This window comes from Schistocerca nitens, unplaced genomic scaffold (genome assembly GCF_023898315.1).
Source record: "Schistocerca nitens isolate TAMUIC-IGC-003100 unplaced genomic scaffold, iqSchNite1.1 HiC_scaffold_376, whole genome shotgun sequence".
Taxonomy (NCBI): Eukaryota; Metazoa; Arthropoda; class Insecta; order Orthoptera; family Acrididae; genus Schistocerca; species Schistocerca nitens.
Genome location: NW_026045910.1, coordinates 8,365,979 through 8,438,067, shown reverse-complemented (window position 1 = coordinate 8,438,067; position 72,089 = coordinate 8,365,979). Strand labels below are relative to the sequence as shown.

The 72,089-nt window shown below is 43.2% G+C and overlaps 1 protein-coding gene and 1 pseudogene across 1 annotated transcript; one reads left to right on the top strand and one right to left on the bottom strand.

Moving 5' to 3' along the window:
- Nucleotides 1–17,936: 17,936 nt before the first annotated feature.
- Nucleotides 17,937–51,761, bottom strand: LOC126229638 (dipeptidase 1-like). The gene is made up of 4 exons (XM_049942377.1): nt 51,744–51,761; nt 46,909–47,085; nt 20,516–20,600; nt 17,937–18,016 (listed from the first exon to the last, which is right to left on the bottom strand). The coding sequence occupies exons 1-4, from the start codon at nt 51,759–51,761 to the stop codon at nt 17,937–17,939; spliced, it is 360 nt and encodes a 119-aa protein (XP_049798334.1).
- Nucleotides 41,142–41,258, top strand: LOC126229640 (5S ribosomal RNA; annotated as a pseudogene).
- Nucleotides 51,762–72,089: the final 20,328 nt, after the last annotated feature.

Below are 72,089 nucleotides of genomic sequence, written 5' to 3'. Positions count from 1 at the left end.
ACCTCATAAAACATCGTTCCAATCGCAAGCGAGCTTTTATCGGGGAGCTGGACACAGATTATGGACTCCGTTTAACCCGACGGAGAGATATTCTTACTGCAGCTTACCGGTACTTCACGGATCTGTATTCGCAATGCGATACACATGGTGATGACTGCGGTGAGATCGAGCGTGCTCTGCCCCCGCGGAGAACTCGGCGGTCGTACACGATTTTGCTCCAGACGAAGTCCTTGAACTGATTTCTGGCTCGCCATCGAATAAATCCCCAGGCCCTGATGGATTGCCACGGGAATTTTATGTGCGTTTCGGGCCCATAATCGGACATGCATTTACAGATGTTCTCAATGAAGTAATGCGAGGGAGTGACGTGGCGGCCGAAATGAATTAAGGTCGAATTGTACTGATATCAAAAAGCAAACACCGAGAAACCTTAGATAACTTCCGACCGAATACTTTACTCAGTTTTAATTACAAAACCTTTGCCAGAGCACTCAACAGTAGATTGTCTCCATTAATGAAGCAAGTGATTCAAACCCTCTATCAGGCTTCCCTGGTTGCATTATTATGACACCCCTTTCGGAATATAGAGATACAATAGCCATAGCTTCAGTCACTAACGTGAATCTCGCATTGCTGTTTATCGACTTTTGCAAGGCATTTCATCGCGTCCGCCCCGAGTACCTCCTACAGCTACTGTAGCGGTGTGGTTTTGATCAACGGGTTATTAATGTCGTGCAACATTTCGTCCCGTGCATTACAAACAAAGTCAGCGTAAATGGACAGCTTACTCAGCCCATCGAGATCCAATGAGGAGTGCCGCAGCGGAGCCCTCTCTCCTTGATGTTATTTGTTTTATCGCTCGAGTCACTCTTACGCTCCATTCATGACAAACTTGCAGGCCTGTCGACGCCGGGACGTCCTTCGTGGTTCGTGCTTGCACCGGCGACGTCGAAGTTCAAAAATGGCTCTGAGCACCATGGGACTCAACTGCTGAGGTCATTAGTCCCCTAGAACTTAGAACTACCTAAACCTAACTAACCTAAGGATATCACACACATCCATGCCCGAGGCAGGATTCGAACCTGCGACCGTAGCAGTCGCGCGGTTCCAGACTGTAGCGCCTAGAACCGCTCGGCAACTCCGGCCGGCGACGTCAAAGTGTTACTGCGCAACGACGGAGACGTATCAATGCTCAAGACCGTGGTAGACGAGTACTGTCGTACTTGAGGTGCTAAAATCAGCGCCGATAAATGCACCTTTGTCAACATTCGGGGATTGGACGCAGTTATTGCATCTTGGGCGAATCCTGTCGAAGCCCACAAAACTCTGGGGATCATTATCAACAAATGCCCGCTAAAAATGAATGCAAAAAATTGGAAGCAGGTCACCAATAAAATTCAAGGTGCCATCTATGAAAAAAATTGGTGGTCCGTTGACATTCTCCAACGCATACGACTCCACAGCAGTTATATATTCAGTAAAGCGTACTATGCGGCCCAAATATTTCCCGTCCTCAAGGTGCAGGCCAAACACGTGATGAAAATCTCTAATAGATTTATCTGGCAAGGGCATCTAAAGGGTTCAAATGGCTCTGAGCACTATGGGACTCAACTGCTGAGGTCATTAGTCCCCTAGAACTTAGAACTAGTTAAACCTAACTAACCTAAGGACATCACAAACATCCATGCCCGAGGCAGGATTCGAACCTGCGACCGTAGCGGTCTTGCGGTTCCAGACTGCAGCGCCTTTAACCGCACGGCCACTTCGGCCGGCTGGCAAGGGCATCTGTTTAAAGTGAAATACACCACGCTGACGTCTTCCAGACTGGCCCGCGGACTCAACAAGCCTGACATTAACTGAAAGTGTACGGCGTTATATATTAAACGAATCACCCACCTGTTGGACAACGAACCTCTCAGCGTAACCAGTTGGCTCTTCCGAACCTTACAACCCACCGATATGCACCCACCCATTTATGTAGGTAAAATGCATTACAAACTACGACATGTCAAACAGTTTTTTTATTGAAGTAAGCTATACACGGTGTTACAAAAAGATACGGCCAAACTTTCAGGAAACATTCCTCACACACAAAGAAAGAAAATATGTTATGTGGACATGTGTCCGGAAACTCTTACTTTCCATGTTAGAGCTCATTTTATTACTTCTCTTCAAATCACATTAATCATGGAATGGAAACACACAGCAACAGAACGTACCAGCGTGACTTCAAACACTTTGTTACAGCAAATGTTCTAAATGTCCTCCGTTAGCGAGGATACATGCATCCACCCTCCGTCGCGTGGAATCCCTGACGCGCTGATGCAGCCCTGGAGAATGGCGTATTGTATCACAGCCGCGCACAATACCAGCACGAAGAGTCTCTACATTTGGTACCGGGGTTGGGTAGACAAGAGATTTCAAATGCCCCCATACATGAAAATCAAGAGGGTTGAGGTCAGGAGAGCGTGGAGGCCATGGAATTGGTCCGCCTCTACCAATCCATCGGTCACCGAATCTGTTGTTGAGAAGCGTACAAACACTTCGACTGAAATGTGCAGGGGCTCCATCGTGCATGAACCACATGTTGTGTCGTACTTGTAAAGGCACATGTTCTAGCAGCACAGGTAGAGTATCCCGTATCAAATCATGATAACGTGCTCCATTGAGCGTAGGTGGAAAAACATACTGACGAAACTAAAATGAGCTCTAACATGGAAATGAAGCGTTTTCGGACACATGTCCACATAACATCTTTTCTTTATTTGTGTGTGAGGAATGTTTCCTGGAAGTTTGGCAGTACCTTTTTGTAACACCCTGTATTGATGGAAACTATCTCACGCAGGATTTACCAACGACACACCTGTTACTAAAGAGATGGACATCTCCTACAGTCCGGAATCCCTTTGAACTTAAATACCCGAGTGTTGATTGGAAAGCAGTTAGGGGCAACATAAGTGTAACCGTCCACACTGCTGAGGCGGCATCCACATGGTATAAAGTGGTAAACGATGTTATCCTCACTAATGAAAGGTTGCATAGCATCGGTTTATGTGACAGTGATAAATGCGTCCGCTGTGGTCTGGTCGACACCTTACGCCATCGCTTTACTTGTGGCGATCATCTCATTAACTGGAAATGTGTGCAGCAGAGGCTGGGCCTGATTACCAGCAGCACCCCAGCCAGCCACTGCACCGATATCCGGCTCTGGCCGGAAAGGAAACATTTTCCCGCTACCAAGAACAACATCGTTATCTGGCTGTTAGCGCAGTGTGTGACATATACCATCATCCATAGTGAAGATAATCTCTTTAGTTTCGAGCCATATATGAGAACGGCACATTGGAAGATGAAACGTTTCCCAAATGTCAGGACGATGTTTGGTAACATATATTTTTTGAAAAACAATGCGTAGGGTAATTCTCGATGCTGGTATGGGCACAAATCACGACGATGTAGCGGACAAAATATACAACGAATAAGGAGATACACCGGTTCCCATGACTGCTCCCAATTTCTCTACAGTGTTTATTAACTTCATAATGACGTTTTCCTTAATTTATGTTGCCTGTGCATGTCTTTGTTATTACACTCCTGGAAATGGAAAAAAGAACACATTGACACCGGTGTGTCAGACCCACCATACTTGCTCCGGACACTGCGAGAGGGCTGTACAAGCAATGATCACACGCACGGCACAGCGGACACACCAGGAACCGCGGTGTTGGCCGTCGAATGGCGCTAGCTGCGCAGCATTTGTGCACCGCCGCCGTCAGTGTCAGCCAGTTTGCCGTGGCATACGGAGCTCCATCGCAGTCTTTAACACTGGTAGCATGCCGCGGCAGCGTGGACGTGAACCGTATGTGCAGTTGACGGACTTTGAGCGAGGGCGTTGGTTGCCGGGTGGACGTACCGCCGAATTGCTCAACACGTGGGGCGTGAGGTCTCCACAGTACATCGATGTTGTCGCCAGTGGTCGGCGGAAGGTGCACGTGCCCGTCGACCTGGGACCGGACCGCAGCGACGCACGGATGCACGCCAAGACCGTAGGATCCTACGCAGTGCCGTAGGGGACCGCACCGCCACTTCCCAGCAAATTAGGGACACTGTTGCTCCTGGGGTATCGGCGAGGACCATTCGCAACCGTCTCCATGAAGCTGGGCTACGGTGCCGCACACCGTTAGGCCGTCTTCCGCTCACGCCCCAACATCGTGCAGCCCGCCTCCAGTGGTGTCGCGACAGGCGTGAATGGAGGGACGAATGGAGACGTGTCGTCTTCAGCGATGAGAGTCGCTTCTGCCTTGGTGCCAATGATGGTCGTATGCGTGTTTGGCGCCGTGCAGGTGAGCGCCACAATCAGGACTGCATACGACCGAGGCACACAGGGCCAACACCCGGCATCATGGTGTGGGGAGCGATCTCCTACACTGGCCGTACACCACTGGTGATCGTCGAGGGGACACTGAATAGTGCACGGTACATCCAAACCGTCATCGAACCCATCGTTCTACCATTCCTAGACCGGCAAGGGAACTTGCTGTTCCAACTGGACAATGCACGTCCGCATGTATCCCGTGCCACCCAACGTGCTCTAGAAGGTGTAAGTCAACTACCCTGGCCAGCAAGATCTCCGGATCTGTCCCCCATTGAGCATGTTTGGGACTGGATGAAGCGTCGTCTCACGCGGTCTGCACGTCCAGCACGAACGCTGGTCCAACTGAGGCGCCAGGTGGAAATGGCATGGCAAGCCGTTCCACAGGACTACATCCAGCATCTCTACGATCGTCTCCATGGGAGAATAGCAGCCTGCATTGCTGCGAAAGGTGGATATACACTGTACTAGTGCCGACATTATGCATGCTCTGTTGCCTGTGAATATGTGCCTGTGGTTCTGTCAGTGTGATCATGTGATGTATCCGACCCCAGGAATGTGTCAATAAAGTTTCCCCTTCCTGGGACAATGAATACACGGTGTTCTTATTTCAATTTCCAGGAGTTTAGTTTGTATACTACAAATGACTTTCTGTGTAGAGTTTGGACGGTTGTGAATCAATTGACACAACCGCAATTGTACTTAAGACAGTCAATTATATTTTTTTGCAATTCTATTTCTTTTTAAAAATCTGAGTGGTCAGCGCGGCAGTCTGTCATGTCAAGGCGCCCGGAATCGATTTCCGGCTTGACCGGAAATTTTCTCCGCTCAGGGACTGGGTGTTGTGTTGTCCTCATTATCATTCCATCATTATCGGTGGAAGGCAACGGGAAACCACCACTGGAATCACTTCTCTAGACGCTCATGCGATGGACCTCTCTGACGAGGCTTCCCACATGACAAGTCCTCCTGTACGCCAGAACACAAAGTTCTTTTGTAACCAATATGTACTATGGCAATTCACGAAACTAAGGAAGGAGAACAGACAAGGCAATGACCGAACGGAATGTTCATGCTTTTGTGGGAGAGAAAAGTAGGGCGCAAGGGACATTTGAACACGGATCACCCGCTTCGCAGACCAACACCGTGAACGCACAGTGACGACACCGTTATCCTTGCAATATGCTCCATGTTGCACATCTTGCCACTGGGCCATTTTACCACTAAATCTGAGGGGGTGCGATGGGGAGCTTCGGGGCTTCCCTGCTAGTATTTTAGGAGAGATTTTCCATTTTTTACTGAATGTGTCTGAAAGTGGCTTGATTTATATAAAATTCCTTGTTCGTCTAAGAATAACAATACAGCGCTCCCTCCCCCCCCCCAATTTTTTTTTAGTTTCAATTTTATATTTCCAAGTACTTCATTGAATCGTTCATTGCTCTCTTCGTTCTGATTGAGGTCGCATCTGAAAGCACTTCTCCACTAGTGAATGCAATTTTCTTGTTCTAATTGGAATAATGAGAACTGTAAAGATTCGTTTAACTTTCTTTACGTAGTTTCCCACGTTTTTATTATACTGAGGAATTAAAGTCAAATGTGGCAACTGTCACTGTTCTAGAGGAAGCTAGGGTAGATTTGCGTGATACATTAAACTTAGTTTTGATTTGTAATTTAAATTTCTTATATCTCCCTTTTTGTCAGAACTTGTACATATTTTTCTTACATTGCAGTTTGATGGTTTTATTAGGTCACGTGGTCTAGACTAATTTTCAGTAAACAGGTTTCTCAAACACAACCATACAAATAGAAGCTATTCAGTAACTTAGGATTCAGCACAAAATCAGTTTGTCTTAAGAGAAAAGGAGTTAAATCAAAATAAGAGTTGAAACGGATTTCCTACATTCAGTCTTCACTAACAATTCAGCACTTGATTCAGAAATACTCTTTAATCCATATCATAATTTGCTCTTTTACAACGAACTATTAACTGATCCTTTCGAAATATTTGTGCAATCCAACAAAATAAAGATTTCATTGCCTTTTTGTTGTAAGAGGCAGTTAAATATTAATAGAGGTCAGTTATATGTCACATCACAGCTGATCACCTAGTTCAAAGACTTGTAACCCTATAAAAAGTGTCTGCGACTATTTGGAGGAGCGAGTGAAACGTGTTTCCCAACATTCTCGCAATTTAATAGCCCTTCGGGATCCAATAATCAGTTTCAGTTTCAAGCGATACGTGAAACTTTTCGCCATACGCGTGAATAGCGAGATGGCGTAAAGTATCAAATTGCAGCCACGGTGTAACATTTATGTTTTTCTGTGCTTTAAAGTGAATGCCAGCCGGCGACGATCGTGAGCACATGACAGATTACGTAACAACCTAATACCCACCAAAACTCTATATGCAACACTACCGCAATTCTCAACTATGTAAGACTGATGTATGTGAGTTCACATTTTCATATTTGTTAATAACAGATCGGTCATATAATTGCAGATGAGTAGCTGAATATACTGTATAAAAAAAACCTCTGCAATAACACACAGAAAATACGCCGGAAAACGGCAACAAATGTAATAACTATGCGGTGGCTTAAATATCAGCAAGATGATATAAAACTATTGACATAATGCGTTATCTAGAACCAAGCAGTGCACGTGTAATAACGTTCGGTAATGTTTGTAACAATGCAGAATTTGCATGTCTTAGAATAAAGAAAAACTCACTGACGATGGCGATATTGCCACACAAATTAGTTTAGGGAAGAAAATGAAAATAAAACGGAAGTGTTTTGTATCAAGGCGGACCCAAATTCCCATACTGAAGGAAGTTATATGTACTTTTCGCCACCGTGTTAGGGTAACTGTCAAAGGCAGAGAAGGTGTTGCACGGCATTAGTTTCCTGTACAAGTACGAGTAGTTATTTCTTCAGTGCTTTTATACTTCATTAATATCTTTAAAGTTCTGAAACCCTCCTCCAGGACTACTCAGAATAAATTTAGCGAATTGGAAATACGGAGTCTCCTCCTTTAGCACTGACGTATATACAGGGTGTTTCAAAAATGACCGGTATATTTGAAACGGCAATAAAAACTAAACGAGCAGCGATAGAAATACACCGTTTGTTGCAATATGCTTGGGACAACAGTACATTTTCAGGCAGACAAACTTTCGAAATTACAGTAGTTACAATTTTCAACAACAGATGGCGCTTCGGTCTGGGAAGCTCTATAGTACGATATTTTCCACATATCCACCATGCGTAGCAATAATATGGCGTAGTCTCTTAATGAAATTACCCGAAACCTTTGACAACGTGTCTGGCTGAATGGCTTCAAATGCAGATGAGATGTACTGCTTCAGCTGTTCAATTGTTTCTGGATTTTGGCGGTACACCTGGTCTTTCAAGTGTCCCCACAGAAAGAAGTCACAGGGGTTCATGTCTGGCGAATAGGGAGGCCAATCCACGCCGCCTCCTGTATGTTTCGGATAGCCCAAAGCAATCACACGATCATCGAAATATTCATTCAGGAAATTAAAGACGTCGGCCGTGCGATGTGGCCGGGCACCATCTAGCATAAACCACAAGGTGTTCGCAGTGTCGTCTAAGGCAATTTGTACCGCCACAAATTCACGAAGAATGTCCAGATAGCGTGATGCAGTAATCGTTCCGGATCTGAAAAATGGGCCAATGATTCCTTTGGAAGACATGGCGGCCCAGACCAGTACTTTTTGAGGATGCAGGGACGATGGGACTGCAACATGGGGCTTTTCGGTTCCCCATATGCGCCAGTTCTGTTTATTGACGAAGCCGTCCAGGTAAAAATAAGCTTCGTCAGTAAACCAAATGCTGCCCACATGCATATCGCCGTCATCAATCCTGTGCACTATATCGTTAGCGAATGTCTCTCGTGCAGCAATGGTAGCGGCGCTGAGGGGTTGCCGCGTTTGAATTTTGTATGGATAGAGGTGTAAACTCTGGCGCATGAGACGATACGTGGACGTTGGCGTCATTTGGACCGCAGCTGCAACACGGCGAACGGAAACCCGAGGCCGCTGTTGGATCACCTGCTGCACTAGCTGCGCGTTGCCCTCTGTGGTTGCCGTATGCGGTCGCCCTACCTTTCCAGCACGTTCATCCGTCACGTTCCCAGTCCGTTGAAATTTTTCAAACAGATCCTTTATTGTATCGCTTTTCGGTCCTTTGGTTACATTAAACCTCCGTTGAAAACTTCGTCTTGTTGCAACAACACTGTGTTCTAGGCGGTGGAATTCCAACACCAGAAAAATCCTCTGTTCTAAGGAATAAACCATGTTGTCTACAGCACACTTGCACGTTGTGAACAGCACACGCTTACAGCAGAAAGACGACGTACAGAATGGCGCACCCACAGACTGCGTTGTCTTCTATATCTTTCACATCACTTGCAGCGCCTTCTGTTATTGAAAATTGTAACTACTGTAATTTCGAAAGTTTGTCCGCCTGAAAATGTACTGTTGTCCCAAGCATATTGCAACAAACGGTGTATTTCTATCGCAGCTCGTTTAGTTTTTATTGCCGTTTCAAATATACCGGTCATTTTTGAAACACCCTGTATTTTCCGATACTCCTATGAGAGACGTTCCGAAATTAAGTTTCGTCATTGTTTCGGAAAGAGAAGGTGGTACATCAGGTGACACAAGCAAACCCCATATGACTCACAACCCATTACTGGTTCAACAACGGAATTCGCTTCAGCGGAGGAGGGATGAGGCATCCGCAAAGCGCGGAGAAGGGAGTGTAGCAACAGACCGTTGTGCTGAAGTTAACATGAGTACACATCACGATGGCAGACGGACGTATACAGGCAACGTCGTCACCAATGGAAGTATGTGCTGTTATCTGGTATGAATGGGCACTTGGAGCTAGTATGAACATCAACCATGAATACCTACAGACCGTGTATGATGAAGAGGTTATGTCTCATTAAGTGGTTGGTCGCTGGTGTTCCACGTTCAAAGAAGAAAGGCATAGTGTGGAGATTGCAGGTCAACTTGGGCGTCGCTCCACATCTAACAATGAAAACAACATTGTAGAGTGCAGGTTATGGTGTCAGTAGAATTGTGGATAACTCTGTCAGACATAGTGTCTACACTGCGTATTGGCCATCTTCAGGCACATCACCTGCTGCATGCTATGTTGGATTACCTAAACGGTCTGTAAGACGTTTGCCGAGAAATGAGACCCTCGGTAACAAGAGTGGAAGAATGGGGGTGCGCTTCGATCACTTCGTGTGGTACGTGCGAGAGGTAAATGAATTTCTCTTCAGTATCATCACAGGTTGTGAGAAATGGGTGCACTACCTACACTAGGATCCAAGATCGCCTCAATTACGCGGAAGCATCCAGGACCATTAGTGACGAAAAACTTTATTGTTACCCCTCCCAGGAAAGGTTTCGGCCACAGTGTCCTGAGAGGTGAAAGGTGTGACTCTCCTTCATTTCCTCCAGCAAGGAGCCGTCAATGTGGCATGCTGCTGCGACTCCCTTACCACATTCAGGTCCGCTGTTCGACAAAAGAGACCAGTGCTCTTGAGTGAAGATGTTGCGCTCTTGGACGACAACGCAAAACCGCACACAGCAAGGCTCATACCGGATCAGATTCGCCACTTCAGGTGGGAGAGATTGGATCGCGCGGCCTTGTTGTGTACATAGTAGTTCCACATAGTCAGCGCGTACACAACTTTCCCACTAGAGCGCGCCCCGCTAAACACAACAGCGCACACGCAGAGCTCGTCCGTCTCCGCAATACGACATAGCGCTGCCTTAGAGGCGGACCAAATTCTGCTTCCGCCGATCCGCGTATTAATATGTAACGCAACCAATGAGATTGCTGCTAACGTAGAACCTTTTCTCGCAGATCACACTCGTGCAGTGATACCTGAATGCGCGAGGTATTATAACGAGTGTACAGACCTCTGATAAGTCAGTCTGCATTTGTCTGCACCAGTCTGCATTTGTCTTCATTTGTCTTTACCAGTCTATAGTCAAGTTTCAGTCTGCACCTAATACGATTACCATGATCCTGTACTTAACCATGAAGATAAATGTATAGACACTTTGTCAAATATCAGAGACATGTGAGAATAAGATTAACGTACCAAGGCCAAAGGAACTTCAGATTGTCAATTGTAAATAGCATCCAGAATCAAGTAACGTAAGGTTTATGCTTGCTACTATTTTAATAAATGTGTGTGAAAATTAATCAAGTTCTGTTTAAAGTTGGTCACCGTCAATCTGCTACTCTAAGTGTGCAAGTGGCATTCCTGTCGTCTGACCTAACGGCAGAAGATAAACACGCCACGATAAGACCACGAGACATATGGCTGACACTTGCCTACTTCGTTAGAGGGAAAAGTCAAATAATGTGATGGTGTGTGTACCGAAGGTGTTACACTACGCACACCACAGGCCTACAACTCCGATCTTACCATATCGGACATTCACCTGTACACTGCATTGAAAGACGCCCTCTCAGGAAGTAACTTTCAAACTAATGGTGAGATGAAGCAGGTTATGTGGCAGTTTCTTGGACTGTAGGGCACCGACTTTTACCACAGTGGTCTCTTCAAATTGACTGCACACAACGACCAATGTCTCAAAGTCGGTGGCGAATATATTGAAAAATAAATAAATAAATAAATAGGATGTATAGTTCATGATGCAATGATGTATTTCTTTTTGGCAATAAAGTTTCCATGTCCGAAACAATAACGAAACTCACTTTCGGATCGTAAATAGTATTATTGAACGGCTAATATGGTGCATGGTCGTCCTATCCAAGTTGCAGGTTGCCTATCTAAAGGCTTCCAGAGGCAGCTGAAATTTGATTTTCAATATTTGATATAATTTAAGGATTTAAAATTCAGCCACAACCTATCCATCAAGAGGTATAATCTTACGTTAAAGATTTAAGACAGAAAACAATCACAGTCACAAACTACATTGATATCTTAGGGCAGCGTAAGCTACAGCGTGTAAATACCAACACTACATCAACCAGTACTTGAGAATTGGCGCACTTAGTGACTCACGAAAAGGATGACAAGAAACTTCCTTATCACTAGTCGATTCGCAACGCATTTTGCAGACACTGTCTACATGTAGAACTAAATGTACCTACAAAAGTGTATCACAGTGCGACAAATATTTCCGGAAGTATGACGTCTTGAACGAGAGCACTTACCGACTCCTAACAAATTGTTTTCACAATCTGAAATCTTTTCTAAACTCACCTCACTTACTTGCTTAACGTAATTATTTAATACATGAACTCTTTTGTAAAATAACTAATAGTTCAAATCAAATGGCTCTGAGCACTACGGGACTTAACATCTATAGTCATCAGTCCCCTAGAACTTAGAACTACTTAAACCTAACTAACCTAAGGACATCACACAAGACCCAGTCGTCACGAGGCAGAGAAAATCCCTGACGCCGCCGGGAATCGAACTCGGGAACCCGGGCGCGGGAAGCGAGAACGCTACCGCACGACCACGAGCTGTGGACAACTAATAGTATGTGGCTGGTTCATTCATGGGATTCGGATTATTTACGGAGGTGGGGGTTTAGTAGTACTAAATAATGTCGTGGTTACTTGACAGTGCCAGCAGGAGAGCAATATCGTGTTTAAATAAATGCAATCTACTGGCAGGAGAAGTTTTATTTGCCCAGATCCCGTAATTACTTATATGGACTATTAGTTTTGGCAGATTTAATTGTCATCTGCAGATCATCTAAAAACATCAAACATTATGCCACCCTAAATAGTGCACTGTCATCTAATCACGTACATAAAGGAGCTCTATTAGTTGGATTTGATACAAGTAGTAAAAACGTAATTCGGTGTAGAGTCATATATCAAGTAATAAAACATAATTCTGGTAACAATTCACTAACTATTTCAGTCATCATCACTATTATATTATTATTACTTGACGTATGGCGCTACACTGGTGTGTCCTATCCAGCGAGTTGAGCTCGGACGGACAGGACTAGATGACAGTGCACTGCATAGAGTGGCACAATGTTTGATGTATTCAAATGATATGCACATGGCAATTACAGTTTGCCGAAACTAGTACTCCATTATGTAATTACTGCGAAATGGGTAAATAAAACTTCTCCAGCGAGAAGAACATATTTTTCCTAAATAATGTTGGTTTAATAAGTATACTGAACCTAAAGGCCTCCTAGAGCAGAATTTCGTCGAAACTAAATGAAACTCATAATAAAGTTTATCAGTCGTTGAATGAAATGTAACGCATACAGATTGCACTTAAAACATTAAATATACCTTAAAAAATGCCCAGGATGCTGTGTGTGGTAGCTGTTTGGAGATGGACAAAGGAAATGACTTCAAGTTCGAAAGCTAGGTGATTAATTAGAAAGGAAATGCCAAGCATTCTACGTGGCTATATTAGCACCATGACTGCACAATCGGTGGGTGTGGTGTTGTTCTAGTGGGAGCGCAGACCGCGTACTAACCTGCTCGACCTGGCGGAAGACCCTGAGCAGGTTGAGTCCTGCCAGCCTCTTGACGTCATCCTCACTCCAGGACGGGTCTTCCAGCAGTGCGGCCAACAGCTGCGGGTACCTCGACACGTCCTCCAGTCCCGTCGTCGTGCTGCTGGACACAGCACACAGTCACACACTTTTCTTCTCTAAAGCACTTACTGACATATTTTATTATCATGTCCACTTTGCTCTCTCGTCCGTCACTTGCATCTAGCAAGCAGGCAAAAGCTACTCGTCATTTACTAAGCCATACGGATGGTGATTTAAAATTTTTGCAAACAAAAGACCCAAAAATTAGCGGAACACAATTTTTTTGAAGGGTGGAGAGAAAAATTTTCAACTATTGTGGGAAACTACTGTGCAGTGCAGCAGTGTACTGTAGGGAAGCTATTCAACCTAGATTTACGTACTTGGGTTTCATCATTACTTTTTCTGTTCAGCTGGAAGCCTGTTGACAGCTGCTAATAGTGTACAACTGAACAATGTTCAAGAACTGTGGATGAAGGTCAACAGGCGGAGTCCATGTTCCTAAATTTCCGGAAGGCATTAAAGAAGGTACGAGCATATGGAATAGGTCCAAGATATGTGAGTGGTTTGAAAACTTCTTAAGTAACAGAACCCAGTACGTTGTCCTCGACGGAAAATGTTCATCAGAGTGAAGGGTATCGTAAGGAGTGTCCCATGGAAGTGTGATTGGACCGCTGTTATTTGCTATATACATAAATGATCTGGCTGACCGGGTAAATAACAATCTGCGGCTGTTTCCTGATCATGCTGTGGTGTACGGGAAGGTGTCGCCGTTGAGTGACTGTCGAAAGATACAAGATGACTTAGACAACATTTCTACGTGTTGGCAGCTAGATCTCAATTTAATAAAAAAATCAGTTAATGCAGATAACAAACAGAAACAGGTAATGCTCGAATAAGACAATGGCTGTGTGCCTGTTTGGCACAGTTACGTCTATTCAATAATTTGGCGTAACATTGCAGAGTGATGGAACGAGCACGATTGTGGTAGGGACGGCGAATAGTAGACTTCGGTTTATTGGGACAATTTTAGGAGAATCCAGTTCTCCTGTAGAGGAGACAGTATACAGGACATAAGCGCGACCCATTCTTGAGTTCGTCCGTAGAGGAGACCTCATATAGGACATTAGCGCGACCCATTCTTGAGCTCTGCTCGAGTGTTTGGGATGCGCACTAGGTCGGATTAAAAGAAGACATAGATGCAATTCAGAGGTGGGCTGCTAGATTTGTTACCGATAGGTTCGAACAACACGCAAGTACTACAGAAATGCTTCCAGAGCTCAAATGGGAGTCCCTAGACAAAAGACGACGTTCTTTTCGTGGAAGACTATCGACAAAATTTAGAGAACTGGCATTTCCAACTGACTGCAGAACGATTCGACTGCCGCAAACACGCATTTCGCCTGAATATCACGAACATAAAAAAAATTATGGCTCGTACGGCCGCATATAGGCAGCCCTTTTTCCCTCGCTCTATTTGCGAATGGAACGGGAGAGGAAGTGATTAATAGTGGTGCAGGGTACCTTCCGCCATGCATCGTATGGTGGCTGGCGGAATTTGTATGTACATGTAGCTGTAGATCTAGAAATTGTTGTATGTACAAGTTTTATTATCATCTGGTGTTCTCAGAATTAACATTGCAGCCTCTTCTGAATCGGTCAATATTATCAACCATAAATTCCGTGATCGTATATATGTACAGTAATGGTAGAGTGACATATCACAGACACCATAACAATAGTCTACAAGAAATGATCAAACAGATATGGTAGCGCACTGTAACCGCTGTTTCCTGGACTTACACCATTTTTGGTGAGTGCTCCGAGTTGTCCCAAAACGTATATACAGAGTGGAAGTAAGTGACGTCTTCGCACTTTTGAGTGTAAGGGAGAGAGTGGCGATCATTCTTACTGCGTAGATAGGAGCATTGAGTTCCTGAAAAGGACCTCCGTGGAAGCTTTTCATTTACCTCACTTCTAAGAATTTCGATTACACTGACTGCTTGACCACAGAGAGAAGACATTTGGCTTTTGCATAGGTTTTGTGTCGGAATCTATGAATTGCGTTTTCTTGCAGTTAGGCGATAATCTGTTATCTTCAGAGAAGAGATGTTAATCACTATACTATTAGCTAGATAATTTATAATACATTCGACCTCTTTCACGACAAAAATTGTCATCTGCAAGTAGACAATTGTTGGAGCATTTGTCATTTTTAGTGGCAGATCATTGCTATGAAGCGTGTCCCAGAAATTTTGCGACAAACTGACAAACTTCGAGGGTTTGTAGAACAGCCTTGAGGAACTAACCGAGGATAGCAACCCAAGTCCGGAAACGTCATCCAGGGACACTAAAGAGGAAGTTATAGGCGCCGGCACCTACTACTAGGTCACTCCATCGACACCAAACGTGACTTTGTACGCTGACGGACCACAGAAGGAACATCTCGCAATATTGTTTTTTATTCAGTGATCACCACTGATTGCCACGACCGCCAGTGGAGAAGATGAAGCTAGCTGCTGCGTAAACAGGCCTTGTCTCCTACGAAGGAAACACACTGTTGCCTTACTGGACGACTGTTTCACTAACATACAAAATGCGGACACCCAAAAACCTCTGTCCGTAATGGTACTGGGACCAGGGAAATGTGTACCACTAAAAGCGGCGATATACGACAGACCATGACTCTGAAGCTGTTGGTTCTAACAGCCTCGTCATTGTCAATGAAGCTGATATTGACCACGAACGTAGCTGAGGTTAGTAACGACTGAAGTGTCCAGCGAACAGATGTCGCGTGGCCTCCACAAATCCTTAAAGGCTGATCAGCGGACACTGCGAGTCATTTCGTCGTGGATTGCCATATGAGCCACCAGGAATATCATTGCTGCCTGGACTGACAGGGACAAATGTGCAAACGTACGGCACAGAATTCAGCAGGCGACGCCCGACAACACTTCCAGTGACTTCCCATGAAGTTATGCCATTCAATGTACTACTGCCGTCTTCATCCTCAAATAACTAATAAATAACCTAAGAATCTGTAAATCTTCATCAGCGAACAGTAAAGTAACTTCTTGAGATTGGGGAGGGGGGGGGGATGCGGGGGAGGCTTCAGTGGATCATGGACCCATAATCAGGGAGCGAATAAATCGTAGGCAGCAATGGAGAATAGACTGAAGAATAGCCAATGGTATTCCCCTCCCAGAAAAAATCCATAAACCCATATCCTAAAACCGTTGTCCGAAGCTCGGAATAATCATTACCTGAGGGGAAATAGACAATTTGCTGAGGTGTAAAAACAAATGCGTTAAATTATGTATCGGCCAAGAACATAAATTATTTTTAAAAGATCATTGCTATTATCACAATTTAGTAAGAATGAAAAACTGTTCATATAAGTTACCAATAATTACATTTTTTTTCAAGTACTAACATTAAAGCAAGGTTATACCTACGTCCACTGCGAACATTCTTAACACTTTGTACCATGCACCGATCACAGTGAAATTGAGACCTGTACATCTCATATGTTTAAATATCTTATGAAAAGGTTTTCTTCAAGTTTCAAGTAATCCTTGTACTAGATTAGAAATTGCTTCATTATTCACTTCGCTACATTAAATGAATTAATTGACAGCACAAGGTAACATAAGAATCTAATGGCTGCTACACTGATGTAGGGCCTACATTGCATTAATATTATTATTATTATTATTATTAGCAGTAGTAGTAGTGATGGTGATGGTTGTAGTGGTAGTGGTAGTGTCGCCAACGGCCTGCAGCAATGCTAACACCGGTTGTCGTCAGATCACCGAAGTTAAGCGCTGTCGGCCTTGCTGAGCACTTGGATGGGTGATCGTCTGGGTCTGTCGAACGCTGTTGGCAACCGGGCTATACTCAGCCCTAGTGAGGTTAACTGAGATACTAGAAGCTACTTGACTGTGAAACAGCGGTTCCGGTCACGAAAATTGATTACGGCCGTGAGAGCGGTAGGCTGACCACATGCACCACCATACCCGCATCCGGTTACGCCAATCGGCTTGGGAGGAAACGGGGATACGTAGTTACTATTGGGCCTTTCGAAGCTTGTTCGGGGTTGATTAGTAGTAAAAGTACTAGTAATATTGGTAGAAGTGACAGTAGTAGGTCACAAAGCACTGCCAGTCTGAATTCTTCCAATTCCTGCCAGTTCAGAAGTAAAGAGTACGCAGTCAAGTGATTTACAAACAGTTGGCCTAAGTGTAGTGCAGACATTTTAATTTTAAATGGAGGATGAGGATGTGCGTGAAGCAAGTGCCAGTAGGGAGACAAGTGGCGCAAAGTTTCTTTCCCGAAAAGGAATTGTAGGTAGCATTCTCGATGTACTGAAAATTGCTTCTTCAATATATAACGAAAGGTTGTTAGGAACAAACAGTACCAATTCGCTCACTAACTCATTAGTGTGTTTTCTGATAATACACTTACTACAGCAAATGTAGTTAACCTTTCGTCATTTAAAAATGAAAGTGTTCAAAAAAAATTATTTTCCAATCTAATGTTTAGTTACGAGTTAATGCTGATGATGGCGGTGGGCAGTAGCTAATATCTGATAGCACCCAGGGATACCGCACTCAGAAAAGTTGGAGACCACTGTTCTAATGGGATAGTGTTCATCCTCTTTTTGTGAGACACTATGTACAATATTTTAGCACATTCTCAAGGTACGCAGCCCACATATATGGATATATAACGAAAGAAATTTCCCTTGATAACTGCTTTAGGGGAAGCACTGCAAAGTCGCAACAGGTATTAATTGGTAGTTCTGTAGGTATCCAGTAATTCAACATGCAAAGAATTTTTAAAATGAAATTTTCTCTTAGATTTTGCACTTAGCAGTTTGTTTTTGATCTCCACGACGTTCTGTTTTACAGTAAAACTATCTAAATGCAACGTGCGAGCTGCCTTAAATTCTAGTGGCAACAGTCCTTTCAGCAATACTCACTGGCTGATGCCGTCAAAACCAGCACCAAGGCCCACGTGGTCCACCCCAGCGACGTCACGCACGTGGTTGATGTGCGCTGAAACAGAAGGTCACATACCTGTAAGCAGTCTCTGCAAACAGATGTTTGCAAACATTTATCCACGCTTTTTGAGGGTCGATTGCACATTATGTTACTATTGAGAATTATATCGTGTAATTACAACGCACGTCTGAAAATTCGGTGAATGGTCTTAGAAAATAAAGGAAACAAGAGGTACGAAGAAAACACCTTTGCTCGCCTTCAAATTAATCACAATTCACTACAACACACTTGTGACGTCGGTCGTTAAGATGTTGCAAACTGTCAACAAACCATTTTTGGGGAATCGCTCGAAGTACCGTGGTCACGCGTTGTTGGACACCCGCATCATTAGAAGAGACTGGACCGGATGTCACCAATACGATGCGGAGACCTAGTGGCAGTCAGTGGCGTGGAGATCATCGTCTTACCCGCGTCCCAAGAAAAGTCAGCCCACAAAATCCAAGATCAAGACGATGTTGATCGTCTTTCTCAACCGCAAAGACTTGCAGTCTCATGAATTTCAACCCAAGGGAGGCGGGGAAGACGATGAAAACATTATCGCTTGGCCCCTTGATGCCATTGGTAGCACCATATCTCATCTCTTGTAATGATGCGGGTGTCCAACAACACGTAACGACGGTGGTTGAGCAATTCCACAACATGCGTTTGCTAACAGTTTCCTAACGGTTCACAGTCGATGTCGGAAATATATTGTATCTCATGGTGATTAGTTTAAGTGCCAGTAAAAGTATTTTATTTTCTGAGACCATTCACTGACCTTTACAGACGCACCATGTATACTTATGAACAGCGTTACGCAAAAATAAACAATAAAATATGAAACTTGCTTTTAGTTAATTCACATTTTATATGAAGGCCTTATTCCAGTAGTGGTACAAGTCCATTTTTGTTCATATTCAGATGCAGAGTCCTAAAGTTAAATGAGGGCTGAAAAATATGTAGTTCAGATACCAGAAATATTCAAGCATATGGCTTCTTGCTAGATATAAACCTTTCTTTCTGTTTCTTTGGATCATCAATTTCAGAAGCATTATAGGCAGAAAAGTGGAGGTAATGGACTTGTACCACTATTGAAATAAGCCCTTTATATTTTATAGCCTTCTGTTAGGTCTAGAACATACTCATACGTATTAGATAGTAAGTTCTTGGTTTTATTCTTCCACTGATAGTGGAGGTATTTCGGGCATAATTATTTTATTTCTTGTTAGAAGCGAAATAAATGAAAGTAAGTTGATATCTCGTCCTATTCAAACCCCAAATCAGGAATTTGATGAAATTGGTCATTTACAGGTTAGATTGTGTTGCGACTTGTGAAATGAAAAGACTAAGCAGGATGAAACTATATTCGCAGACTCTGATACCACACGCGGTTTCTTGCACAAAGATAGAAAATAGTCTGTCACACAGTTACATCTTTTGTGTATTTTCTGTAGAAACCGGACGTACAAGAGTCGCTGTCTGCCAAGACTGTTATCACGTTTTAGGTACTTAAGTTCAATTCCGACATTATAAAACTGACATACCCAGTCATTTCAGTGTCTTGAGGCTGGTGTTAGAGTAAGCAGGGGATTATGATCCTGGAACGTACGAGTACTTTTTTATTATTTTCTAATTTTCGCTTTCATTATATGGTGTACGGCTTCTTAAACATTATATAGCTATTGTAGCATATCTCGTACGAAATACGTCTGATTAGTGAGTATTAATACTTTAATGTAGTATGTTTTTGTTATTCTGTTTTCAGGGCCGTATTGAGCCTTTAAGTCTTCAGACTTTCCCCAAGCCACACTTCATCTTCACCTATTCATTACACTCAACTTTCAACGTTTCTCACCTTTGCCCCCAAACCAATACTTTTCATCTCGTTTTTGGTCTGCTACACGTGACCCTTTCTTTTAATACTCATTTCGGAATCATCCTAGGTAGGCCGTATCAACTGTAAGCACCACATAGTCACAAGATTTATCAGTATTGTTCTGCTACTACTTCATCTGTTACATTCTAATCAAGAGGCCGATAATCTTGAATTAAGGTACTTGCCATAAATGTGCATGAAATGCTGCCAAACAGACATTTTTAACGTCCAGTTTACACTAAAAATACGCACAGGGTTGAGATAATTTTGTATTGCTAGTATGCAAGGAATCACGTCGAAGAGCCAGCGCGTGTCAATGTTTCTTCACTCTGTATATGTGGAAGTAAAACTATCACCATTAAATTTGGTAATTACTGTACCCTTTCGCCATTTACTTCTCTCAGTCTCCCTTAAGACCAGATTACGTATAATCTTTTGTACCGTGTACCTCACACGTGTCTCCTAATTATTAACGATCTTATTAGAGAACTGCTCGACCAGTATCCATAATTGAAAAGCTGCCTCAACAGAAAAATTTGGATGGCAGTTTTGAAGGCAGACTAATGAAGAGTGAAGGGACAAAATTCATTAGCAGTATTGGCCGGGATGAGCCCCAACGTGATAAACTCATTTCTCACCTATGACGTCAGTGATGTTGGCGGCCGCGCTGCAGGTGATGAAATACGGGTACAGGCTCAGCATCACCACTCCGCCGTTCATCGCCTGCCGGGGCAGAAACAAACAGTTCTCAGTACATGAACTTCTACAGAACTCTATAAACAGCTTTCGCAAGCTTTTTGATAGTATTGGCAACTATCTATTTCATACACAAGTGAATTTGTTTGTACTAAATTTAGCATTAGAAATACCATAAAGTACATCGAAATTTTAGAAACGTTAAATGTCGTTTCTGGTGAGCTTGCTGTGAGTAAAGAAAGAGGTTACGACTAGACTAGACTTTTAGGAGGAGGCTGTAGACTTTGAATATGATGAGCGACCTATCCATCCGAAGACGTCATCAGCCCATGAAATCGTTGGACAAAGTGCAAGAAATGATTATGGACGACAGCGGAATCAATCAAAGAAGACCATGATGATATAGGAAGTTGGCACATTCCATGACTTTTTTCTTATATTTTCGATATGAAACTTGCAATAGTACAATATTTTCCATAATTGTTGAATTTAAATCCAATACAGCTGCAATGTAACTTGCCCAGGAGTAGCTAGATGAAGTCACCAATGCCAGAAAGCTAGTGAAAAGGGTCACAACAAGTGATGAAACTTGGGTTTACGGATGTGATGTCAAAAATAAAGCTCGGCTTTGTGTGTGGTGCCTGTTCTTTCAGAATGTAGCTATGACACGAAGTCACGAAGGAGGTATGTGACGATGTTGGACAATAAAGTGCAGTCAGAAGAACGCTGAATAGGTCGCGGAGCAAAAGTCATTCACTGGATGCGTCGCTGAGCAAAAGTCAATCACTTGATACAAGTTCACTTTATTATTCCAGCTATACGCGTTTAGGACACTGTCATAGTCAGATAGCCCGGACCTTGATTTTGCTTATAGATACAAAAGTCTGCTTACGATTGTTACTACTCCAACATGTATCTTCATGTCTAGGTACAACATGACATTACAAAATATCTGATGATGTCAGTGTCCGACACGGTGATACTGGAATAATAAAGTCAGCTTTCATCCAGGCAATGATTTTTCCCTCAGTGAACTACTGAGCAGTCTGCGGGCTGCACATACTGTTCTTTTGGACCTGTCCGAAAAGACTAACAATATTTATTTTGTATCCTGCTGTCGTATATACACATGACCGAAATTAAAATTCCGACATTAGTCGTAATGGGCACTAAGTGAAAAGTCGTGTCGGACCTGGAGTCCAACAGGTAGTGCCCGCTTTGTGCCAACTGACCCATTAACAGCTTCGGGTATCCGAGAGCGCTTCCCTTCCAACCAGAATTCCCAACTTATCGCACACTACTTTCGTAGTGTCCTCTGTCTGTTACCCTCACTGCTCACAGAATCATCCTAGTTTCCGCAAGAGGTCAGAAAAAGGTGGTTCAAATGGCTCTGAGTACTATGGGACTTCACATCTGAGGTCATCAGACCCCTAGAACTTAGAACTATTTAAAACTAACCTAAGGACATCACACACATCCATGCCCGAGGCAGGATTCGAAGTTGCAACCGTAGCGGTCGCGTGGTGGCAGACTGAAGTGCCTAGAACCGCTCGGCCACAGCGGCCGGCGTCAGACAAAGAGTGCCTCTGCACTGGATGATCTTTAATTGCAGTCAAGGCACATATATTCGGACATGTCCGAAAGGACAGATATAACACATATAAATACAGTGAAAGTGCAGCTGCACTGGATGATCTTTAATTGCAGTCAAGGCACATATATTCGGACATGTCCGAAACATCAGATATAACACATACAAATACAGTGAAAACTCTGACAATATGAAGGGCAGGATCGTAGAACATGTGTTAAGGCATCAGGGAATAACCTCCACGATACTAAAGGGAAGACCGAGCGAGGTGGCGCAGTGGTTAGACACTGGACTCGCATTCGGGAGGACGACGGTTCAATCCCGCGTCCGGCCATCCAGATTTAGGTTTTCCGTGATTTCCCTAAATCACTCCAGGCAAATGCCGGGATGGTTCCTCTGAAAGGGCACGGCCGACTTCCTTCCCCATCCTTCCCTAATCCGATGAGACCGATGACCACGCTGTCTGGTCTCCTTCCCCAAACCAACCAACCAACCAACTAAAGGGAAGGAGAAGACCGAGATCGGGACATACCCAGCAATTAATTGAGGAAGAAGAAATGAAGAGGCTGATGCAGAAGAGGAATTTGTGTCTGGCCGCATTAAACTAGTCAGAGAACTGAAGCCTAACAAAATAAATAAATAAATAAATAAATAAATAAAAAATAAAAAAGACACGTTAACGAGCCTAATATGGTGACTTCAGGTGAACGTGATGGGGTGGATAGCGATCACACAACCTTGTCTCCAAAGTAGACGACAAAGCTTCAATAATATTGAGATCTGGTGACTGTGGGGGCCAGGGTAGATGAGAAATTTCATGCTCGTGCTCACAAAACCATTTCTGGACATGCGAGTTACGTGAAGATGGGCTCTGTCGTTTTGGAACGTAGCATCTCCACTGGAGAACAAACATTGTACCATGGGATGGAGCTGATCAACGAAACTGGTCGTGTAATCCTTGACTGTAATGCGACCTTTCACAGTAACCACGGGACCCATGGACTACGCCGACATGTCTGACGAAGTCATATACTCAAACCTTGTCATATTTCACTCGGGAAGTAAACTCGGCCGAAGCTGGACACGGTATGGAATAAGCTTCACGCGATCAAATGACTTTTTTCCCCTGGCCCACAGTCCACGTGTTACAATTTTGGCATCACGTTTTCCTGTTATACCCATGTGTATCATTTTAATGTGTGTTTGTTCTGTCCCTAGCTCTGTTAGGGTTTTTATAACTCCTTTGTAGCTGACTGAATCAAATACCTTTTCGCATTCGAAGAGGACGAGTAAAGTAACGTTGCACGCTCATTAGTTTGGCTGAATGGAAGCGGCCTATCGTGTTGAATCCACTGAGGTACGATACCTATTTTACTAGCTAAGCTCTAGCCAAAACACCTGTAATGTTCTTCTTTAGAATCTTCGTGAAAAACTTGTGCATAGCAGATAAAAAGCTAATGAAATGGAAGTTAGTCCAGCGAAATATGGCTATTTTCCAAATTGATGGTATGTTACCATCCTGCAGCCTATTGTGAAGACTGTTTCGTTTCTAACAGTTCCAATAGCTGAAATACGATGACTTGCCGTTGTGCTCTGCCTTTCCTCACCTGCTCAATAGCCTTTCTACCTTTGACTGAAAAACCTCTTGGTAAATAGGTACATCTGCTTTTGTTCTACCAATGTTGTGTTTAGGCTGCGGTAGATGTTGCAGATGTACTGGAAAATGTTTTCTGTTTCCATTATTCGCCTGTTGTTTTACATTGCTGTTGATTATATCCTACCTACCTTTAACGTCTGTTTAACTTTTTTTGCCAGATATTCTGCTTTACTAAAGTTTTCTTTATAGATTTTCGTTGAATTTATTTTCACCTTCCATTTTCTTCTGATAGTCATGCATTAAGATATTTTACTTAAATCGTTTCAGTTTTGAATTGTCATTGCTTTTTCAGTAGGGCTTTAGTATTACTGTTCCACTTTCGTTATGGTCTGTGATTCCTTCTATACCAGTTATTTCCGCAACTCGATATTTTATCATGAATTGTCTGGTTGAGTCTCTATGGGCTATTGATTCATGCTGCTGGTTTATCTCACTTCACTGTTCAGTACTAAGATTTCTTTCTTTCAAACAGTTTCAACATTTGGTGTTTGGGGTTTATGATAATTTTACTAGCCACTAATCTACGGTCGCGTCCAGTGTTGAATTTATTTTGAATGCAGACATCACTGACTGTTTGCAGTTTCATCCTTAACGTCGTGGTTAATGCTTCCCTGTGACAACTTTCAGGTAGCTGTCCTGGGCAATCAAAATACGAAACTACGGAAAATATGCAATACCATCACTAAATGGATTATTCATCATTTTAATTCATTCACGAAATTAAAGGGGTTCAATGAACGATTTTTGGTTGTATTTCCAAAGTAAGTAAGGAAGATACCCTTCGCAGGAAATTAAGGTGTAAACGCGTTTTAATGTTTGCAAGGCTTATATGTGTCAGTACAATACTATCAATATTACAGACACGTATATCTTATAATAAATTGCAGACATTATTCATTTGGTCAGGTCTGGCTTTGTAAAACTTTAGTTGCTCAAGTGAACGTGTAGAGATCATCGTCACTTTTCGAACACTTCTGACATTGAAAGAGCAAACGGTTAACTTTATTGCTGTTGCCAAAATGAATACAGACTTTTGGCCATGTCATTTCCTTGGAAGGGTTGCCATTTGCAGAAAGCGTATTTTTTTTTTTACAATAGAGGGTTATAATTATTTTTGTATTGACTAAAATATATTTTTGTAGTTTTTCATAAAACCTAGTATGGTATACTTCTTTCTTGTATGAAAGTTTATTATTAATCACATAACTGTGTCGTCTTTCATTACCATACATTAGCAGGCGAAATACTGGAAATTTTTACGCAGGCGTCACATAAATGTCACCGTAAAAACGATTTTATTTATATTTATGACACAAAGAGAGGACTACGTCTCGTAAAAGTCGAAATGTCACGACCTAATGGAATTCCGGTGTTACGCGTTATGTCTCCACAATATGCGGATGTCGCCAGTGTGAATGAAAGCAAACGTAGTCTAAGGAGGTGCCCGACTACATTTTTGATCGAACTATTTCTGTCTTAATAGTCACAGTACAATGGCGAGCGAAGAGCGGATCACGCTGCATGTCCTTGACTACATGCTTGAACGACGCTTCATTTAATAGTAAATAGTTGTCCTTCAGCTTTCAACTCGATAACCTTGCTGTAGGTCTGATACTCAATCCAAAAAGTAAAATAAGAATTAAAAAGAAATGACATGAGGTTATCGAGAAAGTTTCCAGTTGATTGATGCGATAATAGTTTGTGACTAATTGTAAGGTAGTTCTTGATGCCGCTCGAATATTATGGTTAAATCTAATATCAAGCATGCTACCTGTCTGTCTTAGCAGTAACTATGGTTCGCCTGTTTCTGGATTTGCTGCTACGTTAATGATGTCTTACTTCCTCCAAGATTTTACCACATTAGTCCTAGTCATCTTCGTGACGCTTCGGGCGTTGATCTCGTTTCTCATTTTTTGGATTCGAACCAAACTGTGCACTGCACATTCTGCGCCCCACCATTGCGATCATTTACCAGCGACGTCAAAGAATAAAACTCACAGGCGTTTGAAAACAATCCGAAGGCTATACAGTACCGTAAAAAAGTTGCACTTAGAACATCGTAAGACAATATCCTTCACCAAAATAAGCTATGACAGGTGGAATTAAGTACAAAGAGAGCACTGAGTCTTTTCGGACGTGATTTGCGTACACTGAATGCCACGTCTCATGCATTATTTAAATTATTACCTATGCCCCGTCCCATGAATACGGCCGGCCGCTGTGGCCAAGCGGTTCTAGGCGCTTCAATCCGGAACCGCGCTGCTGCTACGGTCGCAGGTTCGAATCCTGCCTCGAGCATGGATGTTTGTGATCTCCTTCGGTTAGTTAGTTTTAAGTAGTTCTACGTCTAGGGGTCTGATGACCTCAGATGTTAAGTTCCACAGTTCTTAGAGCCATTTTTGAACCATTAATACGGCGTGTATACCACGAACCTGATAATGTCGTTTTATTTCATGCTCTCAGATGGGACAGTATTCAACGAAGGCCGATGTTGTTCGCCGGTTTCCATTAAGTGTAGCATCTATGTTCGTTACACCTTTGTTTTAACAGTTGTCATAGCCTGTAAAGTATACTACTTGCGTGGTCCAAGATTATCTTTCATTAATATTTTCCATATATTCGACGGATCTTCCGGAATTAGCGCCTGTGTTTGGAAGATTTCCGAATCTGACTTCTTGTTCCTTAATGTCGACACTCTCAGTAGGCAGCAATGACCTGTCTTGTATAGAGAGAGGTGAAACTGTTCTTTCCAGAGAATCGGTTACAGCTGTCCTCTCACTGGAAAAAATAGTTCCCTTTCATGGCTCACCACTCATCATTCACTCACGTAAATTAATGAAAGGAAGTCATTTTGCCATTGTAATTCAGGCAGTTATACCTGTATTTTTATCCTACGTATTCCTGTTTTGAAATGTGATAGAAAGAGAAGTAATACGTTTATGTTAAGTTGGCAGTAGTTTCGAGATTTAAATGATCTGCATTTCATCCGCTGCAAAAATTCAAAATATTACAACAAAATCCTAAATGCTTTTCAACAATAGGCAAAATTTTAAAACTAAGGCTTATTATGGTTACGTTTTCATACTTTTATTGGAGACAAATTACAATTTAAGAACAGTAGCATAACTTTAATTAATCTAGATATCTGCAGTCGGTATGACAAAATACGTGCCTAAACCGAAAAAATGAATCAATGTTATGATTTATAAATAAAATTTGGTCTATTTAAAGTGAGTCAGTTTCCTCTCTTGGTACACATTGTGTTGCTTTTGAATAGATACACTCAAAGCGCCTAGGCATAGAGGGTTACATAATACTGTCTGAACCAGTTGTTGTAACATTGGGACGGAAATTGTTTTGATTACCCACCAGTTTAAGGAATCGCTGTTTCTATTCAAATATGACTCAGATAAATATCTGTCTAGTTCGACTATCACTACACATGACAACCTTGGAAATGAGAAAACCCACTGGACAGCTGGTAATATTTCATCCAGAATCGCAAAGGAATGTAGTCTGTTTGTACCTTCAAGGACAACAGAAGTTATGTCTTTCAAAGGCCAGAGGCCAGTTCCCATAAAAATAATTATAAATGGTTAGAATACAGGAAGGTTAAACCCGTTCAGTCTCATATGAAGTCTTATCTCAGTCATGACAGAATTGGACATAGAAAAAAAGTAGAAAGGTTTAATTTTATTAACACAACAATGTCTAGAGCCCTCAGAACTAAAGTGTGAAACGATAATTTATCCAAGTTTTACAAAATCATGTCAGAACCAATTATGACATTTTAAATAGTACTGTGGCAGTACGAAAACAAAACAGTAGTGAATAAAGAATACAAGCATTGGAGACGTACTGCTAAGAATAATATCTGGATATACAGTTTCTGAAAGGAGCATGTGTGCTGATATCAGAGAACAGAGAGTGAAAAAATATGTATGAAGAGATTAAGGAATACACGAACTACTGAATGGACTATATCAAAAGAATGGAAAATGGCAGAATAGTTGAATTATCGATGAATTATCACCTGTTGGGCATAAGGCCTTGAGAAAGATGGAGCAAAAGGTGAAGATTAATAACTAAAACCAAGAGGATGTAACAGTCAAATGATTAATACATAAAGATGAAAGGAAAAGACATCTCATAACTGTCCTGAAAGCATTAATCTGATTATTTTAAATATATAAATGAAGTGTGTGTGTGTGTGTGTGTGTGTGTGTGTGTGTGCGCATTGTCATATATGTAAAAATAATTATGTGAATATATACTCTTATTATGATAAATAACAACATCCCCCCCATGAACCATGGACTTGTCGTTGGTGGGGAGGCTTGCGTGCCTCACTGATCAGATTGCCCTACCGTAGCTGCAGCGGAAATTGAGGGGTATATGTTGAGAGTCCTGACAAGCGTGTGATTCCAAACGAGGCGTAGCAGCCTTTGCCGTAGTTGCAGAAGCAACAGTCTGGATGATTGACTGATCTGGCCTTGTACCATTAACGAAAACTACCTTCCTGTGCTGGTACTGTGAAGGGCTGAAAGCAAAGGAATATACAGCCGTAAATTTTCCCGAGGGCATGCAGCTTTACTGTATAGTTAATTGATGATGTCATCCTCTTGGGTAAAATATTCCGGAGGTAAAATAGTCCCCCATGCGGACCTCCAGGTGGGAACTACTCAGGAGGACATCGTTATCAGGAGAAAGAGAACTGGCGTTCTACGGATCGGAGCGTGAACAGAGAAGAGGGATATCGACTTCCGACGTCTTGGCTGCCAGTAATAACAGCGTTACTAAACGGCAGCTCACGTGAAGCAATACACCAAAGGCCGCAGCGGTCGCAAGTACATAGAGTACTGGCGCGCCTAAGCCGGCGCCAGAAAGCAGGAAAACAGCGCCATGTGACAGCTGCCGCCTGGATTGGTTGGTTGGTTGGTTTGGGGAAGGAGACCAGACAGCGTGGTCATCGGTCTCATCGGATTAGGGAAGGATGGGGAAGGAAGTCGGCCGTGCCCTTTCAGAGGAACCATCCCGGCATTTGCCTGGAGTGATTTAGGGAAATCACGGAAAACCTAAATCAGGATGGCCGGACGCGGGATTGAACCGTCGTCCTCCCGAATGCGAGTCCAGTGTCTAACCACTGCGCCACCCCGCTCGGTGCCGCCTGGATTCCCATTCGCCGATTTCCACCCATCACATGCACTATTGTAAACAGTAATCGAAACGTGGGGTTTTCACCAATGAAAAGAAATAATAATAACACCAATAAAGACTTTTAACACCCCTCGAGTTCGTCCTTAATAGCATATCAGAATTACGTAACAGTCACGGCTGCAGGTATGTCAGAAACGAAATTTTCTCATTCAGCAGTAAACAAAAACTCCCTGAAGAACGTCACTTGCAAAAGGGACCGAAACGTCGTTAGTTCTACATGTTGACAATGCGGTCACAAATTAAGAAAAAATTATTGAATGTGACAATGGGCGCGGAAGCATACGTTTACGTAAGTCCATTTTACAATTTATAGTGCATGGCAAAGTTGGTGGTGTAATAGCCAGTCAATGCAGAAAAAATGTGGAATATGGGAAATGAAATGAAATGATGGTGTGGCATTGATGATCGAGAAGTCGCACCCGAGGAAGTTCGGCCGCCGGGTGCAAGTCTTATTTCACGTGTCACCAGAATGGATGAATTGCGCATCGGTCATGATGAGATGGTGATGAAAATAACGCAACACCCTATCTACTGGCGGAGAAAATCTCTAACCTGGCAGGGAATCGAACCTGGGCCTGCTGCGTTGTAGCAAGCACGTTACCACTCAGCTAAGCAGGCGGACGAATATGGGAATTAATTTGTCTCGTTGCACAGTTTTGTACAGCGGTAGGACGGAATGCCAACAACAATATATTAGAAATAATGACTGTTGAGGGATGATTGTTGGGGTGGGGATACATTTAAAAGCAATTAGCCTTTTTCTTGAATAACATGAAAATTACGGCTTCTACCGAAAAAGTATCCCAGTACAAAACTGAACTACATTAAGTGTCCTACCAAAAGAAATACTGCTCATTTTTTTCTCTAGGGCTAATATTTAGCGTAGAGCGAAAGAATTATGAAAATCCTGCATGATGTGGTTCAAATGGCTCTGAGCACAATGGGAAATAACTGCTGTGGTCATCAGTCCCGTAGAACTTAGAACTACTTAAACCTAACTAACCTAAGGGCATCACACACATCCATGCCCGAGGCAGGATTCGAACCTGCGACCGTAGTGGTCGCGCGGTTCCAGACTGTAGCGCCTAGAACCGCTCGGCCACTCAGGCCGGCCTGCGTGACGTGCATGTGCTGTATCTTTGGTAATTTTTATACGGCACTTTGAGGGCGTTTCCTGACTTGACAGATCGCGAGTGTATATGAAATTGTTGTTTCTTGAGTTTCCATACATCAGCGCTCAGTATGTGACTTGGGGCACTGTTGCAGCAGCCTGACGCAGGATCTTCATTCAGCTCACTAACGTCTCCACAGAAACATTTCGGATCAGAGGAGATAACGCTCCGTTTTTGCGAGTCACTGATCACTCACTCCTTAGAAGGATCTGTCTCTTGGAAGTAGTTCAGAAGCGGATCACCCATCTCTACCCTTTCAGGGCATGGGCGGTCTGTTGTTCTGAGTACTAGTTTCCTTTGGAACCGTCTCTCAGGTGTCGTAGGTCTTCGGCGAGGCTTCCTGTGTCTCATCTTGTACGCGTTCTATATACATGCGACCCAGTACGGAACTTCACAGTGATTGTTCATAAAGGCTTTTTTCAAGCAGACGAGTGTCGGAATGGGCCAGTGAACACCGACAAAAGTAGTTTGGCTTATTTCTTGTAGATTTTATGTGAACAAAATTATGAAGAAAGTTATTTTCCATATTCTGTGTGCATTACCTCTTCCGTTTCATAGCTATAGCCACGTTTCTATTTTGTGTATTTATAGGTCTACTGAATTTCCAGTTCCACTGGAAGAAGCTGTATTGAGATAGCTACAGAGTCATCAGTGTAAGCGTATTCTCCTTTGTGCAAAGCTTACGGGTACTGCTACATTTCCTGTTCTTAGCGTTTGCAAATGCTGTCTGGCTACGAATGGATGCATAGCCGATCTGTTTACAGCATTACCGCTCACTCTGTCAATAATAAAATACAGGATGGTTATAATTGAACTTACGCTACTTGAAAAGGCTCCCATGTAAAACGAGTGATAGTAATGGAATGAAACTTAGCGGAAATATTTGCAATGGCGTAAGGAAGGGAAATAATGAATAAACCATTGAGAAAAAACACATTTTAATTTTCTTATGAGAGTGTAACATTCGATAATTGCGTACCATGTTTACGTTCCAGGTCAGAAGTGTTCAGTATGACTGCCATCTCTGCTGTAATCGCGACCGGAACGGTCGCTGGGTGGCCGAGAAAGCGCGGTGGGACCAAACGGAGAGCGGCCCGCGAACAAACAGACGAACGGAAAGAACGGACACGAAGCAACGACGGACGATCGAGAGAGACCTTACGACGACAACACGCAACAAGCAACCGGGTGACAGAGACAACCAAACGAATCCAAGACGTCCACTAGTAAGGCAAACAAAGAATGATGAACACGCTGTCTGTTGTCGAGTCGATATGTCAAGACGCACGCACCGATTAGACTCACTGGCTGAGCGGGAGGCAGGCGCTTAAATATATGATCGACGGCGACGCTATTTGGCGCTGGGACCACTTGTTCCACTGTGGCGCCCTCAAATTAAACATGGGCCAGGTGGCGCACACCGACACGGCTTACGGCGCGATCGTGCGAAGACCTCTAGGGCTATTCCACAAGATTTCGGGATTGCAGCCCGATCTCATCGACTTCTTTCCACGATATTTCGGCTGACAACCTTACATCCATCTTCAGGCGAGTGTTTGACACTGACTATTCGGCGATGTTGAAACCAACAGTCTTCTGGCGGTACGTGGACGATACCTTTGTAGTGTGGCCTCACGGTGTAGAAGAGCTTTCACGGTTTTTACAACATCTGAATTCCATCCACACAAACATTCAGTTTACGATGGAAGTTGAAAAGGATGGTTGCCTACCATTTCTGGACGTCATGGTTAAACGCAGGGTGGATGGGTCATTGGGGCATTCTGTCTATCGAAAACCCACGCATACGGATCTGTACCTGCAGGCGTCAAGCTGTCATCACCCGTCACAAACTATGGGCGTCCTTCGAATGTTGGTGCATAGGGCACATGTCGTGTCTGATAAAGACAGCCTTGCAGACGAATTAGAGCACTTGAAATCGGTATTTCAACATAATGGATATTCTGCACATCAGGTCAGTACTGCTTTAAGGAAGAAAAAAACGTGACCACCCACAAGATCAAGAGGATAAGGAGGTGTTTAAGTCCAGAGCATTTCTCCCATATGTCGGGAACGTTTCATCGAAAGTAGGCAGAATTTTAAAGAAACATCGTGTGAAAGCAATCTTCCGGCCACCAAAGACTCGAGCTCTTCTAGGCTCAGCCAAGGATGATCTGGGATTACGGAAGGCTGGAATTTATAAAATGCCTTGCGAGTGTGGGAAAGCCTAAATTGGTCAAACCACACGCACAGTACACGACCGCTGCGTTGAACATGAGCGCCACACTCGCCTTTTACAGCCCAGTAAGTCGGCCATAGCCGAACATTGTATTTCCACAGGACATACTATGGATTATTCGGCCACGAAAATCTTGGCCCCATCGAGATCCTTCTGGGATTCAGTTGTGAAGGAATCCGTGGAAATACGTTTAGCGGAAAATCTCATTAATCGTGATGGCGGCTTTTTATTGAATACGGCCTGGGACCCGTTGATTTCTTTAATTTCAACGAAAAGAAAACTTTTTATGGCTTCTGACATGTCGAGCGACAAGTAATTTTAATTTGAATATTTTTGGCATTTTATTGTTTTGGACACGTCTGTGAGCATGTTTTACTTTTTTCACGCACTCGTTTGCGCTCCATAGATGCAGTAATATTGTAGAGGGCCTTGGAATCGACTGGTGGCGCGCATGCTACGGTAACTTGCGCATGCGTGCCTGCGGCACTTTTACGTATAAATAGAGCGACTTGCACTAGCAATCTCCAGTGTCGAACACTCGCCTGAAGATGGCTGTCAGGTTGTCAGCCGAAATATCGTGGAAAGAAGTCGATGAGATCCGGCTGCAAGCCAGAAATCTTGTGGAATATTCGATACGCCGGGAAAATTTCAAGAGTCACGCCTCTAGGGGTCTTCGACGCCCATGCCGTCTGGCACGTATTCCAAATCCGCGGATCCAGGATCTCCACCCATGACATTGTGGAACCGCACTATAGATACCATTTCACAGTGGCTGGCAGCAGTTTTCGAACGGTTGACCGTGGATTCTTGAGCTGGCGTGACACACGTCATGGACTGCTCCAAAATCGAACATTGCGACCGCGCTGGGTAACCGCGCGGTTAGGGGGGCCATGTCACGTCCCCTCCCGCCGGAGATTCGAGTCATCCCTCGGGCATGGGTGTGTGTGTTGTCCTTAGCGTAAGCTAGTTTAAGTAGTGCGTACGTCTAGGGATCGATGACCTCAGCAGTTTGGTCCCTCAGGAATCTTGAAAGAGCATTGTGCCCAGAATTCTCAGCAATGTCAGCCGTAAGCTCTTAAACAATCAAAATGGTTCAAATGGCTCTGAGCACTATGGGACTTAACATCTATGGTCATCAGTCCCCTAGAACTTAGAACTACTTAGACCTAACTAACCTAAGGACATCACACAACACCCAGTCATCACGAGGCAGAGAAAATCCCTGACCCCGCGGGGAATCGAACCCGGGAACCCCGGCGTGGGAAACGAGAACGCTACCGCACGACCACGAGCTGCGGACTCTTAAACAATCTGTGTCGCTACTGGTCGTCGGCTTTTCCCAGGTGCAATTCCCTAATCTTCACTTAATTCGCACTTCCGAATCATGTTCTTCAACACCAGTGCGGAAAGAGGACCTCTCCGTATTCCTTTAACGCGTCTGAACTCGTGAAGAACAACGACACTATTGTTGTTGTTTCGATAAAACAGCTTTACGAGTAAAGCCTTACTCACCTTGCCCAGACCCATGTTCACTGCATGGAACTGTAAACAGACTAATGCTTACTTTTCAGCACTACAAAGCAGCAAGGCAGCAAGTCATGGCAATGACATTACTAATAACTCAGATCCTGCCGTACACAATTCGCAAATCATTCCTACGCGAACGGTAGATAGTTATCCGTCTCCACTGGCCGAAGTAGCGAAAGTTTAACTATAAGCACACTGTGTATTTGGCTGTACCGATAATACTGATAGCTTCATGGTATATTAACGTTCTTTCGAGCGCCGCTTTAATAAGCGCTAATGTCAGACTGTCATCAAAATTGCTATCGATATGAATTACTCTGCTACGAATTCCTTATTTGGTTGTATGTAGCTCATGAATTTACACAGTGAAAAACCAGTCGCACCCATTCAAATGCTTGCTAAATGTATTTCACCTATATGAACTTTCACAAAAGCTCATGAAACCACGAATTGTGTTGCCCTTGTTAACACCAGCAACACAGAAGTCAACTAACAAACTTTTTTTAACAGAGATATCAACTCATTTTTTCCTGTAGCAGAGCAACAGTAGTTCTCGATGACACAAACACGGGACTAACGTGTGAAAATGTCACCATGTTTTGCCAAAAGTGCTAGGACATGATAAACCGACGTAGTTCAAATATATTCTAATGCCATCCTTGCTGAAATCCTACGCTATATCAGTTATTAAACATTTTATGGGAACATGCGTATGCATAGACCGTACGACGTGCAACGAATTGTGCTGTCAAGAAGAAAAACGATTGAAACCAGTAAAATAGACCAGAAATTTCGGCTTTGTATTTATGCAGTGGAGCAGACAAAAAAGAAAATAAGAGTCTGTGCGTGGCATATTGCAAGCAAAGAACGTAACAGGGGACGTTGGAAATCTGGGCAGAGAAGTAGACGCCTGGAAAGTAAAACACGCACGCTGATTTGCGCTTTCTCAGACACATCTCTGTAACTCGCAAAGCTATTGGAAACTGTAAATAGCCTGCCGGGCATTAAAACTGCTACTTCAGCTTGACATAAACGTCTGGATATGGAAACGACAAGCAGCTCAGCGCAGTCGCACGGTGTAGCAAGAGGAGCGCGATCTACATTTTGCGCATACCTTAAAATAACATACAATGTCTCTCTTTAAGCAATCGTACCTAAATATGGGTGATTTGTGGGAATGTCGTGTTATGCCTCGTGAGAGAAGGAATTAATGTCTACCAGCACGTGTTGGATTTCGAGATCCAGACTGAGAGTATCATTCTGCAATATTCTAACTTGCATTGTTCGGGATCGCTGGACTGCCACGTGAATACAGTATCGATGGGCTCAGGACGGCTATACTCAACGCTAGGCAGGATCTGAACAGCAACACGTTACTAGCGCCGAGAGGACACACATACTGAGTTTGCTGGGTCGTTAAAGTCATACAGCTATTGACGTACCTTTATCAGGAAATGAACTATTTAGCAGCAAGGCCAGTACACACACGGACAGTGTGACTGTTTTTGGACGACTGCTGCTGCGTTACATTATGACATGGGAACAGAGAATGGCCCGCCGACAGTAGGATGCACAACGAAAACACTTTAGACAGGAGCGGCACCTCGTCACCTGCTTAAACGAGTACCGGTTCTGTGTGCAACACTGCGATGAAGGTATATGTGTGTGAGTCCGTAACTAAATGACGAGCATGTGGGACGACCATGTGGAGGACCCGGATTCAATTCCGAGTACTGCCAGAGAATTTTTTCTTGGTGGGACGACTGTAAAGGAGTATACTCAGCCTCGTTGTGACAGCAGAGGAGCTACTTCAGTGAGAAATAGCGGCTCCTATATCTGGGAAACTGGCGGTTATAGAATGCTTGTTTCCATTATAAATGCTGTAAAAATTATACGAAAACTGCTAAAAACTGTAACATGTACATAAAAATAATTTTAACAAGATTTTCTTAGCTATGAAATCATCACGGGTTATCAGCCGAGTGGCGTCGTCTTCTAGTTGCAACGTTTCAATGGATTGCGTATCCATCATCTTCAGGCGAAGTGTCGGGATGTTGCCTGCCGCGCGCCTTTGTAGCCGCAGGACCGGCATCAGATTTCGGCTGGCGACCAATCACGTGCCAGCGGAATCGTACCGGGTGCTTGGCGCCACCGGTGGTGTGGGGAGGGAGGGGGGGGGGGGGGGGCACGCGAGTGCGGGCGTCGATTCCCGGTGTCTGTTCATATCAGCGTCGGCCGCGGTCCCCTTCGGATCGGAGCGTTCTTGCCGAATTTTCCCTTATTGCCGGATCCCAAGCTGTCCTGGGATGGTAACCATTGTCTCGCTTGGTTAAATTTTCGTGCAGACGTATCTCTACTGCTTCTTTTATCACCGAATCACAAAATCCACGGACGCTGCGTAACTTCTTTATGCAATCGCAAGATTTTCTTATATTATAAAATGAAGCATATGGGTATCGTGTTACGCAATGTCATGTGTTCCAATGGAACACCATGATTTAAATTTTCAGTTCATCACAGTTAATACATTCAAATATTGAGAAGAAAGACAAGTAACATTTAAACCGCCAAAGAGAGAACTGTGTAAAGACGTATGTTTCACATTGTAGATGATGCCTGAATCAGTGGTATAGCTTGTGGAACATCGTTACTGTAAAAGGCTGTGTATATCGTACTATGACATTCTACCACTGTCAACAAGCATAGTCAGGCACATCTGTTAAATTTATCGTAATTACGTGCATTGTGAAAGTTTTGGACATGGTTAATATTATCGCAAAGGATCAACGCATGAAACTGAAGATATGTATTAACTTCGTTACAGGAATGGATTAAGATATCCTGTTCGAAAGAGGACTTGAGGAATGATGCTGGTCAAGTTAATGAACTGACATTTTTTGAGTAATTTAAGGCTACAAACAATATGCGGGAAAGGAATTGTAGCTGTCTGGTGGACTAATTCCCACTACAAAATGAATAACATAGCGAATTCAATCTACGTACCCGCTACTTGCAATTGCCTTCAGATTTTAAATATCGTGTTTCTCATTAACTGTAATCATTTTTCACATGTATTAAGTTAATGACAAAACTCTGCCCTAAGTGTCTGTTACCCAGGAATAGAATACGATGAAGCCCTACGGGAAGACCCATCGTTCGGAACGTTCTCCGCTTCGAAAGAATTTCCAAGTAGACGCTGAAAGATATCTCTGCTCCGTTGGCGTAATTCTGTAAAGATGGAAAATGGAAATTGTGGTGAGAGGACGCTGTATCGTATGCGGCACTCCGTGCTTCACACAGGCACATGCTCGCGCACACACATAAACACGCGGACTCGCTGCCACGTATACGTATCGCCTCTCGGCCAGCGCTGTGTCATAGATTTCCCGGGGGACAGAGCGACTTCCCGGACTATTTGCGGGAGACCTTACCGCAAACAAAACGAACAGCGCTTGGAACGCAGGCAGCCTTTCCTTCCTCCGGCGTCCCTCTTACCCGGAGCAGCGCCGAGGCGCCGTACTCGTATAGAGCCGACGCCGGGGCGGCGGGCAGGGTCTCGTCTCCCCGGCGCAAAGACCGTAGCCGCCCGGCGATGCGCCTTTCAGCGACGCAACCGCTCCGCTCTTCCGTCTCTCACTGGCTCGTCCTGTCTCTGCAGCCCACCGGTTTCCAGCATCACTCAGTCTGAATACCTCAGTGGTCTCTGATTAAAGCTAAAAGCTATTGCTTCCCCCCAGCTTCGCAGTCTCATCGAATTACTCCGACGTCCAAGATGCTGATTTTGTTTGAAGTCAGACTCAGTCTGCCTGCGTCTTTTATGCGGGCGCAGTTTATTTCTGTGCGGGGAGTCTAGACCACGGATTTTTAGGTCGTAAAAAAGTGTGTTTTAGGCACCTAAAATAGGCTCCTTCAGTAGTTAATTTAGGTTATATAAAACCTAAAATAGGCTCTAATAAAAATGATGCAGAGAAAAGAAAAGTAAATTAAAATACACAGTGTTGACACTATGAACATCTCATTCGTCATTAAAACAAGGAGAATGAATATTTACACAGTTACAGAGCACAGCAATCTACAACATTAATGTTGAACATAATTCCAAATATTTTTGAGTTTCTGCAAGATAAAGATTTCCGTAAAAAAGATGACCATAGTTGGCTTCACAATAAATAACCAAAATCGTTTCTAGGTTTTCTAGTGAAAAACTGTGGCGCTAGTCAGTCAGAATCAATTTATACGCTGAAAAAGAACGTTCTGCATCAACAGATGTGACAGGAGCGTACTTCATTTTCGGCACATGTTGGACAGGAAGGCTGCAGTCAGGAGTGCTGGATTTTCCACTAAGTATGTTGGCAGCTGCACACAACTCCTTCAGGCCAGTTTTCTTCTGCAAAACCGTTTGCATTTTTGCCCGTACTTTTTCCCCTACTTCACATGGCGCTTCATTAATGTTCATTTTGACTTCTTCAAGCAAAGAAATTTGTCGTAGATAGGTCTCCCTGAGCCTTCTAAGTGTGAAATAATTCTTGCCATGAATGTGTACTGGGCCCTAGTGTAAGATAAGTCCCGTTTTAAAGAAGAATCTTTGAGTAACTCCATTGCTGCAGTTACGGATGCAGCATCCTCCGGTATAGTTTCAACAACCTTCTGGACAGCTGAGAGATGCGCACTATAGTATTCTGCTGCTATCAGCCACGTGCCCCAGCGGGTGACAACAGTCTCTGGCGGCAATGGGACATCTGGAAGCTGTTCTTTGAATGCCTGCATTCTTGATGGTGCCTTAACAAAAATTTTCTTCACCATAGATATTAATTTATTTACTTTAGGAAATTGTAGCCTTACTTGCTCTGCTATGCGTTTGATCCCATGCACTACACAAGTTACGTGCAGCATCAATGGGCAGAATACTTTTAATAGTTGAAACGCTGCTATCATATATGCAGCAGCATCAGTGAGGGCCAGAAGTACCTTATTCTAATCCACTCCGTTTGGGTATAGCACCTTAAGCCCATTGTTCACAAACTGTGCTATTGTTTTTTGGTTAGTTTTTGTAAGCTGTTTTGAGTATACCAAATGAGCCCTGGATGGAGCATCTGGATCTAGCTTGCCAATAATCAGGTTAGCAATGTAACGGCCAAGACTCAGTAGTTTCATACACAGAAATCCATATACAACAGGGCTTCACAACATACGTGCTCGCGGAGCAAGCTGTGAGCAGCAAGGAGCGAGCACGGAGCAGCGCGAGCACGCTACCCCCACTACCGGACCAGAGCGGAGAGTGGGGAGAGTCACGTGGGGCACACAACAGCTGCCGCCAGTCAATGTAAATCCGCGGCCAGCTGCAGGGATATCACTCACGAATTGTTACTGCGACAAATGAGACAAATAAAGGAGAATGTACACGTGCCACATAATTTTATTGGCTTAGTGTATACCTCTGCATTCGTATTAATTTGTGAACTGTTACACAATAAAAGGTGTCACTGAAGTGTGGGATTCTCGGTTATCTTGTACTTTTTGCCCTTTACAATTGCGTCTGCGTTCAGAGTAATTGTTATTGTGCATTTTAGACGCAGCGTGCAGTTTAAATTTCGATCAGGCAATGTGTTTCTCAGGCGCGTCTTGTTACATTTCATTGCAGAGAACAGTTGTTCACAAACATACGTGAAACCGAACATTGATATTATTGTAGCCGCCAGTTTGTGCAAACGAGTAAATCTCTTCTGAGGGAAGTGTCTGTAGAATTCCAAATTTTTTTCTTGTTCTGAAATTTGTCTCTGTATTCTCTGTCAGACTTCAGGTCAATAATTTCTAGTTCCAGCTCAGGACGAATCTCTTCAATATTCGCCGAATATGGAGAGGAGAACAGATCAAAATCACTGTCTAGTGCTGTCGGATCTTGAAAGCGTTGATCAAATTCTTCCTTAAGGGCAACTAAACTATTTTAATAACGTTCACAGTCTTTGTAAACATCTTGCATGGATGATAATTTAGGAAAATGAGCTAGATTTCCTGTTTCCAGCTGACTCACCCAAAGTGTCAATTTCATTTTAAAAGCTTGTATTCGATCTATGAAATGAGTAATTAGCAGATCTTTACCTTGTAGTAAAATGTTCAAAGCATTCAGATGGCTAGTTAAATCTGCTAAGAACGCGAGATCACATTCAAACGTGCGCGCGCATTTCCCCTCCCTCCCCTCCCTCCCTACTCCACGACCTTGCACCTGCTCGCGAGCATGTGCCTGAGCAGACGCAAGTACTCGCGCTCAAAACTGGCCAGTTGTTAAGCCCTGATATACAAGATTCTCCAACATCTTCTCGGATTTTGTGCAATGCAGCATTGTAAGCTGAATCCACATAATTCTTACGTAAAGTTTACTATGCAGGAATAGACTGATGGCAGTACTTCTCAAGAAAACCTCTGAAAATATGGTTTTTTAGTTTCCGAAAGGGGATGTTTGCTGCCGCAAGTGCATAACACAAATCACTGCCGAACTTGTTTCTTTCAGAGGATTCACCAGATTTCAATTTAACCTAAAGATCCGTGATCTATTTTTCACATATGAATAATAAAACACCTATAAAGAGTATTTGGTATTAACAGGGATAGCGATATAAAAAAATAAAAGAACATCGAAGTGTTAGGCAAATACGAAGCATGAGCGCATATCAACTAGCCACCTTGCTGCACGCTGGGCAGAAAATATTTTTTTTTCCATCTGTCGTATAGTGTGGAAAAACTTGAAGCCACTGTCTTATATGATGAAATAGGCACTTTTTAGGATATTAAAGCCGAAATAGGCAAAAATAGGCACTAACGTCGAAATAGGCTTTTTAGGTCCTATAGAATTAACACTATTAAGTGTAAATAGTCATGAAACGCTTAAGTACAAAATTTTATGCAAATAGGAACTCAGGAACAAAATAGGTTTTTACCTACAATCCGCGGTCTAGCGGGGACCGACCGTGGCACAATGCAGTATATAATACTCCACTGGGTGTGTCAAAGGAAAGTATACTGTACAGTTCAGGAATTTACTTCTTGAAAGATAACGCCATTTAAATGCAACTCAGAGTGCCTACTGCACTAATTTAGACCATGACCAAAATTTTGCATGACGGCTCGGATTGTAGACACAGACATCGCTGCCATTTGGCTACTGATATTTGGCAACGGCCTTGCCGCAGTGGATACACCGGTTCCCATCAGATCACCGAAGTTAAGCGCTGTCGGGCGTGGCGGCACTTTGATGGGTGACCATTCAGGCCACCATGCGCTGTTGCCATTTTTCGGGGTGCACTCAGCCTCGTGATACCAACTGAGGAGCTACTCGACCGAATAGTAGCGGCTCCGGTCAAAGAAAACCGTCATGACGACCGGGAGTGCGGTGTGCTGACCACACGCCCCTCCTATCCGCATCCTCATCTGAGGATGACACGGTGGTCGGATGGTCCCGATGGGCCACTTGTGGCCTGAAGACGGAGTCCTGGCTACTGATATTTGCTTTCAGTTGCTCATAGAGATGTCGGATTATTGACTAACGCTTTACATCTGACACATCCTCACAAGAAAAAATCTACGGGGCTCAAATTTCGACTGCGTGGGAGCCAGTTTATATTCGTCCCTCCTGGAGTACGATCTACCAGGAAACCTTTCACGAACTTGCAGCATAGACGCATTGTATGTGCGTGCTGTGGCTCCATCTTACTGAAAACTTCTTCTTTAATAGAAAGAAAAACCAGTCCAAGTTGCAAATATTTTGTTTTTCATTCTATGACTAGTTTTGGGCCGAGACCCATTTTCAAATCAACCTACTGGGCGGTAAGCCAAATTTACATTCACATATGATACACTTATTACCAAATTCTTAAGCATATACCACACATACAGAACATGTCGTTTTAAACGTACATAATAAAGTCTGAAATGTTATTTCCGAAGATGTCGAAAAAAGTGTAATGCACATTACAGTGCATACATATAACTCGCAGTTCACTCCTTCACCTGACGTAAGGAAGCATCGGGAAGGGGGCGCCCCATCAGGTTATAGGAAACCTTTTTATTTATTAAAACATTCTACAGTCATCAAGAATACAAAATCCACACAACAGCCGTACTAGTACTCAATAAAATAAATACTTTTTAAAATCTTTACCAAAAAGAGTCAAATACTTAAAATCACTGACCAATAGTACACAGCATCGCCACAAACGGCATGTGTTACGAAATCCCGAGGTTTTCTTACGACAGAGGAAGGAGTAAACTGCCCGTTACCTGTACGCATTACAATGTACATTACACATTTTTCGACGTTTTGCGAAATGCCATTTTCGACTTTGTTACGTAAGTTTAAAACGATATGCTCTGTATATTTGGCATGTGCTTAAGAACTTGATAATAACCATGTTGTGCATGAGTGTAAATTTAGTTTTCTGCCCTGTGAGTTGACTTGAAAATATCTCTAGGCCCGAAACGGATCATCGAATGAAAAATAAAATGTTTGCAACTTGAACTGGTTTTCCGTTCTACTGAGCAACAGAACTTGCTGCCACAAGTTACTCTAGCGTGCTGAAAGTTCGTACACATCTTCTTTGATTATAATCAAAAATGTTTTGCTACTCAGGAACCAAAAAGTCATTTACCATCGTCACATAACCTTCCAATATCACTGTAACTGCACGGCCATTCTCGTTCTCGAAAAACTACGGGCCTGTTACTCCACGGGCCGGCCGCGGTGGTCTCGCGGTTCTAGGCGCGCAGTCAGGAACCGTGCGACTGCTACGGTCGCAGGTTCGAATCCTGCCTCGGGCATGGATGTGTGTGATGTCCTTAGGTTAGTTAGGTTTAAGTAGTTCTAAGTTCTAGGGGACTAATGACCACAGCAGTTGAGTCCCATAGTGCTCAGAGCCATTTTTTGTTACTCCACACGCCGACATCGCTGCCCACACAATAACTTTTGGCGAATGAAGCGGTTTCTCATGCTTGTTTATTATTAGGTGCACTGTAGTGCACTTTAGTTGACGTGAACGTTCAGATAAAACTGAGACTCATCAGAAAACAAAATGTTGTTAAATGAAGGGCAATCAGTCACATCACAAACGAACTGCGGCCTATGCCCCACATCTTGAGGCTTTAATTTTTTCACCAGTTGGATTTTTTAACTGTGCGGTGCAGTGATGATATAATCACATTTAAGGAACTTGCACGCTTACGAATGGAGAAGTTGGATTGCTACGAACAGACCGATTTACTCTTTCCACGGATTCGTCCGCTCTTGATGACCCTGGTCACCTGTATTTCTGTATGGCCAGTGTTTAACGGGTCTCTTCAAACGTTTCGATCCATTTCCGGATAAGGGGAACACTTGGAGCACCATTTTCATTATGCAGTCCTGCAGTCCACAATCACTACTAAATATCCTCCGTGCTACAGTCACCGAATCAACGTTTTTGTGAAATTTGGGCACACACAATGCGTGGCCCGCTTCCGAGAGGCGCTGCATATAGACTGAATTCCTAAGGCCAAGCAAGCAACGACGTACTCCTCACTCTCCTCCGATGTGCTGCGCTTTCGCAGAGAGCTCTTGAGATATAAGCTTTCTTTCGAGACACCTTGTGTCACATATCATAATTACAGTTTTTCCTCTAAAGGTGCACCGCCTTAAAGTTTTCTATACCAGACTCTTTATTAGTAATCCTCACATAACAAATTCGATAATAATGCACATCACCTCAAGTCAACAAGTCAGCGAGCGCACGCATTTGCCTGCATTTGTACAGTGACCATTAGAAATTAAAATTGTAGAGCCGCAACAAGTCGCACGTAACTTTTTCTTCATTTTACATGTCTCAAGCGACCAACGCGAGAACCTTCATAAATTACATCGCCGAGGGCCACTCGTTACAAACATTGGGCTGCGTGTGTTCTTGCTTTGACGCACACTAGGGCACCAAATGTCATCTATCACGTGGCCCGCTAAATCACGTGATCTGACTCCCAAAAAGAATGTCAGAGTTTATTTGGAGCAGTGGGTGACATGTAGGAATCAACATCACCGCAGTTGGGTAGCTTTGAGGAACAAATTACCAATGAGTTGCTGCAGCTATACATGAAAAACATAAGGAACCTTGTTTACTCTCTTCCTCGCCGACCTGAGGTACGTATCAAAGCTAAAGGTGGTGCTACATGGAATTATAGTGGGAAGGGAGTGAAGGGTAGGGCCCACTTTGACCAATATGCTTAATATAAAACTGTTTAAACCAAACTTTGTTGATATTCCTTTATAACTGGAATATAGGAATCCTCACGGCCACATACACGACTATTGAACATTCAGCGTCTGGTAAACGTCCTTCACCAACAGAAGTAGGCACGCACTCGACTGGTTGGTTGGTTGATTTGGAGCAGGACGCCAACAGCGAGGTAATCGGTTCCATCTGATTATGGAAGGATGGGGAATGAAGTCGGCCGTGCCGTCCAAAAGAACCATCCCGTCATTTGCCTGAAGCGATTTAGGGTCATTACGAAAAGCCTAAATCAGGATGGCCGGACGCGGGTTTGGACCGTCGTCCTCCCGAAAGCGAGTCCAGTGTGTTAACCATTACGCCACCTCTGTCTGTCACGCACCCGACAGAGGTAGACGAGCAGTAAAGTGAAGTGTGCAGCACAGCAGTACTTGACGTCAGGACTACGTCAGCGTACAAATACCTACAGTGAGACTGAAGTTTTGCTGTTTGCCACCCTTCTTGAAGTGTGCCTCCTTTCTGGTTGTTTCCGCCGTCCCTACAGTTTCAGCAGTTACGCTAATAATATGCCGTTTTACGACTTTGTGCACACAATTACTTGTTTCCTATTTCACTGCTAAGGCGATACCACGACGATTTGCCTTCGTAACTTTCGACTAAGCAGTTTCCGCAAAAGGATTTGTTTTCTCAATCAGTTACATTACCGTGGTCCATGAACCCTAAACTTTAAATCATCATCCCAGGACAACCCTGTTTTCTAAATGGTTACTATGGTTTCTGAAGAAAGAAAACAGTAGATGTTAACATAAGTAGTCTACACTTATGAGAGATATCGTAAAATACAGATGGTGCGGCTTTTCGGGTACCATACTAAGTACGAACGCCATGAAAAGCTTTGACCATACACTCTGTCGTACAAAAATTTGTTAACAAAAAAAAGTAGAAGTGACAACTTCTTCCAATGAAAAAAAAACTCAGAATGTGTAACACTACAATCTGTGTGTGTGTGTGTGTGTGTGTGTGTGTGTGTGTGTGTGTGTGTGTGTGTGTGTCTGTGTGTGTGTGTGTGTGTGTGTGTGTGTTTGTGTGTGTGAGTGTGTCTTAGTGATTATTTAATTGTCAGCCTGTTGCCATATTTTGTACTGAACGTGTGAACTGTAATTGTAAAGCTGGCTCGTTCCACACCATAGTGAGGGCCACAATTACGATCCATTTAGATGCAAATACGCCCTAATACAAAAAAGGACACACAACGAAGGAAGTATCTGAATTGGACGTAAATCGGTTGTCATGTTCACGTTCAATGATAACAATTTCAGAAAAAATTATGATATATTGTAGAGGAAAAGCTTCACAAATTGAACAGTTCAAACACGCGTTGGTCTAGGTCTGGCCCCTCGGCAAGCTGTTACTAGGTTTCGTACTGATAGACAGAATTTCTGGATGGTACCCTTCGGGCATGGCAAATTTTGTTCAAATGACGCGTTATATTGTCAAACTCCTGAAGTAGTTGGATGGCCCTGCAGTTAATGCTCCAAACGTGCAAGTTTTGGGGGAGATTCGGCGAATTTTCTGGCCAAGGCATGGTTTGCGATGCACGAAATCACGCATTATCTTGCTGAAATGTAATTTCAGGATAGCTTGCCATGAAAGGCAATAGAACGGGGTGTAGAATATCCTCAACGTTGCATTGTGCTGTTATGTTGCCGTGTATGACAACCATGGGGATCCTGAGATGAAAAGAAATGACACCCCAAGACCATCGCTAATGGTGGTCGGGTCATATGGCGTATGACAGTCAGGTTGGTACCCCACCACTGTCTGGGGCGTCTTCAGAGTGTCTTCGGCCTGCAATCCCGTTGACTGTAATACAACTCTCTTCAATGATGAGTCTGGCTACGAAGTGAACTGCCGATGGCCGGCGAAAACGTGTTGGGAGACACGCAAGACTGCGGCGGTATACCAAACAGTCACCCGCCAGAAGTTATGGACCAGGGTTGCATTTATTTCCATCGCAAGACCTATTTGGTTGTCTTCCGCGACACCCTTACAGCGCAATGGTTCGTCACTATATTCTACAACCCTTTTTGTTGCGTTTCAAGGCAAGCCATCCTGGGCTTACATTTCAGCAAGTTAACGCCCATCCACAGACAGTGAGTTTTTCTGTTCCTTGTCATCGTGCTTGCATTGTCCAGCAATGTCGCTCGATATCTTCCAAATTGAGAATCTATTGAGCATTATGGGCAGGGCCCTCAAATCAGCTCGGGATTATTACGATTTAAGGCCCCAATTCGACAAAATTAGGCACGAGATTTCTCAGGAGGACATCCAACAGTTTTGTCACTGAACGGCAAACCGAGTAACAGCTTGCATAAGGGCCAGAGGCAGATCAACGCGTAATTTATTTACTCAATTTGTAGAGCTCTTTCTCTGGAAGAAATTATCCAATTTATCTGAAATTGTAATTTTTTGTTTGTCTGTATATGTATGTCTCTTCTACCGATTTCCGTCCTACTCAGATAACTGCTTCGTGGTTCGTCGGTATTTTTCCCCTTAGAGCATAACGAAACTGAACACCAAACTGCGGACGCGGCATTGGACTTGTGTGACACTCTTGTTGACAGTTTTAATTCTGCATCAGACTTCCGCTGGACATGAGCAGAACAGCTTCTGTGTATTTAACATACGTACCAAGGACCTCAGTACGTCGTCGGGCACGTTGCTGGAGCTGTTGCAGAGCGCGTAGACGGCGGAGTGCGAGAAGATGACGGGCGCCTGGCTCGCTTCCAGCGCGTCCTTCATGGTGGCGACGCTAGCGTGCGACAGGTCCACCATCATGCCCAGGCGGTTCATCTCGCGCACCACCTTCTGCAACACAGCAACGTCACAACGTGCTTCTCATTCGTAAATCGGCAGTTTATTACCACACAGAATCAAGGAACACTTGTAGTTTACGTATTCAATAATACTCATTTGTTTTGTTGAACGATTAATATTACGAACGGATGTCATCGTTTCGGTTTTACTACGGGCTGTCTCTACATCACTACTTGACACGTGTCATTGTAGAACTATAAACAATACTTAGTTACTGTCCCTCCAAGCCCACCCGGTTAGCCGTGAGGTCTAACGCACTGATTTCCGGGCGGATTAGTTTCGAGGTCCGATATACCGGCTAGTCTGTGGATCGTTTTTAAGGCAGCTTTCCATTTGCCTTGGCGAATACGGGATGGTTCCCCTTATTCCGCCTCAATTACACTATGTCGGTGATTGCTACGCAAAAATTTACACCACAATTACTCTACCACGGAAATGTTGGGGTTACACTCATCTGGTGTGAGACGTTCCCGAGGGGGGGGGGGGGGGGGCGTCCCGTGGGGGGCCTAACCGCACTAGCCTATTGTAGGGTTGTGAACCACTGGGGGCTATGGTGGGGAAGAAGCCTCTCTGAAGTTTCTAGGTCCACAGAATACAATACAATATTGTCCCTCCAGTAATCACATAGCTTTTTCGACTCGCCAGCCATTCCTTTACTAAACTCGGAGAGAATGAGTTTCCGTAGCACACTGGCTGGAGCGGCCGAGACGTGCAGACTGCCCTGGAAAGCCCAGCTCAGTAGTTCATAAGATCTGATTTGTTATTTAATTGGTACGAGGGGCGTTCAGTAACTAATGGAACACATTTTTTTCTCGTCCAGTTACGGTTGAAAAAATGCGGAATTCGGTGTGGGATATAGTGGAGTGTTCCCGCTTTACCTCCTACAATTTCATAAATTTCCGAGACCTGGTGGCGCTATACGTAACATTCAAATGGCGTCGGAAATGGAGGTGCTTTCCAAGCAGAGAACACTCATTGAGATTCATTTTGAGGAAAACCAGAGCAATAATATTCATAGGCGTCAGCAGATTTTCTATGGATACCTGGAAGTGAACAAAAGCACAGTGAATGGTAGGGCGAGGCGTTTGTTATCATAGCAACAAGATCGCGTCAACTTGTCCGACCTTTCAGGTGCCGTCCGGTCGCATACCGCTGTCTCTCCTGGAATGGTGGAACGTGCGCACACTCTCATTCAAGGTGATCTATGAATCACAATCATACACGTCATGTACAACTGGATGTCTCTGTTAGTAGTGGTGAGATACTCGTCTATGAGTTGGCACACATAGGTGTATGTCTGCTGGGTTCCTCGGAACCTAGCACAGGACCATAAAGGGCAGCGAAGGCCCATCTGTGCGGAATTGTTGGAACTTGACGAGGCTATTCGTTACCATTATTTTCCAACGACGTCACAGGTGATGAAATATGAGTTTATCACTTCGAATAAAAATTTCAAACTCGCCCCCTAAGCAGATAAAGTAATGACGATGGCGTTCTCGGACCCTGAAGGGGTTATTTGTTTGATGACATCCGCCATGGGGAAACGCCAAAATCGGGTGTGTATCGTGGCACCCTCAAGAAACTGAAGAAGTGATTTCAGCGTGTTTCGCCCCACGAAAATACAAACGAGTTTCGTGCCACGAAAATACAAACGAACTCAACCTTCTCCACGACAACGCAAGGCCTCATACAAGTCTGCGCATCTGACGAGAGCTCACAAAACTTCATTGGACTGTTCTCCCTCATCCATGATACAGACCGTATCTCACACCTTCCGACATCCTCTGCTTGGCCAAATGAAGGATCACCCCGAGGAAAGCAGTACGTGGGTGAAAGGGACGTTATTGATGGAGCAAAACGTTGGCTCCGACGTCGACCAGTACAGTGGTACTCTGCGGGCATGCAGAACCTCCCAGTAAGGTGGCGTAAGGCTGTCGCGTTGACCGGAAATTATATTTCGAAAATAGCCTAGAGTACAATGAATGATTTGGAGCATTGAAATCCAGAATAAAACCAACCAGACTTCAGAAAAAAGGTACTGTATTACTTATCGAACGCCCCGAGTTATAAGTCCGCATCGCCATTATTTCCAAATTTCCGTATTTCGAACCGTATTCGATAAAATAGTTCACGCCTTTGAAGTAATTTCATCAGCATATATCAAGTCTTCTTTGTGGATTGTGATGTTTATGAGTTAGCTGTGGTCAGTTCACCCAAAGATGGCTGATAACAGGACAAAGTTGAGTGATGCACGGCTTGCTTATCTAGATAATATGAACGAATCACAATGGGACAATTTTACGGACGACTTCTCGGATGGCATAATGTCTACGAATGACCTTCAGGTGAGGCTTTGAGTGAGGACTTACACTACATTGATTACAATCGTCAGATAGAAGGCACTACAAACAACACTTATGCGTGGAAGTTAATCGAGGTACACTGTTGTTTCTGCTCAACGAGTACCTGCGTTTGAAACAGTCTTGTAAAATTCTGTCATCAGTTCACCTGTCAATTTGTGATTTTTTTTTCTTTGCTGAAAGGTGGGACCAAATTATGTATCTTCGAGACAGGAAGTTTATAATAGTTGTAGGAGGAGATCAGCTTTTCTCTCGAGATTTTATTGAATTTAATGTTTCTGGAAGTGTTGAGGCACATGTAATGTTATTTTTTTACAATCTCCGCATTGGAATGTTCTGGATCTCATTGCAATACAATGGCAGTCTGAAAGAAATTTAACTAATTGTGCACCATATCCATAGCTTCACGAGATATAAATACATTCTGGGGAGGAATCACTGCACTGACAAGTCAATAGTATGGTGGTATGGACATTTCTTTACTAAACAGCCGCTGAAACTCGACAATGTCGTGAGTCTTTATGAAATCTGAGAATACAGAGTTATGATTCTCAAAATAAAAGTCTACTGCAGCATGCCAGAAGAAAATCCATACATCTGGAGTTGTTTTAAACCTGCTTGAAGAAAAGGTATATGTTTTACTGTTAACAAGTTTTATAATTGTGAAGCCTTGTTAAAATTATTTATAAAGCCTACTTGTCTGGAACACTTCGCAGTAACTGAGAGCATAAACCAAAAGCAAGAGCTACTATGAAATTGAAGAAAGGCAGGTAGCTTGTAAGGAATTTACTGTGCTGTTATTTCTAAGTGGAAAGAAATAAAGGGAGTCCCTTCAGTTTTTAATATGTACCTTGCTGAAATGGTCGAAACTCGTAATCGGAAACTACTATGTTTCTTTGTAGTCAGAGCCTACAACAGTGGCATGTCTTGCGCTGAACAGTCCGATCACAGCTTTTCTCTGTAAAGAGCTATTAGACTGCCGAAATAGGTTGCTACAGATATTATTGAAATGTAAATACACAAAGAACGACTGCCTTTTACTTAAATAGTTGGAATCTATATCAAGCCTCTGTCTGCCACAGAAAAAACAGAAAGGAAATTTACTATCGTGCTGTTATTTTTCTTGATGTAGAAATTTAATATTAAAAACAGGACACGTCTCCACTTAACACAATACGAGGTAAGTGCACGTAATTAGCTGCAGGCAATGTCTGTGTCGTTCTTCGTAAGGTCTGGTAACAAAAGCTTCCTTTTCTTCCTTGGAACTCCCCACTGTTATGCGCTCCCGAAACTCTTCAATACAAATGTTCTAATCTATTGATTAAGCATTACTTTTTTTTCAGAAAAGCCCTCTCTCCCTTATCAAATTTGATTATGACGTCTCCTGCGCTCGAGTTCAACATCTACGCTCATCCACGTTCAACACGGTTCAGAACATCTCCCTCAACAAATTTCTGGTGTACACATGCCATCTGTCTCCTCACTCTTGTGCATTTAAAACTAACGTCCTATGTGTTCTCCTTCAGGTAACAAGTTTATCTCTGTATTATACGACATTTTATGAAATTTTCCTTCTTCCTAGTACTGTTTTCCTTTCCATTTCTGTAATGTATATGACATCAAAGACTTTTAGCTCCTGTGGTGTGCCATTGCATTTAATTACTGAGGTGGCTCCAGTGCTGGCTTCTCTTCACGGTAATTTCATTCGTATGTGTATTTCTTCATCTATAATATTTCCATGTGTTGCACGCTGTTTCGGAAAACGTGTTTCTCTGTAATTTACAGGATTATAAGTGAAAAAATATTCATTTAGGCAGGTGTGTACCACGTTTACTAGTTTTCGAAGAGTAACATCCACGAGTTGTAATATTTTACATATTTATCTGTACACAGATGAATTTTATGGAGGTGGAACGCTCATTTAATCGACGTGTTCGAGCGAGTCCACATTCTCCTGAGTACACAACTCAGTGCGTCATCTGCACGACAAGCTGGAGTCACGCAGCGACATATTCCTCTACACACTGTGGTCACGATGATATAAACACGATTCCTTAACTACCCAACAAGAGGGCATCCACTGGTGCTGGTGCCTTGGGAGCCATTCTTGAGGATCACTGAGTCCTAACGATCTTCCAGGTAACCTGTTGTTGAACTCTTGCACAACGTAATGTGCAGAACGGCTTGGGTGAGCGTAGGGCTGCATCCACGGCCCATCCCTAATGTCTAGACTGACATTTTCAAGGAGGGCAATAAAACAGTCGACGATAAAGGCTCGGTACAACTCACCTGTGAGAGTAAACGCATAGTAGTACGGACTGATGATTTCATCTCCTACAATTGCACACAAATCAATAATGGACTATCAGTTTTGACGGACGACATTAGGCATCCATCTAGTATTTTCTGGGGCCCATTGCTGAATATTATATGAGTTCACTGTGCCATAGTTTGTGGATGTCCGAGTGAAACTACTTGTTTTCCGATTTAAATCGTTCCCCTTCAGCTCCTGCTTCGGTGGTAGGTGGTACGGTGGAAACTTGCGACAGAATGCTACTCACCGCATAGATGCATACCTACACCTGCATCTGCGTGGTTACTCTGTTATTTAGAATAAAGTGCCTGGCAGAGGGTTCAATGAACCTCCTTAAAGCTGTCTCTATACCGTTCCACTATAGAATGGCGCGCGGGAAAAAACGAGCACTTAAATTTTTCTGTGCGAGCCCTGATTTCTCTTATTTTATCGTGATAATCATTCCTCTGTGTGTAGGTGGGTGCCAAAATAATGTTTTCGCAATCGGAGTAGAAAACTGGTGATTGAAATTTCATGAGAAGGTCCCGTCGCAACGAAAAACGCCTTTATTTAAATGATTGCGACTCCAATTTACGTATCAAGCCTGTGTCACTATCTCCCCTATTTCGCGATAATACAAAACGAGGGGCATTTCTTTAAACATTTTCGATATCATCCATCAGTCCCACCTGATGCGGATCCCACAACGCACAGCAATACTCCAGAATAGAGTGGACAAGCGGAGTGTAAGTAGACTCTTTAGTAAACCTGTTGCACCTTCTTAGTGTTCTGGCGAAGAATAGCAGTCTTAGGTTTGCTCTAGCCACAACTTTATCTATGTGGTCGTACCAATTTAGGTTATTTGTAATTGTAATCCCTTTGTATTTAGTTGAATTTACAGCTTTAAGATTTGTCTAACTTATCGCGTAACCAAAATTTTGCGGATTTATTTTCGTACTTATGTGAATAACTTCACACTTTTCTTTTTTCAGGACAACTGCCACTTTTCGATCCATCAGATATCTTACCTACATCCTTTTGCAATTCTTTTTGGTCATCTGATGACTTTACAAGACGGTAAGTGACAGAATCATCTGCAAACAATCTAATAGGGCTACGCGGATTGTCTTCTATATCGTTAACATAGATCATTGAGAATAGAAGGCCTATAACACTTCCTTGGCGAACGCCGGATATTACTTCTGTTTTACTCGATGACTTCCCGTCTGTTTCTACGAACTGTGACCCTTCTGACAGGAAATCACGAACCCAGTCGCAAAACTGAAGCGCTATTCCATAGGCACGCAGTTTGGTTAGAAGACGCTTGTGTGGAACAGTGTCGAAAGCCTTCAGGAAATCTAAAAATAAGGAATCGATTTGACATCCCTTGTCGATAGCACTCATTACTTCATGAGTATAAAGAGCTAGTTGTGTTTCATAAGAAAGATGTTTTCTGAATCCCTGCTGACAATGAGTCAATAAATTGTTTTCTTCGAGGTAATTCATAATGTTTGAACACAGTATATGTTCCAAAACGTAACTGCATATCGACGTTAGTGAGATATGCCTCTTATGCCGTGGATTACTCCTATTTCCCATTCTGGGTATTGATGTGACTTGAGCAACTATCCAGTCTTTAGTTACGGAACTTTCTGTGAGCGAGCGGTTGTATATAACTGCTAAATATGTAGCTATTGTATCAGCATACCCTGAAAGGAACTTGACTGGTATACAATCTGGACCGGTGGCCTTGCCATTATTTAGTGATTTAAAATGCTTTGCTACACAGAGGGCATCTACTTCTATGATTCTTATCTTCGCAGCTGTTCTTGATTAATTCCAGTGAAGGCAACAACTGATATGATGATCGTACACTTCCATATCCCTGCATCCTGCTGGTCGTCTGTTACCGCCGTGTCTTCTCAAACTGTACGTAAAAACGTTATGCAGAACGGAGCTCTTCCAGCAACCATGGATACTTCATTCTGATTGTCTCTTATTTCGCCGAGAAGCAGCAACATGTCAAAGAACGCGTTAGATGTGTATTTCGTGGTGATCCACTTCAAAGTCTGTGGAAGAACGAAACTTGTTTCTTTAAACTGTACATTTTCACCTGCCTTGTACACGGCAGTGTAAGGAAACAATCTTCCACCTAAGGTACCATGACTCCAAACTGTGCATCGAGGAAGCTTATGGCTCCGTTACGCCACCAAATTTACATCACGTCCGTACGTTGTTTAGGGGGCACATTGAGTTGTGCATTGAGAAAACTGGGCACTCGTTTGAGCACCTTATATAAATTAAAGTTATGATACTAGGACATCCATCTCTAGGACATCTATCTCAACACAATCAGTTACGTACAACATGTAGCATCTACCCTTAAACTTTGAACGATACAAGCTCCGTAAGTATAATTGATACAAATTTGATTAACTTCTCATGGTTAGGATTCACAGTCATATAATATTTCTAAAAGACATCATAGTCGCCGTTGACTGTTTAAAATATTTATTGTACAACTGCAAATTCGGCCTTATGGCCATTTTCAAGTAACACTGCAAAGTCACCTAAACACAAAAATACAAAAGTGAAGCACGGGGTGTATATGCATAATTCAGCAAACATTTCGTTAAGAAAGTAGCTCAATTATAACAATTGGAGATAAATGTTCATTACTTACATTCTGTTAGAATATAAAACTGACATCAGTACATGTCGTCAAAATGCAGCGTTTTGATTGTGAGAGTCACACAAGATCCGACGAGTACGACACTTATTACATCGTAATATGCTGTTCAATATATACTGAACTGCTGATGTTATCATCGTTCTAATAATCTATCACACATACAAGTTCAGGTACACTGATAACATGTCGAGGTAAGTCAGATGGCGCGAAAATACATTTACTAAAGATACTGCCTGTGCACGTAGCAAAGATAGTGCACACCAAGGGTACAAACTTATAAGCTTTATGTCGTAAAGTCTTTCCATCTGTCGACATCATACAGCTTACTAAATAGTGCTATGATTGTAATGTGCAGTAGGATAGGATGGGAATATATATTTATAGCATAACAGAGGATAATACATGTGTCATCTGTTAATAAGCTCTCACATTGACTTCAGTGCTCGTAAATGAGATGAAGACAGAGCTCTGATATATAATACTTTGTATGCGTGTAAATTTTACGAATATAAATGGCGTAAAACGCTCGCCAGCAGTCCAGTTCATTGTGCAATACCACATATTCTGACAAAACATCACAATTCCTCTGCACAAATACATGAGGCATCCTTCAACCAGGCTCTATTATAGCAAACAGGACTAAAGCATACTCCAATGCATTTTATTTTTGTATGTTTTATAAATGAAATATAGCCTCGACATTTATTGTATCCGAAGCTTGTGATTTATTGTATCAATCTACTTCAACAGTAATTCGTAGAACTGTACAGTTGTTTTAGACGCTTACCGAAAACATTTTAAACAATTTCGATGGAATAGTATGCATATTTACTTAGTCCTCGGGCATGGGATGTGTGTGTTGTCCTTAGCGTAAGTTAGTTTAAGTTAGGTTAAGTAGTGTGTAAGTCTAGGGACCGATGACCTCATCAGTTTGGTCCCATAGGAACTTCCAACTACCAATCTAGTTGGTGTGACGAATGGCAGCTAGCTCAAAATGTGGAAAAATATAAGTTTATGCGTATGTGCAGGAAGGAAAAACCTGTAATGTTCGGATGCAGTACTGCTAGATTATTTAAATATCTGGCCGTAACGTTGCAAATCGATAATAATTGGAATGAGTGTGTGAGAACTGTAGTAGGGAAGTCGAATGGTCGACTTCATGTTATTGGGAAAATATTAGGAGAGATTGGTTCACTTGTGAAGGAGATCGCATATGTGACGCTGGTGCAACCGATTATAGAATCCTTGTCGAGTGTTTGGGATCCGTACCAGTTCGGATTGAAGTAAGACATCGAAACAATTCAAAGGCGGGCTGTCAGACTTGTTACCGGTAGGTTCGAACAACGCGTAAGGGTTACGCAGATGCTTCGGCAACCCAAATTGGAACCTCTGGAGAGAACGTGACCTACTTTTAGAGACACTATTGAGAAAATTTTGAGAAGCGGCATTTGAAGCTGACTGCTGGATGATTGTACTGCTGCCAACATACACTGCGCCTAAGGACCACGAAGATAAGATACGAGAAATTAGGGCTCATACGGAGGCATATAGACAGTCGTTTACGTCTGACTCTGTTCGAGAGTGGTGCAAAAAAAGGAAATAACTAGCAGTGGTACAGGGTTCTCTCCGCCACACACCATACGGTGGCTTGCGGACTATCTATGTAGATGTAGAGTGACGGCAATAATATTATAGAATAAAAGAAGACGTCTATTTACTTGGTTTATTAATCCCTAAGCAAGAACACAAAGCTAACTACATCCTTATCATTCACAGTCCACTGCGATCATGTTAGTCAAGTAGAAACATGATTATAAGTATAGTAACCTCGCCTGTGAGTTACATCCACATTATGGTGTCCACACGGGCCCTAGATATTCACATCAATCGCTTAAGTTGGTGTTTGGACCGATATATCTACTCCCACAGAACTTGAAACACTCAAATTCACTTCTTCTCATTCCTTTTTCTTCAACAATTAAATCTACTGTTGATACAACTGTTTAATACTTCTGCATTAAAGGCAATTTTTTAAATAATCTTTTATGATTTATTCTTTGACCTACTTCATTTTTCATGTTTTCTTATTTTACTATCAAGAGATTATGTGCACGATCATTCATGATTGTTCAGTATATCATTATGTAATTGACAACACATGGAAAACTTGTCGCTCCAGATGAACTATTTCCTAGACTTAGTTTCTGATTTGAAATTAGCTGTAAATAAGTACAGTTTCCTACAAAAGTATGCAATTAAGGACTTGGGATCTGGGTAAATTAAAAGGATCAGAAGTGGTCGACAGTCTCACAGAGAGCAGTAAGCAACGAATGACTGAAACAGAGGAAAGAAATAAGGTAAGTGCACCAAATAAGGCCATAGTTCCCAAAAAGGCCATGCCCTTACCCTTTATTTTAGAAACTTTCAGTCAGATCCGTTAAATGGCAGCGTCTACATGACCCGAAATAGCATCCTAGTGACAAAATGCTTCACATTATTCAGTTGCAGACGTGGAACTTGGAGATTTTTGCAGAGCTACTAAGGTAAGTTATCCCTAAGCCCTGGAATAGTTAAATTTTGTGGTTGCTTTATGGATAGATGGTACTTTTGAAGCATATTTGTTGTAGATGCGAGTTTCCTGAGTTATTTTAAAATAGGATTGTTATAAATGAGAGAAACAAACATTGTATGTAGACCAGTAACATTATCCTCGCCTTAGTTATGGGAAAACACCTCTAACAGGAAAATAATAAGCTCTCAATCGGGATTATTTTCCAAAAAGCATGGTCAATAGCTCTGTAACCACTCAATGTAGCTGCAAAGTTCCGGAGCACGGGGATTTACCCCTTCAACTCCAATGTCATCCCTCCTGAGTAATTTGCTTCCAGTGAAATCGCTGAGGAAGAAAACCTTGCACCCACATAGACAGGAACCGGTGGATGGGTAATGGAGGTAATGGTGGATGGTGACTCCCCATGTAATGATGAAAACACTCTTGATTTGCCTTGATGGATCTCAGAGGTAAGTTATGCCTGCAATAGATCCTGATGTGGTCGGTCTAGGTGATGAAGTGAAAGTCAACGAGCCGACCTTACTAGATCAATGTGAAGCCCTTCCTGAAATGGAATCCTCAGCCCTCTTTTCCTCATGTGGCTGGAGGTCCTTCAGCAAACATCTTAAAAACCCTTAAACGGAGAAAAGTCTCACCGAGGAGGATATAAGTATGAATTACAGAGGGAGGGGGGGGGGGGGGGGAACAAAGTAACCTGGAGTCTAGTATAAGAGGAAACTCGAGCATCAACTCCAGTACATCAAAAGACAATATCAAAAACTTCGAGCGAATCTCTCAACCAGGTCCCACCAGCCTAAAACTGGATGCATCTACATCTTAACATTGCCTCTACTGCATTGAGAACTCGGCAGAAGATATGATTCACTGTTTACGATGTGGACAATATATTCACGAGCCTTGTGCCAGGAACGACAAAAGAGACACCGTTGAGAGATAATTCTGTCACTATTGAAATATAGTATGGTTCAAGTCTCTGAAAGTTTCAGTTTTCCTTATTGCTTTTTTAATGTATAATAAACTTTTTGTATTCAGCATCTCATTTTTATTTACTTACACGTCAAGTTCCGTACGACCAAATTGAGGAGGAAATCTCCAAGGTCATGGAACGTGCCAGTACATGAAATTACAACATAAAAGTAATGACAGATAAAATTAAGTGTTCATGAACCCTAAAAATGTCAGTCCATAAGTTTAAGTAAACGAAATCAACAATGCAATAAGAATAAGCTCTATTTTTCAAGGAACTCCTCGATAGAATAGAAGGAGTGACCCATGAGCAAACTCTTCAGTTTCGATTTGAAAGCCCGTGGATTACTGCTAAGATTTTTGAATTCGAATGGTAGCTTACTGAAAATGGATGCAGAAGTATACTGCACACCTTTTTGCGCAAGAGTTAAGGAAGTCCGATCCAAATGCAGGTTTGATTTCTGCCGGGTATTAACAGAGTGAAAGCTGCTTATTCTTGGGAATAAGCTAATATTGTTAACAAGAAATGACAGTAAGGAATATACATACTGAGAGGCCAATGTCAAAATACCCAGACTCATGAGCCGGGGTCAACAAGAGGTTCGTGAACTTACACCACTTATGGCCCGAACCGCCCGTTGCTGAGTCAAAAATATCATTTTAGAATGGGAAGAGTTACCCCAAAATATAATACCATACGACATACGCGAATGAAAATAAGCAAAGTAGACTAATTTTCGTGTCGAACGATCACTCACTTCTGATACCGTTCGAATAGTAAAAATGGCAGTATTAAGTCTTTGAACAAGATCCTGAACGTGGGCTTTCCATGACAGCTTACTATCTATCTGAACACCTAGAAATTAGAACTGTTCAATTTCACTAATCATATGCCCGTTCTGTTAAATTAAAAGGTCAGGTTTTGTTGAATTGTGAAACTGTAAAAACTGAGTCTTACTGTGATGTAGCGTTAGTTTATTTTCTACAAGCCATAAACTTTGGTCATGTACTGCACTATTTGAAACCGAGCCAATGTTGCAGACAACATCCTTTACTACCAAATCAGTAAACAGAAATATTTTAGAGTTACCCGTAATACTAGAGGGCATGTCATTTATATAAATAAGGAACAGGAATGGCCCAATACTGATCCCTGGGGCATCCTCCACTTGACAGTACCCCACTCAGACTCCACATCACAGCCGTTATCAACATTGTGAATAATTACCTTTTGCTGCCTGTTGCTAAAGTAAGATGTGAACCAATTGTGAGCTGCTCCCCGTATTCCGTAATGGTCCAACTTCTGGAGCAATATTCTGAGATCAACACAATCAAATGCCTTAGTTAAATCAAAAAATATGCCAAGCGTTCGAAACCTTTTGTTTAGCCCATCCAGTACCTTACAGAGAAAAGAGAATATAGTATTTTCAGTTGTTAAACAACTTCTAAAGACGAACTGCACATTCGATAGCAAATCGTATGATGTAAAATGATCAATTATCCTTACATACACAGCGTTTTCAATAACTTTTGCTAACACTGATGGCATAGAAATAGGTCTAAAAATATCCACATTATCCCTTTCTCCATTTTTAAAAAGCGGCTTAACTACTGAGCAATTTAATCGGTCAGGAAAGGATAAATTACAAATATGGCTAAATACAGGGCTAACACGTGCAGCACAGTACTTTAATATTCTGCTAGACACTCCGTCCTAACCATGAGAGTCCTTAGTCTACAGTAATTTTATTATTGACTGAATCTCCCTCTTGTCTGTATCACAGAGGAGTATTTCAGACATCAATCTCGGAAAGGCGTTTGCCAAGAAAGTTATATGATTTCCTGTAGAAACTAAATTTTTATTTAATTCACCAGCAATGCTCAGATAATGATTGTTAAATACTGTACATCTATCTGATATATCAGTAACAGAAATATTTTTACTGGCAACTAACTTTATATCGTCGACCTTGTACTGCTGACCAGACACTTCCTTCACACCCGACCATATGGTTTTAATTTTATCCTGTGAATTAGTTATTCTATTTACATACCACATACTCTTTGCCTTCCTAATAACATCTTTAAGCACCTTTCAATATTGTTTCTAACGGGCTACTGTAGCTTGATTGTGACTACTTCTAACGTTTTGATATAATTCCCGCTTTGTTCTACAAGATATTCTTATCACACTAGTCACCCACCCAGGCTTCCTACTACTGCTAGTACCCCGTTTAAAACGTTCTAATGGAAAGTAACTCTCAAAGAGCATGAGAAATGTGTTAAGGGAAGCATTGTATTTATCATCTATGTCATCGGCACTATAAATATCCTGCCACTATTGTTCCTTGACAAGGTTTAAAAACTTTCTCTTGCTGTTGGATTAACTTTCCAGCATAGTTTGTATTTAAATATAATATTGGTTTGAGTGCAAAAGCCTTTTAGTGTTAAAATTTAATGCATCATGGTCTGAAAGGCCATTCACGCTTTTACTAACAGAATGCCCAATTAGTAATGAAGACTGAATAAATATATTGTCTATGGCTGTGCTACTGTTCCCCTGCATCCAAGTTCGAAAAAACGCAGTCTGCATCAGATCATATAAATTTAGGAGATCAACAAACATCCTTTTCCTTGAACCATCATATACAAAATTTATATTGAAGTCACCACATATAACTAATTTCTGGTACTTCCTACAAAGTGAATCGAGAACCCTCTCTAGCTTGAGCACAAATGCTCTGAAGTCGGAGTTAAGGGACCTATAAACAACAACAATTTGAAGTTTAGTTTCACTAAATTCAACTGTCCCTGCGCTACATTCAAATATCTGTTTAGTGCTGTGTCGTGATACGTCTATGGCCCAATGGAATACTGTTTCTTACGTACATAGTCGCTCCCCCACGCCGCAAGGAACTCTTTGAGAAACAGCCAGCTAATCTGTATCCCGGTAAAGGATGCCTCTGAATTGTCAAATTATTTAAGTGGTGCTCTGATATACCAGTAATTTCAGAGTCAACATCTATAAGCAGTTCACTAACTTTATCTCTAATACCTCTTATATTCTGATTAAATATGCTAATTCCTTCTCGACTTGGAAATTTTACATCCTCGGAATGTGGGCCCTTAGTTAGAGGGACTTCCTTTAAGCAGGTACATCTAACAGCTAACTTCAGTCTAAAACAGGTGTAGCTCTAACACCGGCTACTACAGGAATTTTTCCATGAGTGACCCACCACCACCACCACCCAATACACTGTCACCTAGAACCTTAGCCAGCCTCTCTTTCCCATACCTATTGAGGTGCGGGCAATGCCTAGTGAAACCCGATCTGCTAACAGACCCATCTGGCACCACTGAGATGTGATCCATGCCCTCTGCTATCAGCGCCCTCCCCAGCCCCACGTTAACGTGCCTAACAGCCGCATTAAGGTGAGGGTGATCATGACGCTGAAACATTTACACGAAATACACATTAGTGCCACCAGTTTGAGTAGCTATCTTTACCTGGTCACCACCTACAGCATATTCTCCGTCGCTATCAAGATTGTTCCCTGCTCCACCCACTACCCATACCTGATGCTCCTTCGTAAAATTTCTACGTAACTCCCCTATGCTGCCAGTCACGTGAGTCAACCCTCACTGCACCCTATCCATTCTTAGATATGGCCTAACTTGGGTATATAGGGTGCTGTTATAGAGCACCCGATGTAAACCAAAAAGGAGACCATTCACAACGGTTTTGAAATTTCGGTTTAGAATACACTCTGTATGACGACAAATTCGTTTCCTGCTAGTTAAAGAGCTATTGTACAGACAAGTGAAGTTTCAAGTTAATCGGGACAGACGTCACATGCAATTAGGTTTCAACCATATCTACTATTTCACAGAGCGCTAAAGAAAAGCAACAAATTCGTTTTAAAGTTTTGGTAAGCTAGGTCTGGATGACGTCTGCCGTAACCTGTGTGGGACTCACAATTGTCACATTTGATAAATATACGTCTATAGCCTCGTATTTTTTCGTTAGCCGTTATTGCTTTGCCATTCAGCACTTCCTGTAAGTTGGGTAAATTTCTGTTTTTTAGATATCTTTATTGCCTTTTGCTTGCTTCATTTTCTATCTCTTCTGCATTTTCTCTTTTGTCAATTAAATTTAGTTGATGTTCTACAAAAAGAATAGAAAGCCTGTAATTTGTTGACAAACGTTATCATTACGTCCTGCTGCCAGAGATGATGTCAGCTTCTAAACAGGTGGCGCCACTGCTCTTGTACAAACGTAAACAACACGCTGAATTTCTTTGAATCTTCCCAGTAACGTGAGTTAGTTTTCACACACCGCCAATATTGTAGCCGCCGCTCAGGTTGAGACTGTTATCGTACATCCGAATTTCTACAGCTCCTTTAGAAACAGAATCCGAAGTTATAAAGGTGTGGAACAAGGTTTTCGTTCCATGAAATGCTTTTCGGTTTTTCTCAGTGAAGCTGAATTCAGCGACTGCAGATATCGAACGTGCAGTTCCTTTTAACGGTCCACTGCTCTTCACAGTGGTAGTACAAAGAATGGATGGAGTGTCCGTTGTAGTTGGTTCAGCACTGTCGAAGAATTATAAATCTCAGGGACTCTGAAACTAAAATTTACCGCGATTGGGAATAGCGTCTTCTTTATCTACTTATGTGGTTTAGAATTAGTATTAGGACTCGTCTTCTTAAGGCCCTATAGATTTTACTACATGTAGCACAGCTGAATGACAGCATCGCAGTATGTGAAACATCACGCTATTGTTCAATACTTTCCTCTTTCGTTTTCTGAGGACTCAACTTTATATTTGCAAAACGAGTTCCGAAAGAATGACTATGGGCGCATGATATATAATAGGCGCTATGTTTTCGACTTGCTTCCTATCTGCCAATAGTCTTGCGCCCTGCTGTGTGCAATCAACGGTTCCTGTTTGGCTATCTTCTGCTGCTTACAAATGACGCAGAAACATGTGCATTGCATGTAAAAGTGGAAGAAAATATTCAGTTACCTCACATTTCCTCGAATTAAAGCTTGTGTAGTCGGTTGTCCCCTGTTTGTGGTTGGGTGTGTGTGTGTGGGGGGGGGGGGGGGGGGAGTATTAAGAAAAAAATGGGTGAAATGGCTCTCCGCACTAAGGGACTTAACATCTGAGTCCATCAGTCCCCTAGACTTAGAGCTACTTAAACCTTGCTAACCTAAGGACATCACACACATCCATGCCCCAGGCAGGATTCGAACCTGTGACCGTAGCAGCAGCGCGGTTCCGGACTGAAACGCCTAGAACCGCACGGCCACATTGGCCGGCGGAGTATTAAGAATTTCATTTTTGTGGTAGCCAATGTATAACTCAGTGGTCCTAAAATATACATTATTTAAATCAGGGACATTACAGTGCATTGGTATTAAGTTCTTGACTATAACGTGGCCCGGAGACAACATCTGGATGGCTTCATACGAGGAAGAATAATCGGGAATCTGGATGAATGACAAAGTGTGACGAGAGTAACCCAGGAGTTTGGTGTTGCTCACATCATTGCTTAAAGTGTATTGGGAACATTTAGAGCCACAGTCATTGCTGCATGTAGGAGAGGAGGTAACCGACCACGGCCAACTACAGCAGCAATTAAGCGCTACAGTATACATCAGGCATAAAGGGACCTACGACAAACAGCTGGTGCAGGCATTTGCAGTCATTCAACAGTACTGCGAAGCATACAGCCTCATGCTCCACAGTGGCAGGGTGACCGGATGGGCGTGATCTCTTTGTCCGACGACTTGTATGTTGTGTTTCGTTTCTCCCACACACCGGGGCACCGGTCGCGATGGTGTCAAAAGCTTAGGTCGCGGATTCGTCTCGGATGACAGCTGCTTCAGCCTGACTAGTTATCCTGGACATACCCTCATACTGTCCTATTACGAGAAGCAAGAACACTTACTTCACCCATGAAACATTGTGTAACATGATGGTTTTCTTTTGCGGGAGGGGGGGGGGGTGTGGAGGTGGTGCATGTGCTATGGTGTGGGGAATCACAAATTAGTGAACACGTTACACCCACTGGTCAACGTTACTGTGTTATTATACTCCTCCATGTGCGTTCTTTCAGGGATGCATTTAAAGCTGACTTCATTTTTACGGATGACAATGCGCAATCGCATCGAACAGAGCAGATGGATGAGCTCCTATGACGAGCGGATATTCGGCGAATGGACTGGCCTGCCTATCACTTGACCCAAATTCCTTGGCGTAAATCTGAGATGCGTTGGGGGAATGCATTGAATGATGTTCCACATGCATCAGTGACCATCGCGTAGTTTTTACTAGCGCTGGTGGAGTAATGGAACGCCGCAGCACAAGACCTCCTTGCCAACTAGTGGCACACAATGCCGCTAGCAGTGGTCATCTACGATATTAAGAACCATATCCTGCCTTTCTTAATGTCCAGGAAACCATATTAAATCACGAATTTCAGAGTGTATAGTCTTTGCACAAAAGTGCCATTTCTGTTCGTCTCTTTCTGTTCGTTTCATCGGGTATATCTTTCATCTACCTTCTCTACTATACTGTGGCAATTCTTTCTGTGTATGGTGCAAGTTACATCGAGCTATGTTACTTGATAGTGAAACATCACGTGATAGTCAATTTCATGCTTAGGTATTGCACACTAGTGTACGTTCCTACACAAAAGTTTTTGCTCTTCGTGTTTTGGTTGATTTTCCGCCTGATTACCTCCGGCACATCTCTAATTCATCCACAGAAAATTTATTTAGAACTATATCTATTTTGTCATTGCCCATTTTAATTTAACGAGGACTGAGCTTTAATGCGGCTTCTTACTCAATGCTGGGGACACGATATGGCCGAACATTGGTGATGCTTTGGTTTTTATAGATACGAACCTGTACTACATTATTATGTCGTATCATGTATGAGAAGAAAAACTAATGATGTGGTTGGGATTTAATATACAATTTTGGCACTAAGTCTCATTAACGACAGTTCTCAAAATCCATTTCACATTAAATAAGTTACCACATCTTCATATCGCGCTTGTTATTTTTGTACTCATTGCTTACGGGCAAGAATGTTACAATAGCTACCTGGTGATTCAGGCAATAGCCTTTGACTTCACATAATTCCACCAGTTTGTGGACTCATTGATCACTGAAAACAATAATCACGAGAATGTGACAACAGCTACCTGGTGATTTAGGCGATAGCAGTTGACGTCACATGGGAAATTTCAGGATAGTCATTCATTCCTACTTAATGATAAATGTTTGACAGTTGCGTGGAATAGTAATCTCTTCTAAGGAAGCATTGCGCCCTGCAAATCTCTAAAGTTTAACGAAAATTACTTCGTTAATATCGTGTTGTTACACATTTGGAGATTTTGACAGCCTTTCCGCTGGGTGACATAGATGAACAACATTTGATATCAGCTCCTGTGGTTGACAAAGAAAAAATTAATCTCGAACGAACATTTCAGTTCCTGCTTTCACAGTCCTGATTTACATATCTCCCCACGTATCAGAAACGTAACGATAACACTAAATAGGAAAAAAATAATATCTGTGAATTTGGTTCATCTTGCTAGAATCTCACACATTCTCGTACGGGTGACGATCGTCTAACTAATTCTTGTATGAAGTAGGTATTCTCTGTGACTTTTCATGCTTTCCCGACGGATCTGTTGCAAATACGCTTCTCGGGTTTGCCGCCGGATCGTATTGTGTAAATCGTACAATATTTCCTCGATGCAACAGCTCGACATCATCAGGTGGTGGTAGCTGCTGCTGTCACTGCTGCAAGGCGCGACTGATGATAATCGCGCGGCGGCGCCGGAATTTATCATGACGGGAGCAGGCAATACGCGTGCGCGAGAAGACGCTCATAGTTGGAGAAAGCGGCGCTCCTGGTGCCCCCTACTGGGAGCTGCAGAAAGGCCATCCACGCGTGCGCTTTGGGCAATAACTGTGCTGCCTAACGCTCCTGCGGATAAAGTTTGAACTAAATCTCAGCTACGCGTTGAGTCACTTGAGGAAACGGAAGTTCTTGTTTTCCCTGTTTTTGATTTAATGGCAGCCAGTGCTGGATTCCAGGCGGCGCTCAGTTGAAAACCTGCATCCCTGTTGATTAGATTGTCCGCCGTGCGAATATGTATGGCCTCCTTAATAACACAGTCCCAGAAAGATGACGCTGGGGATAAAATTTCCGTCTGTTCGTAAAGCATACGATGTCCCGTGTCCAGGCAATGTTCCGCTACCGCTGATTTATCAGGTTGCCCCAGGCGTGTATGACGATGATGTTCGACGCAACGTTCTAGTACGGTTCGGCATGTCTGTCCGATATAAGATTTTTCACATTGGCATGGGATTTTGTACACGCCACGTTTTCTGGGGCCAAGGTCGTCTTTGACAGAGCACAATAAATTCCTCAATTTTGCTGGTGGCCGAAAAACACACTTGACGTCGTGCTTTTTGAGGATTCTTTCTATTCTCGAAGACATGCCGCCAAAATAGGGCAAGAACGCTGTTGGAGTGGGTGCCTCCGCATCTTCATATACATCCCTGCGTAGAGTTTGCTGAGAACGGAATGCATGGCATATCTGCCTTTCTGAATAGCCATTCTGTTGGAATACCGTTCTCAGGTGTTGTAGCTCACCACGTAGGCTGTCAGCATCTGAGACTACATGTGCTCTATGCACCAAAGAGCATAGGACACTACCGCGTTGAGCAGGATGATGGCAACTTGTGGCCTGCAAATATAGCTCTGTATGAGTTGATTTGCGATAGACGCTGTGTCCCAATGTACCGTCAGCTCTTCTTCTGACTAAGACGTCCAGGAATGGTAAGAGGCCATCCTTTTCCACTTCCATAGTGAGCTGTATATTGGGATGTAGCGAGTTCAGATGTCCGAGAAACACAGGTAATGTCTCTACTCCGTGGGGCCACACCACAAAGGTATCGTCTACATACCGCCAAAAATAAGAAGGTTTGAGACTTGCCGACTGAAGTGCTTTTTCCTCAAAGTCTTCCATAAAATAGTTGGCCACCATTGGAGACAGAGGACTTCCCATGGCGACACCGTCCACTTGTTCAAAATACTGGTCATTAAATAAGAAATAAGTTGAGGTAAGCACATGTTTAAACAACGCCACAATGTCTCTCTCAAACTGGCTGCTGATAAGCTCTAACGAGTCCTGCAGAGGTACTTTCGTAAACAAAGATATAACGTCAAAGCTAACTAAAATATCCGACGCTTGCAACTTAAGTGTCTTCAGGCGTCCTACGAAGTCCTCTGAATTCCGGATATGGTGATCACACTTGCCTATGAGAGGTGCCAACAGCGTAGTAAGATATTTGGCCAGAAAATAAGTAGGAGCTCCGATGTTGCTCACTATTGGGCGAAGAGGTGTCCCATCCTTGTGAATCTTGGGTAGGCCGTAAAGTCCTGGGGGAACTGCAGCCTGGTGGCGTAGGCCTTTGGTCACTTTAGAAGTCTGGTACCTCTACGGGGAGGAGATGGCCAACGACGTACGTGAGTTTGACAAGTTACGTAATAAGAGAGGTAGACTGCTGTGCACTATGGCGTTTTTATTGAGATGCTGTGACAAGCAAACAGTTCCAACGTTTGCTAAATTTAAACATCATATTGACACTGCGGCTGCTGGTAGAATTAAACGACGGGCGAGTGCAGCCCTAGTGAGAGAGAGGGTACGTTATACAAGACGGGAACTGCACATGGTGTCCACAAAATTGCTATCACTGCATCTGAAAATCTCTTCGAAACTTTCAGCGTCATCATGGGATTGGGTAGATAGCGCTACCTGGGCGCTAGCAGACTGGTCAAAACAACAAGCCAAGGCCCGCCAAATGTCCAAGCATTCTCGTCTCGAGGCCCAACAGCAAGAAGGGAATGCACCACGTCGACGCACCGTGTTTAATTTCACGGGTGGAATCCTGGACGACGCAGCTGTTGCAGTGCTCGAGAAAGGTTTGAACTATGCACCAACACCACGGACAGCTCCAATCCGAGATGTCATAGCTGGCATAGAACAGGCAATTTTGAAGCTTCCCAGTGACGTTGCAGAAGAGATCAGGAGGGACACCTGCCGAATTTTAACACGACCCCCACAGAGCAAGTACAACATCAGCTCAGCAGAAAGGAAGGCCCTGCGAGACTTGAGATCAGACAAAGACCTCGTCATTTTACCTGCCGACAAGGGGAACGCCACTGTTCTTCTCTCACGAGTTGAATACAACAGCAAGATGGAGACACTGCTCGACGATCCTGCCTATCGCAAGCTAAGAGAGGATCCGACTGGCAAAATACAGAGAAAAACATTAGATCTCCTCAAGAAAAGTTCTATTCCTTCTAAAGTGACCAAAGGCCTACGCCAACAGGCTGCAGTTCCCCCCAAGACTTTACGGCCTACCCAAGATTCACAAGGATGGGACACCTCTTCGCCCAATAGTGAGCAACATCGGAGCTCCTACTTATTTTCTGGCCAAATATCTTACTACGCTGTTGGCACCTCTCATAGGCAAGTGTGATCACCATATCCGGAATTCAGAGGACTTCGTAGGACGCCTGAAGACACTTAAGTTGCAAGCGTCGGATATTTTAGTTAGCTTTGACGTTATATCTTTGTTTACGAAAGTACCTCTGCAGGACTCGTTAGAGCTTATCAGCAGCCAGTTTGAGAGAGACATTGTGGCGTTGTTTAAACATGTGCTTACCTCAACTTATTTCTTATTTAATGACCAGTATTTTGAACAAGTGGACGGTGTCGCCATGGGAAGTCCTCTGTCTCCAATGGTGGCCAACTATTTTATGGAAGACTTTGAGGAAAAAGCACTGCAGTCGGCAAGTCTCAAACCTTCTTATTTTTGGCGGTATGTAGACGATACCTTTGTGGTGTGGCCCCACGGAGTAGAGACATTACCTGTGTTTCTCGGACATCTGAACTCGCTACATCCCAATATACAGCTCACTATGGAAGTGGAAAAGGATGGCCTCTTACCATTCCTGGACGTCTTAGTCAGAAGAAGAGCTGACGGTACATTGGGACACAGCGTCTATCGCAAATCAACTCATACAGAGCTATATTTGCAGGCCACAAGTTGCCATCATCCTGCTCAACGCGGTAGTGTCCTATGCTCTTTGGTGCATAGAGCACATGTAGTCTCAGATGCTGACAGCCTACGTGGTGAGCTACAACACCTGAGAACGGTATTCCAACAGAATGGCTATTCAGAAAGGCAGATATGCCATGCATTCCGTTCTCAGCAAACTCTACGCAGGGATGTATATGAAGATGCGGAGGCACCCACTCCAGCAGCGTTCTTGCCCTATTTTGGCGGCATGTCTTCGAGAATAGAAAGAATCCTCAAAAAGCACGACGTCAAGTGTGTTTTTCGGCCACCAGCAAAATTGAGGAATTTATTGTGCTCTGTCAAAGACGACCTTGGCCTCAGAAAACGTGGCGTGTACAAAATCCCATGCCAATGTGAAAAATCTTATATCGGACAGACATGCCGAACCGTACTAGAACGTTGCGTCGAACATCATCGTCATACACGCCTGGGGCAACCTGATATATCAGCGGTAGCGGAACATTGCCTGGACACGGGACATCGTATGCTTTACGAACAGACGGAAATTTTATCCCCAGCGTCATCTTTCTGGGACTGTGTTATTAAGGAGGCCATACATATTCGCACGGCGGACAATCTAATCAACAGGGATGCAGGTTTTCAACTGAGCGCCGCCTGGAATCCAGCACTGGCTGCCATTAAATCAAAAACAGGGAAAACAAGAACTTCCGTTTCCTCAAGTGACTCAACGCGTAGCTGAGATTTAGTTCAAACTTTATCCGCAGGAGCGTTAGGCAGCACAGTTATTGCCCAAAGCGCACGCGTGGATGGCCTTTCTGCAGCTCCCAGTAGGGGGCACCAGGAGCGCCGCTTTCTCCAACTATGAGCGTCTTCTCGCGCACGCGTATTGCCTGCTCCCGTCATGATAAATTCCGGCGCCGCCGCGCGATTATCATCAGTCGCGCCTTGCAGCAGTGACAGCAGCAGCTACCACCACCTGATGATGTCGAGCAGTTGCATCGAGGAAATATTGTACGATTTACACAATACGATCCGGCGGCAAACCCGAGAAGCGTATTTGCTGTAGGTATTCTCTGTTTACATAGTTGATTTACCAATACGCAAAGTGCTACATCCTCTAAAAAAAGAATTTTATAACGTAAATGAAAGGCAGAATAAGTTTTGATGTAAAAGGCTCAGCAGCTCTTCATTATCTTAAATTGGAAGCCAGATTGATAGAACGGAAGATTACTAGTTTTAATATCCGATTTGCGATGCCAGTGAGTTCTGGAAAGGTACACAAATAATCTTCGTATTCCGTACAGACAAAGCTGATTCCGCTGCGGAACTGTAAGCCTTACTGCTTTGTTTTCTCCCTGGCAGGAATTTAATTAAATACATCCAGCTCTATCAATGGTCAATATTTGTTTAATTACATATTGGATCCCATATAAAGTAATTTACAAATATGTTCGTCTGCGGTCAAACCAAGCAATTAAAATATGCAGTATACGTTGATAGTTTCCATCCACCGTCAATATCGTGCTTTCGCCTATCATTCGCTAAAAATTTCATGCTGTATTACTTTAAAAAAAGGATTGTCTAGTAATGAATAACAAATAGATTTATTTGCTCACAGTCCTGTAAATGTAAAATTGTTCATCAGCTACCATTTCACGGTATATTTCCACATCACCTACTCCTTTCCATATACATATCAGTGTGTCGTTGTCCTTTACTTCTAATGTTCTATATATTCTTTAATAACTACACTTACTGATATGAAGCCCCCAGGGGCTCAGCATTCATTTGCTGAGTACGGGCTTGGCGACCCCGGGGTCCGGAGCTGGGGTCTAGTCAGTGCCGCCAGTCTCCTGTCACCGTAACCCCCGGACATGCTTCAGCGACCACCGTATGGCGCGGCGATGGAATGTTGTTAGCTGCGGGGAATGGTAATCTTGGCTTGACCGCCTGGATTGCGAGGAAGGCCAACCTCTATAAAAACCCCTGTCTTACGGTGTGCTCCGCGCCTATAAGATGCATGGCTGTTGGGGTCGAACAGTCGCAAGCGGGCAACATCTGGGGCACCTGCCGCACCCCAGTTGTATAAGGCTTACTCAGGCACGCGGGGCTCTGTCTGAGCGGACCTTTAGTTCCCTAGCTGCTCGTGGGACCGCAATGGACCCTTCGACCTCTACATTTCCCCCTACCAGTGGATTGGGTTGGCCACTGGTAGGAAAACACACCTCATCGAAAAAGCGACTTCGTGCTACGAGTCCTCCAGCGCCTGGTGTTGCTAAAGATTTATCAGTCCGTCGTAACAGAGCACATGCTGATAATCAGAATGTCTTTTTGATTAATAAACGGAAGGAGGGTAGCTTTGAGAGGGTTTCTCCCTTTTACATCCACAAGGGTCTTGAGGGAATTGCTGGAACACTGAAATCTGTGAAGCGGCTGCGCAAAGGGACTCTGTTAGTTGAGACTTCTAGTTCCCGTCAAGTCGCTTCTCTTCGGAAAGCAACCTGTCTCGGAGAGTACGCTATCGAGACCGACCTCCACTCCACTCTGAATTATAGTAAGGGTGTTGTGACATGTAGGGACTTGGTGGATATCGCCACAGACGAGTTAAAATCTGAGTGGGCTGACGAAGGTATTGTTGACGTGCAGCATATTATGAAACGAGTCGATGGGGACCTCGTCAAATCCGACTCGTTTATTCTCACGTTCAGTTGCCCGAGACTCCCAGAGCATGTTAAAGCGGGGTTCTTACGTTTACCAGTACGGCCATATTTCCCCAACCCAATGCGCTGTTTTAAATGTCAGCGCTTTGGGCATACTACGTTGGGCTGCAATGGGATAGCCACTTGTGGTAAATGTAGTCAGCCTGCCCGTGAAGGAGCCGATTGTTCATCGCCTGTGAAGTGCATGAATTGCTCTGGGAGTCACCCTGTCTGGAGCCGGGTCTGCCCCATTTATCTCGAAGAACGGAAGATACA

Excerpts from the sequence above, each read along its gene's own strand:
- LOC126229638 (XM_049942377.1), bottom strand. Across the intron at positions 20,601-46,908 it reads ACGACGTACTGAGGTCCTTG|GCGATGAACGGCGGAGTGGT; the intron begins GTACGTATGTTA and ends CTGCCCCGGCAG. Across the intron at positions 18,017-20,515 it reads CAACATCACTGACGTCATAG|CGCACATCAACCACGTGCGT; the intron begins GTGAGAAATGAG and ends CTTCTGTTTCAG.